Consider the following 70118-nt stretch of genomic DNA (forward strand, 5'->3'; position numbering starts at 1 on the left):
AATCAAACTTGGGACCTTTTTAGTAGGAGTTAAGGCAACAAAGGACGAAATTATATTGATTTCCAAAGAAGTCATCAGGAAAAACAGGTAACAAATTGAGAATTAAACCACCACCATCAGAGAAATTACTTAATAAAAGATAATTATGAAGGGTACCCACAGCTCCAAAGTAGGAAAGAAGACTATGAAATATGCAAACAAACAGATATGGATGAATAAATAAATACTTAAAAGTTTGAAGATCTCTGACACATCAGTGGGGACTTGCTGGTGACAGCCCCACCTCACTTTTTACTGAGGGTTTTGAAGTAGCACTGTCAGGAGAGGCCCCTCAGAGGTTCTTGAGTAAAACACCTGTCTGAAATCAAATTCCCTTTTATTTCCCTGCCTCCCAGAGACTGAGGAGCAAAGACTCCATTGTCTGTTACAAACACGCAGCACCACGGCACGGCCGATGAACGCAGTTGCTATTTTGTTGTATGATTTCAAAGTTTAAAATAAAAATATTTTTGTTGCACTTCTGGTGCTAAGCGGTCACTGCTGAGGTGTTTGGGCAATCATTTTCCAGGAGATCACATCAATAACAAATGTGTCTAGTTCTCTGATGTCTTTTTCCTTTTTGTTAATGCAGCTTTTCTCTGTCTTTTCAGACTCTGTGGATACTGCTGGTACAACTGTTCGTAATGTCACCTAGAGTTCCCGTATTGATGAGATCTATGTGTTTGTAACTGCAGCTGCTGCTAATGTAAAATGCACCACAGGTACTTAGATAGCGACAGTAAAACGTTGTCTTATATTAATGGACAATAACAGCAGAAGTAAACTAAGAGAGTGACCATGGCAAACATTATACTTGCTAAATCAGCAAATTAGCATTATATTTCTGATCATGTTAGCATGCTGAGGTTAGCATTTTGCTTTAAGCACCGCTGTACAGCCTCACAGAACTGCTAGCATAGCTGTGGACGCTTGTTAAGGTATAAAGCATAATTCAAGACTTCATCTAAGTGTAAAAGAGTTTGTTAATACCACACTGAAAAACTGAAGAAATGTCCAACTCACACTACACACACAAAGTCTGCCACGTTGTAGTCCAACTTCTGGCAGTGATTAAGATGAGAAGCGGTCAAAGAGGATGGGTAGGAGGATAAAGTTGGATGATGAATGACATGAGAAGAGTGAGTGCATTTATAGTCAGGAGAGATGGATTCTTCTGAGAGACTAAGGAGAAACAGGGTGGCTCCAGCTCTGACACTGAAGATCCTTCAATTCTGGCCATATTCATCCCTCCTTCCTCTACCAGGCCACCAGACGCCATGATTGACATCATCTTTCCATCTCTGTGATTACAGCATGTCTCCTTTACCACCTCTGTACTATCTGTCTTCTATCTAAGCCCTGAGCACAGCTTTCTGCCGAGCCTGCTGGCTCTGTCCGAGGAGGAAAGCAGGCATCAAGAGATTGTTAGAAAGAAAGGATATGTGCGATCAGACAGGCTGTGACACAGAGCCTCTGAATTTGTCAGTTTGTCACAAACACTTACACCTACAACCACTAGGTCGTCTCCAACATCAAAACTGCTTATACGACCTCAAAGATCATGTCAGCTGTAGTCTATGAAGGGGGACATGTAAATAAAAAGTTCAAATCATTTCTCAGCAAACCCCAAACCTCCTTTGCTATCCTCTATCCTTTCTCTCTGTTTAAAAGAGTGAGGCCCTGAAGTGATGACAGAGAGCTCTGGGGGAAAGAGAGAGAGAGAAAGAGAAAGTTTGATGAGGCCATGGACGAGAAGAAACGGCAAGACACAGATGAAAGAAATGTCACACTGAGTCGTCATGGGACCATCTAACAGGCATGCGTGTCCAGCAGGCTTGGTGTTCCATGTGAGAAGATGGAGTACGCAACAATGGCCTCTGAGGAGGAGCCATGCTCTGAGGGCAACAACACCAGCAAGAAAGCCAAATCCCAACAGTGCTGAACAACACCAGTGCCCTATGGCCTGCTGCATTTTCAGGCCATCTGAGTGTCCACATAAAGCTTGACCGTCTTTCATTTGTATATACCGTACTATTAGTTGTTTTGTAGTTACAGTCATGGCCATTAATTCTGAATGTAGAAAACAATGCCTGAAGGTGCCTTTCCCTCTAGAATTACATAATCAATAAAAATTCACTCCTTCTGATTGTGTCTTGAGCTTTTTAAAGCTATCATTTCATGAAAATGATACAGAATCATAAATTAATAAGGAGGTATGTTTGGCAGTGCATTTTCCTTGATTGACGGATCTCTTGACTTCAACACTCAGCCTTGGTGGTTGTCAGATGCTTCTCTGCTCAGCTGCTATCTCGCACTGTGGCAAATTTGGATTTTCTAACTCCAAATAACTGACAGAGGACAAAGAGTGCAAATCCAAACTCCAGGCTTCAAAATGTACATTTAAAGACCTATGGGTAACAATACTAACATCCTCCTAAAGAGAAGGTGGACTCAGAGCCTACAGGTGGATGCTGTGGTGGAGGTGGGGCTTTTAAAATCCTATTTGGGCAGCAGCAGTGACAGCCTAGCTTTGAGTGAGCAGTGTGGCAGCAGGCAGGCACCAAAACAGTGAGCAGAGCACTGACAGCTGTACACCGCCATGATTAAAAGGGTGTATCGGATATATGCTGCACTGAGAGGAGTATGCCGTGTGAGTGTAGCTGTGGACTCGAGTTGGCTGCCTGAATTAGCTCGCAGGCTTTACGTCATATGCAGTCTATATACTGTATGGCATTAGATCCATGCTTACTGACGCACTCTTTTGAGTGGAGACTTAGACCTTTTTATTTTAATTTTAACCAAGATCACCAGAACGTCAATGTTGGAGGATTTTGCAAAACCCCAGATTACATTAAATGAAGTTTTATTTGTCAATTCCATGCCATTTCTACAATATCTGTGCATGAAAACAATGGCATCTTAAATGTTAAGGAAAGAAACTGTGGATATGGTTAATAAACTATGCTGGCCAAACATTCAAGTTATACTAGATCAGTTCTGGTGTCATTTTATGTGTGTACTATGTCTTCCTGTTTTGCACAGTGTGATGAAAGAAAAAAAAATTAAGTCATTGAACAAATCCTTTTTTTTTTTGTAATGTGTGACGCGTATGATTCCCAGCATTCACAGAATCTCATAGTGTAAGTACACCAGGTACCTGTGATCCTATATTGTTTATGATTTAAACTAAATGTCTTTTAAAGTACTTGCAGGCTAAAGTCACCTTCGTCAAGATTTCCAAAGTTACTTTCTTGCTATTTTCTTTGAAAGAAGAAGTAAAGAATGGTGTGAGCGCTGCAGACGGGGGAAAAAAAGAAAAAAAGAAGACATTTTACCTCTGCACTTCCTTCTGTAAACTCAACCAGCATCGACCAATGGGAAATCAATGCACTGACGGCTGCTGTGAGTGTCAATGAAATGTTTGGAGGTGCAATCCAAGAAATGCACCCACGTGGCTTCAGACTCAGACAAACAGAAGCAAATGAGGACACGCAGGCACGCACACCTATACTCACACAAACACACACACATACACAAGAACAATTGAATAAGAGACAAATCAACAGGGTGTCTTTTAGGTAGATTACTTCATTGCCAGGGATTTTTTTCAGACCCATGAGATAGCCTACTCTAAGTGTTTCCGTATTAAGAGAAAGAACACAAGAAACCAATTTTAATCCAGGGATAAAAACTAGATACGAAAAAAGTTTGAGGGAAAAAGTGTCACCTGTTTCACTTGACTTTGTTTGGCTTTCTACACTGTCACACCAAGGTAAACGGAAGATGCAGCTCTGTACTGTAACACATCGCCTGAAATATGACTCATATATTTCTGAATACCATCTGCGTGTTCTTAACATAACCCCAACCATCTGTGTCAGAACACAAGTCCCCAACAAGAAATTCGACTTGCAGAGGCAAATTTGATTGAGGTAAAATTTTGCCTCAAAACACATTTGCACTGACGAGAAGAGAAGTAAACAGCAGAGCAAGGGATGAATAAGTGGGAGAGAAGAAGAATGGAGAGGACCTCATCAGGAACAGTGCGGTAATACATAGAGTAACAAGACATTGTAGTAATTGTTTACTATTTTCACATAAGAAAAGTAGTGTAACATTTCACTATTTCAAAAAACACCTTTTGCGAAATAAGTTTATTCGCATAGACTGGACACAGGGCTAACAGCTAGCCTGCATCTGTCAGATGATAATGAAGTCCACCTACCAGCACCTCTAAAGCTCACTAATCGACGCGTTATATCTTGTTTGTTTAAGCCATACAAAGACCAAAGTGTCTGCAACTTCAATTTGTCATTTTACAGGGGTTATGGGCTGGACTATTTGTGAGAGTGGTATCAATCCATTTATCCAGCTCTCCACCAGCAAGCATATTTCCCAAAATGTTGAACTATTCCTAACAGCAGTATAAGAAAGATTTGATTATCCCCAACTCCTTATTTATTTCCCTCAAAATACGACCATCAACCTAAAAGCTAAGCTAGACATCACACAGACATCAAAAAAAAAGAATTTTCTTCAGTAAAGAGCTCTAGGCTGTTTAATATAATAATAAATAATTGCAGCGATGTCATACAATACCCACCAAGCTAGATATTGCTGCCCCCATTGTGAATAAATAGCTTAAAAGCTAAAACAATTAGATAAGTAAAGATTATGATAAAGAAAACCCAGGGTCACTTGCTGAGGCTCCTTTGCCTGTCTGATTGTCTCCTGAGCTGCTGCCTTCTGGAGTCTCATTCTTGCTCATGCTGTTCAGTTCTTAATTTAGCCTTCACAGAGCCCAGGCAGATTACAATGGCCTGCAACGGGCCAAGGTGTACTCTGGTGCTGTGCTCTACAAGCAGGATGTGGAAGAGGGACAGGGGGGTAAATCAAGATACATCCCTGGGTTGATAGATGCTGAATGGAACCGATAGAGAACATGTAGCAAGGTCGGCATCCATTAGCCATGCCTTGAAGTCACAGATGGATAACTCCACAAACAGAAGGGTCAGCCTGTGCTGTTAACACCTCTGTCTCACACTGGATATTTCATGGTGTCTGTCACACACGCACAGAAGAATGCAGACATGCGACAAACACGTTTGTGTATCACACATGAGGTGGCCTGGTTCCCTGTATTGATGCCATATATTTGAACCACTTGCTTTTGTGTGAAAAACAAACTTCACAAAACATACACAGCAGTAAACATAATGTCTTCCACAAACGATGGAGTTATCTTCATTCATCCATTGGGCAAGTCAAGGCATTTCAGAAAATGCTGCAACATATTGTGGCTAAGCTTAATTCCTCACATTCTGTCAAAACACAATCGCCAAACAAACAAAGAATTCAAATTAAATCGCTCAATTTATTTATTTATTTATTAAGTCATTATACCAGTAGTGAAAAAAGAAACAGTGAAAAACTACATGATCTAAAATTGAACTAGTTTTTTTTCATCATCCACACAGTTAAAAAGAGTAACTGCAATTCAATAATTATCAATATTGTATGGTCCATATCAATGCTCATTAACAACAAACACACTGGCATGCATAAATGGCAGATACAGTTTACGTAAAGACAAATGCATTTTTTTTTAAATTCTGATACAACACAGTGTTTTCACTTCACACAGACAAAGCTCTTCCCATCTGCCTGACAGGAGTGGAGGTCTTGCACCAACAAAACAATGGATGGTCTAACAGCTTCCTGGCTATAAAACCCAGATCTGGCCTCTTTCACTGCTCGCAGTCCTCCAGGATCCCAAACCTGCACTGCAATGACGGCGCCAATGTCATGCTGTCACCTGAGCTGAGCCATTATTACACAGGCATACTTAATAGCCCTATAGATTAAAGTCCAGAGGAACAAGACACCAACAGATTAAAAAAAGAAAGATGGAAAGAGGATGATGAATTGCCTCAGATTGCCAGGAAATCATGCATAAATTACTAGGATGTGCTTAGGTATAATAACCAGCGCTGTTTTAAGTGATCGCTCACTCACGGGGAGCTGTTGTGTAAGGAAGGGTGGGTGGAGATGAAGGGGGAAAGAGATGGGTGGCGGGTAAAGAAAGGAGCGGGTCGCGGCTGTCCACTCAATCACATCACCGTCAAGGGTATCGCCCTGACACTGTCTCCACTCTGTGCCCCCAGCATCCCCACAAATCTCCTGATAGACAGACGCAGCAGTCAAACAGCACCCTCATCCCCGCAGCCGGGGCCCCCAAGGTTCCCTGGGCACGTCTCTGTGGCCCCACAGGCTGCCGCTGGGAGCCCCAGCAACAACTGATTATTCAGGATCTAGGCTAACAAGAATCTGCCATGTGGATCTCGAAACAACATGTTCTGGTTGTGAATACATCATGAAGCCAGGGGAACAGGCTGTCTTCTGCTCCGTTCTCTCTGGATGTGCTGCACTTTCAGTTGCTGAGCAGATTCAGGAGGAGCAGCTTCAGGTAGGAGGATTGAAACCAAACTGTTGCATCTGGGTCCACATAGCACAGGCCTATATTGTAAAGTGCAGTATGTAGAAGTTTCACAGTAAAATACAGTGAGATACTGCTGCTTCACCATCCTCCTCAGACCTCTCCCCCTGGCCCAAAAGACCTATTGGGTCTTTGGGTGATGAGCCAAATACGTTCAGAGAAAAGTGACCAAAATCCATCCTTCCACTCATCCCTGGTCAATTGTTCTTTTTGATGCTCTAGAAAAGTAATACGTCGGCTGATAGGAAATATATATATATATATATATTATATTATCCAAACTAACAATCACAGGGAGAGCATGCCCTATTATTTTGAATACATTATTATTATTGTGTAATATTTGTCTAAATGTTCTAACCACATTTCCAAACTAAGCAGCATATAACAGTTAGAGATCAGTAGAGCAGTTAACTGAAGTGCCAGAGCACAAAGCTACCCAGCACATATGGATGGTTTTGGTATGTGTACTCATCTCTTGAAGGGTAAGCTGATCAACAGCACAGAGTCCAAAAAACTTGAAGGAGAACACGTGAAGGACAAATATTATTGTCGGTTTCTCTCCCCTTCCATAATGTGTACCCTGCCACATCCGTGCTACTGCCTGTACCATCTGCAACAACTCAAACAGCCAGTGAGCTTGGCAGGAGTTCATGCTAGCCACAGTTGACTCTCCACTGCAGGGGGCCTCACAGGGACCATCTCTCAGACTGGTACAACACTTCTGGGCCCAGGCATTTGTCTCCCTTCACCACATCCTTCTTTATCAGCATCACTTGTTGTGCTCCTCACTTAAAACATGATACTGCAGTCCCTGTTCTTTTAAATCCCTGTATCTCTCTCTCTCTCCCTCTGATTGCTTATAGCCCAAGTGGTGTAGTAATGCTAGCGCAGCAGGGAGCTGGGGAGCAAAACAAACTTAGGCCACTTAACTCAATAGTATTCACAATGGCAAATTAGGCAGAAACACAGAAGTGGTTGCCAACCGTCCCACCCAATCAAGCACATGCCCACACTCACACACACACACACACACACACACACACACACACACACACACACACACACACACACACACAGGCGAGTGTGTTTCTCCTCTGTGACTCATTATAGACCTGATAATAAGCAGAAAATGTAGGTGAATGGGCAAAATTGTAAAAGGATACAGTGGTTAATATTTACATGGCAGTTTGTCTCCATCATATCCTATACGCCACATCGCAGTGAGAAAGGAGGATTAATAGACCCACTTTTCCTCCCATTAATCTATAAAGAAGCTATAGAGCATCCCTCCCTCTCTTTCTTTTTCTTTCTCTTTTATATCCCCAATGATCCTGAGTTCAAAGTAGAAATACAGAGCTGGGTATGTGTTTGCACAGATGAGGGCTCTCTCCAGCAGTATCTGAACAAAATGAGAAGGCAGGGAGTAAAAGTCTCTAAATAGCAGGTGGCAAAGAAACAGAGAGAACAGAGTATGTGGGAAAGGGACGGAGGGTCGTTATGCCAGGACAGCCGTGGCGTCAGGGATGAGTCAGGGAGACGGGGACTCAAGAGTGCCTAAATAAAAACATACAGTCAACCCCTTCAAACACCACATGCATGCACACCCAAAAATGGACACTCAAGCAGATATGGAGAGCTCATCTGGCACTGCCACATGTAAACTGCAGCCTGAGGTTCAGCTTTGCTTAGCAACATAGCTTAAGTCAGTTAGCCAAGGTTTACTCCACTGGACTGAGCTTCAGGTGGATCACACCAAAAGCATACCGCTACACTATGGTGAACAGAATAGAGGCCACTAACCAAGGAGCCACTTGCCAACTCATGGATGGATAAAGTGCTGTAGTGTTCTATCCAAGCTTGGCACCATATACATGCAGTACTGCCATCACTGGTCTCTGCAACATCACAAACATGGCAGGCATGCACACAAAGCATGCAACATTAAGAGGCTGCTGACCTGAGAGGTATGAGCTCGCCTCCAGGGAAGAAGCAGTCAGTATCTAACACTCTCATGTACTACTAGCATACAGCTCACAAAAGTACACACTCAGTGATCCATAGAGACACACACAGGGGACAAAATGGATCTATGTCTGCTTTAAGTGGCAGTTCACTACTGTAGCATTAACCTTGGAGAAAGGAACTAATAAAAGTGTGCTTTTGTACCCTTTCGTTGTCTCTATTTAATTTGTCCTTTAAATGAATTTCCCTAAGGTGCTGTGTCTGAGTAGACCTAAGAATAATGCAGGAATAACACAACGAAGTAGATCCAAGGCATTTAAGAAGAAAAAACAAGAAATGGAGAGAAGGTTAAAGCAGAAACAAAGAAATCAAGTAAACAGTGGTTTGGAAATCCATCTAAAATAAAAATGCTATCCTCCATTGACCTGACGCTACATTTGTTCCTGAAAACTGAAAACTTCACACAGTGTTTTATTCGTAATTGTCTGCATGTAGGTTGAGATATCTAATATCTCAAGAGTCCTGCCTTCCTTGGGTCTTTTCCACTAGCCACATCTACATGTCTTCTTCTGTCCTCACACAGTGCTGGAAATCAAGATGGCACAAAAGCAACGGCAAAGAGAGAATGTGGGTGGGTAAAGAAAAATGAGGTAGCATAAGCAGGTGAGAGATTGATATACATCCCTTCATACTGATTATTATCTTGGTCCAAATGGGCTAAATCAATAAAAGCATGGGACACATACAGCCTCACCCAGAATTACAAGTAATAAAGTGCAAGAGAGAAATATTTGAGAGAAGAGCAACAAGAATGAAGGGCAGGGAAGAGGGACCCCTGCATCTGAAGGGTGAGCTTGTTAGTAAAAGGTGACAACATAAAAAGCACTGAACTGTGCTCAAACACACACAAATGAATATGATGACACATATATTCATGTGACAGGCGTATGTGTCCCTGTGACATCAATACAACTGGAGCAGTTAACGTGCCGGGCTTTGCCATTTTGCCTGCCGTCCATTCTGCACGCAAACCAATAGACTGAACCTTGCACTTGGTGGACGGAAGAATGGGAAGGGGGAAGGAAAGAAAAACAAAAGCGATTGATATAAATGATCTGCCGGCCGAGAGAGGCCCCCAGGCAGGGGCGAGCGAAGGTCCGCTCGATACCAATTGATCGTGGGAGGCCCAGGCATTCGTCTTAATTCTGACTAATTAGGGCAGTGGCTGACGAGGAGGGGGTTAGAGGGACAAGTTGTTAGTGTGTGTGTGCATGTGTGTCTGTGCGTCAGTGGGACCTCCCAGATTACAAAATCAAGCCCCCGTGTTTACAAAGCGTGGAACAAGTGGAGGATTAAGGAAATCAGTTTAGGAAACAACAACCGTCACCACATTAGTGTTGCTGCCAAAATAATTCCCCTGTCTTCAGTGGGTTGCCTGACAGGCAGGATGGGAGTAAATCCTCTCACTTTTTTTTTATCTTGTTTGTGTGAGAACTGCTGATTATCTTCTGCCAGCACAAGTCTGGCCTTTGGTAGCCAAGAGGCAGCAGAAGAGAGATGCTTTTCTTGCCTCACCCATTCCACAGATAGACATCAAAGCATTTTAATTGGCAGGAAAGAAAAGTTAGGCTTGATCAACGGAACAATTGGGAAAAAAGCATGATTTAGGTGCATGGTCCTCAGTGTGAAAAATGATGGGATGTATGATCCTGGTGCGAGGGTGAAAGAGACAAGACTGTGGACACAGGCAAACTGCTTCAGTGTGAAATTCTACGGTAGTAGATAGTGGAAACCTGAGAACTGGATATGTGGGCTGGGAGGTGTCTCAGAGGTAAAGCCCTTTTAAAAAATCGCAGCATTTGGGAGCGGGTGCTGAGCTGCTGAGAGCCCGGCTTACACTCAGATTTCTATCTGTCACTCCCGGAAGATGTAAGCAGCGTGAAGTGGAAGGTGACAGGAGGGAGGTATCGCCATGAACGAGGGGCAGCAGCGGGGACAATTCCACCTGACTGGAGATCACAATCTGACGAAAGAAACACACAGACATTCATGCGAAGGTGCATGAGCCGGCCTCACGCAGTACTGGCCGCACAGACAAAAGTGACAGACAGGCAGCGTATCTGTATCAGACAAGAGCCCATTGTTGAGGAGAGACAAAAAAGCTCAGACAGGCCGGGCTGACCTGCACCCTTTGTCACTCTCAAAGGCCAGGAGAGACTGACAGATATACTTGAATATCAGCTACTCACTCTTGTGCTTTGACACATAAACTTCACTGCCCTTTCCACCTACGGCCCCCTGTTCCCTGCCAGCTATTCATATCCCGGCCCGCCTCGCTCGCGCCACCAGGCCCCGTGGGCAGTGCTCTATCAGGAGTTCACGAACAGAAGCACACAAACTAACGGTGGGTGTCTAGATATCCTCACCCGGACTATAAATACCTCATCATCCTCATACCTCATCCAGACGTGGTGTCATTCTACTCACATCAAATTAACCAATCAGGGTGGACATGTCCCCTGAAATCCCTGCTCGTCAGCTCAAGTGTGATATCCTAATGACTGCCTGGCCGTCGATACCGGTCCGCATAACAGTGGGCCTTGAGGGGGACAATTAGGGAGAGTAGGAGATGTTTTCCTTGATAAATGTTGTCACTGCTGGTATTGGTACTGATAAGCTGTAATTTGCTGCTGTAGACTCTGATGACACACAGTGTAACAGCACAACTGGAGACAGATGGGCGAGCCCTACAAGGCTTTACATTAAAGTGACACAAATGCTTTCATTAACTCGGAAGGGTGGGATCCACAAATATGTGTGCAGTGTTTATGAGATTAGGCCCGTGTGACATACATTACTGGAAATTCACCACATGTGCAGTATTGTGCTCTAGAGAGGATGGGAAGACAAATGTCATTATCCGGTCACACCGGAGTTTGTTGTGATTGTTACAGTCCAAATGTTCAGAATTTACTCCAGCATCTCTGAAAGAATTTGACGAAATTGGTAGTGGTGATGAAGAATTTGTAATTTATAGTAAATCATAGTACGTTTTATTTTGATTAATGTTGATGAAGATTCTCAGTTGACTTTTTCTGCCCTAAATTAGCTTCACCAGGTAGTACTTCCTCTCAGGCTGAATACCAAAAATAAAATTGTTATTTTAAGATATTAGGTTACTGATACTTAGTTGAGGTGTGTTAGACTATCTGCTGAGATTTTCATTGGTGGGACCCTGATAAGTGTACATCCGGCACAAAAAAGTCCTTTCACGCCTCAGCTTGTAACAGTGGTTTTTATTTTGGAAGAAAAATTATTTTATATGGAAAAGGGTGGTGATTGGTAATATTTGCAAACTTTGTTGTGATGTGATCATACTTTGGTTGATTATTAATCATCTAGTCTAGTAGAACATGACAATAATGACAAATGCCCATGACATGACAGTGAAAGTCCAAGCAAAAGAAATCAAAGAAGCTCAAACCAGAAAACATATAGCACTTTCACTTGATAAATTACTTCAATGATTTATGATTTATTATCAAAACTGTCACAAGTCAATTTTCTGCAGATCAAATTATTGATTAATCAACTAATTGTTTCAGCACTGCTTGATGGCTGCTAGAGAGTTAGAGAAAAAAATCTTTTGATGGCTTTCCTCTTCAACATGCACAAGTGTGTATTAAGCTCTCTCCCGTCAGAACAAAAAGAGCTCTTCTTATTGGCTCTGAGCAGAGGGACTAGGTGAAGAATAGGAGGCCAGAGACACAGACCATCATAAAGACACTGTGAGAACACAGGTGGCGTGAGACTGCGCCGCACTGTCTGATGTGTGGGTGAGTGACGGCTACCAGTAGAGCAGGGTTGACTCAGCCCATCAGCAGACGCGACACCAGCGCCAGTCTGCAGCACCGACAACTGTGCATGAGCCTCGCCGGACTGCTCTCCCTCCCTCTCCAAACTTTGACTTTCCCCTCTGTGTCACCATGAACTGTGCCAGAACAGTGATACGAGGATGTGTATTGTTGTCAGCGTGGCAACGTGGTGTCACCATAAACTGTCACGTGCTGATTTACTTGGCGCAATATTTACCCTGATTTGAGTAGCCTTGTTAGGCAGTCATCTGACAGCAATTCATCTGATTACGAACTTATACAAATGTGGGACAGGCGGGGAGAAAAGCCATGGGAATTTGCTTGGATTGGCAGTGCATTTGAGGAAATATAGGAAAATACTGGAGCTTGCATGTTAACACATATAGTACCGTCAAATTTGAACCTGACACTGTTTTGAAAGGAAGAGGGGAAAATTGCATCCAGCTATCAACAGCAAAATAACAATTCATTTTAAAATGAGGTGACTGATGTGTCACAGTGGATAATAAGTGATGACTGTGGGGGTTGTTCTCCTTTCAGTAAGCTGACAAAACTCAGTCAGCGTTTCATGCATTCATTTACAGAGACCTTTAAAAGTGGCCTAAGTACAGCTAAATGTACAGTATCCATTTCCTTTTCATATCATCTCTCTGAGAACCCCCCAAAATCCATCCTTTATGCCCCATACCAAGCCAGGTCTTCAATTTAATTCCCCATCTGTGGCCAGCTTGAAATATTATCCAAGAAATGAGATCCGTGACCCTGAATACAGAGTGTGAACAGCACAGGGAGCGGGATGGAGACATGGCCTGATTCTGTGGCTAAGAGGCATGCCTTAGCTGGGGGAGGAGGCCTGGATCCCCTCCCCAAGTGGCATGGCTAAATATTTGCCCTCCTCCACTTGGCTGTCTAGACACATCCACTCAGCCCCCTTCCCATCACTCCTCTGTTCAGCTCAGAAGCGGCAAGAGCTGGCATGGTCAGCCAGGCAGGGCGCCAAACCCATGACAAAAAGTTTCTCTTCATTGCCAGAGGTCACGGAAGTTCAACAACCTGGAAAGAATGGGTTTTGCATTTTTAAAACCTCTGGGCCAACATTTGGGGAGTCACACGTACACCAAGCGGGCGGGAAAAAAACGCTGTCAAATGGTCTTTGAGCTTCCCAGTGATTTGAAAAAAGGAACCCTCAGAACTCGACGAGCGGTCTCTGCAGACTTCTCTGAGTTAGTGTTCCATATTCATTACCTTTTTTTCCTCACTCACATGGCGGGATTTTAATTGCCTACAATTCAGACTAAAAAGCTAGAAGAGCGGAGTGAAAGCACCATGCCTCCTGAGAGGGAGATGTGGGAAGTCCACCACCAGCACACTCAACCTGATAAACGCATAACTACTAATAAGAGCCCTCATTACACATAACCAGATTATTCCCTCGGCTATCAGCTCAAGTCAATTTTTCTCCTCCAAAGAGACACACAGTCACTGGGCTCCAACAAACTGATGAACCAGCGCGCATCACTGCTACTTAGCCACTGAAGTTGAAATGCTAGCAGTCCTGTACAGATCATTAAACAAAACAAACAAAACATCTGTAATTTAACAACTGGGCCCTTTATCCACCAGAGGTGTGCACAAGACAAAATCAACAAGAACCAGCAATTTGGCTCTCTGAACCAAAAGCAGTGGAAAGTACACAAGTATGATATTTAAGTGCAAATTTGAGGTACTTGTACTTAATTTGAGTACTCTCACTTTATGCTACTTTATACTTGTTCTCCACTACATTTCTGTGAGAAATATTGTACTTTTTACTCCACTACATTTATTTGACAGCTATAGCAACTAGTTCATTTTCAGACTTTTACGTTAAAAGACATGAAAAAAAAAATAATAATAATAATATTCATAAAACATTGTTAAAGATTAAAACAGTGGTTCTCTTTTTGGTTTGTGACCTCTTACAAAAAGCAGTGTCTCTCACATGGTCATGTTTCACATTCTGCTATTCTAAACTTCTCACATGGTTTCATTTAAATAATTGTTTGAGGCCAAAAGAGGTAAAAGTATCCAGTATTTTACAAAACAGCAAAGATTAAAAAAAAATGTATACAGATTTGTGTTTTTTCTTCTTTCTACTACATCATTAATAAGCTCTTAGATTTACCTTGTGATCACGAGCAGTACTTTTACAAGTGCAAGTACTTTTACTTTTGATACTTGATAAATTCTGTATCTTGTAGACGACATGAATTCAAGCTGACCACAGATGTCGTTCTCTGAAGGAGGACAGTATAACTTTTAATGGCCACCTTTAAAAGGAATAGTTCAACATTTTGGGAAATACGCTTATTCGCTTGCTGGTGGAGAGTGACATGAGAGGACTGATATGACTGTAAAGTCTGTACAGTAAACATGAAGCTGCAGCCAGCAGCCGGTTAGCTTAGCTCAGCACAACTGGAAACTGGGGGAAACGGCTAGCCTGGCACCTCCAAAAGACGTTAGATCTCATATAATCTATGCAAAAACTGAAGAGTAAAAACAACAATTTGTCGTTTGGTGACCTATCAGACTGTTTCTTTACTGGGTCAATAAACAGTCAATAAGCCAATAAATAGTTCAGCACATAAACCCCCGTAAAAATGAAAACTGTAGTTTTTACACTCTGTACAGATTCAATTAATTAGGGAACTTTTTTTGATAGAGCCAGGCTAGCTGTTTCCAGTCTTTGTGCTAAGCTAACCAGCTGCTAGCCATAGCATTATACTTACCGTACAGACATGAAAGTGGTATTGATTGTCTAACTCTCTGCCAGAAAGCGAATAAGTATATTTCTCAAAATGAACTATTACTTTAAGCTATATGGGCTTAGTTATGATACTACAAAGATCAAATGGCTTAAAGATAAGAGCTAAGTAAGTTTTCTGTCAGCAATGTTTAATAATAATCTGACACTGATTGATGGACAGCAGTAGCCAAACGTTACCTCTGTCCATAATACCACTGACATTACTGGCTACTGTAACGGTAACTCTCGCACTGTCTCTCTCGCTCCTCTTATTATTTCTCTCTACTAACCACAGAAGGACGGCGTTTGTGTGTCTGTAAGAGTGTGTGTGTGGGAGGGGGACAAAAGAAGAGTGAGTGAGAGCAAGAGTAAGAGAGAGAGAGACAGAGAGAGAGAGAGAGTGTGTGTGTGTGTGTGTGTGTGTGTGTGTGTGTGTGTGTGTGTGTGTGTGTGAAAGTGAGTTGTGAGAAGGGAAAAGGAATAAAAGTGGAGGAACAGAAGTACAATGCGTTAACAATTAACAATAACAAATGCAACATAACATAACATAGAAATATTATGTTGTTGTTGGAATTACTGTTAAGCATTTTAAACAGCACCAATGACTTGTCCCTCGTCTGGTGTCCAACCACCCGTCATGTCTCACAGGTTAGATCACTGACGTCATCTACTGTACACTCTGAAATTATGACTTTAATAGTACTATCAATTCTATTAAATGATATATCACATGCCATCATCACTGCCATTAATCTGATGTCATTTAAAACGATGTCCTGCAATGTAACAGTTACCAGAGATATACAGTATGGATATGTGAATCCAGGTCTCTGCACTACCACATAACAAAGAAGTATTCAAGTCAAGTCAATTTTATTTATATAGCCTAATATCACAAATTTGCCTCAAGGGGCTTTCCAATCTGTAGAGCACATTATTCAACCGAATTACAAGCATTTTAAGATTTCAGCGTTGCTACACGTCGAACTACCATGTGATGAGGAAGCAAACTGCTAGAGAAGATGAGGAAACACGCCTGTTACATATGCTGTTTTTCATTGCTCTGCTCTGCCTGGTTGTTCTGGGCTCTGGTTATATTCTGTCACATTAACGTTGGGATAGAGGATATGTTGACAGAGAGAGGACATTGCACATTGAGACTGTAGGGCTTTTCTAAGGCTGGTGGCATTGGGACATGACGACAAGTGTGTATCTGTGTGTATGTGTGTGTGCGTGTATAGAAGGAGAGGGTTGCCTGTGGAGCGGAGCATGTGGATGCCCACCCACTCAGCAGCCTCGCGGCCCTCGTCATTTCGCATCAATCCACAGCCCCTCAATATAAATAGGACAGGCGTCCTAAAGCTATGCAGTACTAAGAGAGGCAATGGCATTATGCATCGACCCTGGGCCCCTCAGCTTGAAATATGACTACGCCAGCCTGTTGTAATGGCACTTTCCCTCTAACTTGCACACCACTCTGTCAACTATTTTGGCAGTTAATATACATGAAATTAATGTACTTTCTGTACTGACTACAATAATACAAGGCAAGTCAGCGCCAACGGACATCAATGAAACTAGGCTTGGGAAACCTACTTCCAATTTGAAAGAAATGAAAGTGTTTTTCCAAGAGTTTATTACTCTTTTTTTGTTTCCTGTGCTGTTACCAGAGCTGTCACACACTGTATACAATTAACTAACTTCTTTACAGCACTGAGTTGCACCTTCATTGTCATTGTAGGTCCATGTCCATTGTTCATCAGCACCTCAAACATCAAGTGAAGCACACTGGAAAAAAATGCTAGTACTATTTTTTTCCCAATGCGGTACTCAATTCACATATAGAATTAATACATAATATGCAACTGGGACACAGATTATGTCTGTTTTGGTCCAATTTGAAACATCTGCAAAACACTATTAGCGCAGAAGCACAAAAGTAGTAAGTACTGAGCATGGTGCACCAACTTATCAGTCTGGTTTCACAATTGTTTAAGGGTGTTTGATGAAAGTTAGTTTGAATTGTGCCTTTAGAAAGTACAAAGTGAGCTAAATGACCAATGTGAGCAAATGTATCTTGGCTGTAAGGAATTGAAGGTGGTGCACTAAAATAGAGAGTACAGTTCCACACGGTAGCTTCCCTGTGGCGTCACAGAAGCTTCACACTTCATTACTGCAAGGCCAGCGACGTGTGAAGCCATTATGTAGGAGCAGTAGGAAGGGGAGCGTGTGTGTGCATGTGTGTGTGGGGGGGTAACTAATAAACCCCTTGCTCAAAGTGTTTTCTGGAAGCAGGATCAAGCCATTCACATGGAAACATTGTTTAATATATTCAAACAGCTGGGAGGTGTTGTCTGTTGTCCCAGTGTCAAATGAAAGAGGACGAACAAACAGCTGGCAGGGCATTTTCTTGCTCCACAGCTCTGCTTACAACTATACTTTAACAAACCGAGTCTGATGCACATGCATGGAGCAATTTGCAATGAATCACATACTAAATACGCTCCAAACTACTGTCATGCAACTAAATCCAAGACTCAGCTGTATCCTCGGTCTCTACCACAAGAGAGGAGTAAACAAATCTGTGTCCTCTACTTCCACCCAGAGGCCAAAAGCAGAATGTCACACTTGCTGTTGTTATTCTTGATAGCAACACATCTGTCTTTCATCTGTGCCTCCATTTGCACAGGCAAGGACCCCAGTAATGCAAAAGCTGGTGGTAAATGTTTTGCTTAAAATAAATATAACCTATCATATCTATGAGACATAAGTACGATAACTCAACCTCAGTGCCAATGATGCATTGCCACAACCTTCTCAAAGGTTTACAATCATACATAATAATTATCAAAGAAGTCTTCCTCTTAATTAGATAGTGGAAACAAATCGCTTTTCAGTATTTTGATATATTGTGATAATGATTATGTTCTGCCAAAGGCTGTTTGACTGCCAGCTGCCCACTGAATTTAAAAAGAATAGCTGATTATTTTGAAATCAGCGTTTCAATTAGACTAGTCCTGGCATGCCTAGTGCTCAAAGCCCACGAGTGAGTTCACAAGTATTTCTGTAAACTGTGGGACAATTGAACATTAATTTTCAATCAAGAACTTTGGGATTTGTGGCAGTATCCCAGGGCACTTACTGTATGTGACTGCCAACGCTGAGCATTTTGCACTGATTGAAAATTTGGCTGCTGAAATTAATTCAACAAGCCAGGCTAGCAGCATGACAAAGTCAGTACAGCCATTTTCATTCAAATGGACAGTTGACAAGACTTGTGTTCATGGACCACAAGCTGTAATTTAGCACAAAGTCAGAACTATTCGTTAATATGGAACAGGTAGACATCAGAGAGGGACAATAGGAAGATGTGGGCATATGTGATCACAGAGGATGGGGAAGAGACAGAGGGAGAGAAAAATATGCAAGCTGCCTGTGAGGACATCACAGTAGAGACATGCAGGGGATGGATGCACCATCCAAAGGATTTTTGTCCAAAGCAAGAGTAAATTTTAGACATATTAGGTATTTGGCCAGGAGTATTTGGATTTTACAGTAGTTCCTAATTTACATTAATTTGTTGTATTGGGACATTTTTCTCTATTAATCAATAATAGCTTTCATTCTAAAATGCAATTTGACAGGAAGTATAGGCCATAAAGCTTTGGGCTAAAAGTCGAGAAAACTACAGTAGAGAAAATTGAACTCATATTGAGTGACTGTTGTCTCAATGAGAATTGATACAGAAATACAATTTTGAAACAAGCCATAATGTTTTGAGTAGGTTATAACCTTTTACAAGAAAAATAAAGTGTGTTGCATAATGCATAAACTTTTATAATGACTGTGGAAATCAATGTTTCAGAAATGCCAACAATTAAGAAAAACTGTAAATTGACATGTATAGTTAACTAAACTCCGCCACAAAACATGACTCACTGAGCATCAATGAGAGATGAATGGGACTTTTTAGTCTACAGCAAGCTTCTCTTCTTTGTGTTGATAGCCAAAATATTTTGTTAATATAGTCAATCCATCAGCTGTTAAATTTGTATATCAGCATTGCAAAATGACTGTGAACATGATGAAGTTACCTGTACCTGAACGGTTACCTCGAAAAAGCTGAAAAATCAAACACGTGCAGTTTTCTCATAGCGTTTACGTCACCTTTCTTCACAGGCAATGACAAAGGACAGCCATACACCACCGAAGGACCTCAAAAGGCCAAGATGGCTGCGCCCGAGTCAGACGCCGGCGAGTTTGAAAGCTGGCTAAATGATCGTCTAGACTCGTTAGAAGTGGATCGTGAGGTGTATGGGGCGTACATTTTAGGGGTCCTACAAGAAGAAGAGAGTGACGAGGAAATAGAAGATGCACTTCAAGGAATTTTATCCGCATTTCTGGTGAATATCTACAGCGGCATGTCCCGCTCAGTTACCGAGGCTGTGTTTTTTCATGTGTTGCTGTCTGTCTTGTGTGCCGGGCGGTACTTAGTGACAGCGCTGATGTCAGCTGTCATTTATGGAGCAACATATCGACGTTATACGCAGCAGTGTTTCTTCAACTAAGGTCCATAGCTGTTCTCTCCTGTCACGCCAAATCCCATTAAAATACATCTGGAACTTGTAGTTAATTGTGGTCTTGCAGTGGCAGACACCAAGCAACATATGACTCAATACCTAATACAATTCCTTATGGTGTTTTAACAAATTCGGCGAAGAAAAAGAACCCCCAAATCCACGGTGCTATTTGGTACAGATACATGTTGACAAGTGGTTAACCATTTGCACACGTGTGTAGTATACTGAAGGTGGTGCTGTATAATATATGTACTGAAATAGCCAACCATAAGCTGCCACTATGAGATTTGGTTAGTTTTACCAGCTGTTTGTCTGTTATTAGCTTAACATGGAATAACAGTTCACTGAATTCATATAAAGCAAAAACTGCTCATGTGCAGTTTTCATATCCTGAAATTTTAGTCATGCTAAATACTGTCTCTGTGTCAGCGTCCCGTAGTCAAACCAGATATGGGATCCCAGTACCACTGTATCGTGTACTGGCTGTGAATTTATCCAGTGGATGCTGTTGTCCTGTAGGGGCTCATCTGTAAAGCACCTCACTATGCCTCATCTCACACTAACAGACTGTGTTGATTCATGGACATTAATTACCTGGTTGGAGGATAGTCAGCTGCTGAGTATATAAAGTGAGCTGTTACTTGTACTTAACTGTTACTTGTCCTGTGGGTGCAGGATGAGGACACCGTGGAAGATGTCTGCAAAGAGATCATCAAGCAGTGGACAGAGTGTTGCAGTCAATCAGCTGCTAAAAGAGATGCTGATGACGGTATTTATGTAACTTTAATTCATCCACAATTTCAAATCTCATTGAAATGTAAGTTGATTTTTTTTTTTTCTCAAGTGACCATGTCAGTAAAAATAACTACTACTAACTACTACTGCTACTCTTGGGGAACCAGTTCTCAAGGTTGGCAACATCTTGGCAAATCTTGCAGAACATCCACATACAGTACTGTACAGTTATAGTGCAACCATAAATCAATGAAAATAAGAGCAACATAAAAAAAACAATGGAACAATGCAGTCCAAACTTGCACAAAAAATTCTATAGTCATTTAAAAGGCAGCAGTCCAAAGTAAAGCCAGCAGGCTCATCAGCTCTTCTCTCTCTCTTCTCTAAATCTTGACTAAACAGCAAAGACAGCTTGCTACTGATTGTGTCCTCAATACCACTTAAACATACAGAGGGATACGCTCTTTAAGTTTTAAATTGTTTGCTTTGAGTTTGGAGCAGAGTGCAAGACACTTTTGTCTTGGGGAGAGATTAACATTTCTTGAGACGGTAGAAAGTTTTTGTGGTTTGAGTAAGGATTTATGCCAGCAAGTAATTCCACCGAGTTTGGTTTGTCAGTGTTATTCCTGGAAAGAAGTTGTTGACTATGTACATAACTATAAGGATGTGTATACTGTCTGGAGGCTCAAGCTCAGATGGGTGCCTTTGTGGCTCCTTCTGTTAATGTACTTTCATATTGACAGTGAAAAGCAGGTATTTTTATTGCAAGTAAAGGAACTAAATGTTATTGTGGTTTATTGACAGTTTGGCTGTGTTATGTAATTCTTTTTCTGCAGCTGAGGTCCAGGCCATCGCCAGTATGATCGAAAAACAAGCTCAGATTGTGGTGAAACACAAGGAGGTGTCCGAGGAGTCGAAGAAAAGGAAAGAAGCCCTCCTTGCTCAATACGCTAATGTAACAGACGAAGAGGAATATCCTTGATTTTGCTAATTGTGATGACAGTAATATTAGAATGGTCCATATGTTTCACCTAAATTACCAATGTTTCTTTGATGTCCATGCACATATTCCTAAGAAAGCAAACAGTTTATGTTGTCTCATCCAGTGAATGTTTCCTTCAGACAGTCATGATCCTTAAGATGTCAGTTCTTTCCTTGACAAAGGCACTGAAGCTGAAGAAGAGGAACCAAGTGGAAATAACTTTACTGGAAATGATAAATGTATCCTTTCTAAAGCTGTTTATGATCAGAGACCATTTAACATCATATGGGATTCAGTGTTACTTAATGCAATATGAATTGATAATGCAATTGTTGCATAGCACTGACTAAACGATACGCTGTTCCTATCATTTACACCTTTATAGTGATGAATTAGCAGAGTACTTTTGCTTTCATCCAACTGTCCTTTACTGAAAGTGTCAGCCCTGTTTAAGAACACCAACGTGGAAGAGGTGCTGAACAGACAAAAGCAAAAGCGGGACCAGGCTCGTGAAGATGCTCAGAAGAAGAAGGAAGGGGACAAGATGCAGCGGGAGAAGGACAAACTAGCCAAACAAGACAGAAAAGAAAAGGAGAAGAAGCGTACACAAAAAGGTGAACGCAAAAGATAAAACCAAGAGGCAGGACACTTTGTATGTGAAAAAGGTTTTGTTATAAAACAGATATGAAAAACAACAGCCTCTTTTTAGCTAAACCTCATTGACACCTTCAGTATGAGAACATCTTCATCAGACCCTCCTTGTTGATTACTTTCTGCATCTCGCCATATGTGTAAAGAACAATATACTGGATGTTGTGCAGGTCCAAAATCAAGATTTGTTCTTGGATACTGATACAAGCAGATGCAGAAAGATGTTGTCTGGAAATAAAGCTCCAAATCTTTATATGACGATGATTGTGATCCGAGTCAGTCTTATGTCGTTGATCAAAACATTATTGCTCATTCAAGTCTCTGCCAGTATGTTGTTTGGCTATGCTTTGACAGTTAACTCTGAAATGATCAAGTATACAACTGAAACACAAATTGCATCGATCATGGTAAAAATGGAGGAATGCTGGTAAAGCAACTCAGTCCACAGAGTTTCGATGATTTAGGTTTTCTTTTTACTGTCTGCATTTTGGAGGGAGATATAAGGAGAGGTTGCTAAATTATACCTCAAATATATCATGTACCATAATTTGAATGTTTATAATGAGGTTGATCTTTTTAAATTAATAAAAAAAAAACACATTTTCAGAAATTTGGATTGCTTTATTTTTAAATTTTTCATTTACAGAACAAGTAACAAGAAAAAAACAACATGAACAATAAAATGACAGGGAATAGGACTCGGCTCATATTCACAAAGCAAGCTTTGGTCCCTAGCTGACAAACTGTCCCACTGATAAGAATAATATTTAATAATACTATCTGAAAATAATCTGGTAGAAAGTGTGATTAATACATTTAAATTCTAAAACGCTGAACTTACAAAGTTTCAGTATCTTTTGTTACAGTTGAAACTTTTGACCAAATTGCAGATAAAACGGCTTTCTGATTACAGTGTTAACAGAAGAAAAGGTTTCAGAAATGAATTGGAACATTTCAGAAAACATTTTATAATTTAACGTGTAGATTAAACTGGTGATATAGAGCATGTCATCAAAGACTAAACTGCATCCAGAGGATATTTTTTTTAACTTAGCTGTTACATTTCACTGATAGGAATGATATTTATTAATATATGGATGGACAATGGAAAATGTGATTGATACATTTCAATGTAAAGCATTGAACTTTTTTTTCCAGAAGTTTGAGTATCTTTGGGACAGTTCAAACCTCATTAAATAGCAGATAGATAAAACTTTTTTCTGATTACGGCATGTTAAGGTTACATAAACTGAAGCTGCAGAAATGAATTGGAACATTTTAGAAAACATTTGAATATTTAGCATGTTCATTTTAAACTACTGCCCTTATGATTCAATTGTTGCTTGGGAATACCCAGAACTGAGGTTCCATTACATTCCAATAAATAAGTAAAACAATGAAGAATTCACTGAAATCTTCCGCATAAATAGTGCCTTTAAATACAACGGTGATGGAGCAAGATTCACATTAATTTGGAACTGACACTAATTAAATGAAATGAAGTTAAGATGCAGCAGGATAAATTACATTTCATGCAATTCCTACACAGCAAAAGTTAGTCACCTGAAGCTACTGGGTGCCGAAAAAGTGTAGCCATCATCAAGCTTCAAATTGCTCATCTCATATTCTGCAGTGATCTCTGTGTTGCAGGTAAAATGTCACTATAGACTTGCAGGTAAAATGTCTTTTTTACATCACCCTATTGCCTATGGGAAATTTATAATCAGGGCATACTGGAGTGTTTTTTATTTAATCAAGACCTGACATGCTTGTTGCATACTAAATCATAACTTAAAAGAGTATCCCTCAAATGGAGAGGAGCACCTCTCTCTGTGAGTGGCCTCCCTCTTAACATGGTGGTCCTGCCTATTGACAGGTTTCGGGAGTGTCATCTGGAAAGCACACCACAGGGCTGTGCGGAGCTTCCTCGTGGTAGCAGCTAGGTCCTTCAGTGCAATGACCAACAACAGCATGTCTAAGAAACAGAAGCAAGTTAGGACCAACAGCATATGAGAGAGGGGAACATACGCCTACCATTGCAATGAGTTACCTCCGTCCTCTGTGAAATAAGCTCTCTGTTGCTGGTGTTTGGACATGCTGGCAATCTCCTCCTTGCGTCTTGCCTGGGTGATGCAAATAGCCATGTGATGCTTGTTCAGCGCTGTGTGGATGTTGATATGGAGGGAAATATTGTGCAGACACTCCATTCTATCCAGAAGGCTTGCCACCTGCAACACACCAGCATAATTAACCTATATATTCCCCTCAGTCTTAGAAATGGATTTCTTTGTGTGACAATCTACGTATGTTGCTACAACAAAACAGTATCTATGCTTTATCCATGTGTGTGCTTTTTTTTAATTGAAAAAATTAGTTTGCATACTAATTAGAGGTGTTTTTGGACTGTGGAAAAAATTTTCCCGCTCCACAGAAAGATTTTAACCCTGGACCTTCTTAGTGTTAGGAGACAGTGCTTATTAATGAGTCCTCAAACAAACATAACTGCAAAGAAATAGTCATAGTAATAGTAATTTATCAACAAGACATTCCAAAAGATGAACTGTTTGCCTTATTAAGGTCTTAGATGCTGTTATTTGTATGTACATATGTTTTTTATTCAGGGTCCAAACTAAAGAAAATGAAACATACCTCCAGGAGAGTGCATTGAAGGGAACTAGTTTTCTCTTTATAGAACTCGTCGGTGTGCAAAATGAAGCCACAAATAACATAACAGGGCTGCCCTTACAGAATTCACCTGTAGATGGCAGTATGGAAGCAATTAATTCAGGGGTCTCACCCTTCCTTGTTCCCTCATCTGATTAACAATGAGGTGGTCCACTCTTGTGGGGTTTGGTGGAGTTTTGGGTAGGTTATTGATGGTCACTGCTGCAGTCCTCTTCCCAACAAATGTCTTGGTAAGGATGACCTCTGTCTAAAATAGAAAACAAGTGAGAACATGTCAACCTAACACTTACACAACAGCAACAGTTATTTTTCTTCTTTTTATATTTTTTAAATTCAGGCTGATAGACAACCCCATAGCTAACAAATATGAAGAGATGTGTAATCATTTGCAGTGCTTATCTGGACATAAATGTAATGATACAATGTTTGTATCTCTTGCAGACACCGTGATCAGACTATACTGTCTCTTTTCACATTTATTGACCGGTAGAGGCCATAAAGATATGATATGATAATGATATCCATTTTGTATATATGTAAGTGTTTCTGTGTGTGAAAAAGTGGTAATTACTCAAAGTACAAAAAAATGGGGAACAATAAATATTGAATAAATATCAGCAAGTATTCAGGCGTATGAGAAAATAAAAATACATATTTTCCATTGATCCCAAGCTAATATTTAATATTTTCCAACACTTGGTCCCAAACTGATATTAATGTTTTTCCTTCCACCATAGGGGAACTGTACAGTGGACATGGGCCACGTTAAAAGTAGTAGACTTAAAGCTGGTCGGTAAGTTTGACAACTGAATAGCTCCATATTAAAATAATACTCAGAGTGTGATGTATTGATAACAAATGACTGGAAATAAAGCTAACTCTATATAGCCACTATTGTTCAATTAAAAAAATATTAATTGGCTGTGATGCCATTTAGTTAGAGGATATCATCTAAGTAACCTCTAACGAGACACAAAATCAGATTTCAAAAGCATACCCTCTTTCTCTCCTTCTCCAAACACCTCCACTGCTCATAACACTCGTCCAGGTAGAAGTAAAGCTGGATCACAGGCCCTCCTTGATTCATCACCATTGAAGTTGTCGTGGCTGAGGCCATGCCATGATACGTGCTCTCTCCTGTGTGGGTTGTCATGTCACTGACATAGGAGTTGAAAGCTGCACATTCATTGCCTAACATCATATCACCCACATCCATGCCAGGAACTCCACTTCCATAGGGCAGTGTGGATCTAGAACTGAAGTTAGAGGAGTTGATGGGCACGCTGGAGTGCCTTCTGGGGTCATTTACAGGATACATGAGAGGCATGAGCTGTTGTGTATTCCCTGCAGTGACCATGGTGGTTTCTCCAACAAATCTCTGAGACTGCATGGTTCCCAGGTGATCAAAGTATGGGTTTTGTAAGAGGGCCTGTTTCTTATCTCCCCCTCTCATGTTAATGTTAGTTAGGGGTCTTGTAGAGAAGCCTTCTCCCAGAAACCCAGACATGTGCATCCTCATCTTTTCCCTCTGCATCTTTGGCTTGATCTTGCTCTGTATCTGGCCCTGCTGGATGTGATGCTTTGAATACTGGTTCATGTTAATGGGGGGTGAAGTGTTTCCTCTGTACATGGTCACCTTGCTTTGGTATTGATTTGGAAGGTTTAAAGATGCAGAGAATGGCTTTGGTTGCTGGACATACTCTGTATTTTGAGGGCCAAAACCAGGTAGATCTTGAGAGGCACCGCGCTTAAATGTTTGTTTCCTCGCTCCTCCATTTCTTTCCATCGGCACTGTCCCAAATTCTCCCACCAGCTGTTTTTGGATCCGCATTGCAGGAGCACTTTGTGTTGACATTGCAGGACTGGTGATTTTCCATTGTTCAACCACGCTGTCTTCATGGTGCATGCCCACTGTCTGCCTGTGCATGTTTGGAAAGTCTCCACGACATAAGCTATCATGCTCACCAACCATGAACGACTGAAAACTGCTGACCAATTGGTTAATGTCTTGTGGCACATACTGCTCATTACTGATGGGCTTTGAGCTGCTCTGCATGTAGTGGTCTTCATAATAAGGATGAAAGCATGGGCTGGTCATTTCGCTTTGAGGTCTAAAGACATCATTGAGGTCAGGGAAATTATTCATAGGCTCACTATTCCCTCTGTCTCCATCAGCTGACGTGTTGTCATATTTGCTTTGTTGTATCTGTGACAGGTAGGTATTTCCTATGTTGGGCATTGGTAAACCTGGTGGCAGTTTCTGAGGACGGAGGGTGTAGCTGTCACTATCTCCGTTGGGCACATTAAAAAGCCATTGTTGATTGGTAGCAAGGCCATTTGACTGTTGATAAAACTCTTCAACATCTGACTGTCCCTGCGCTTTACTTAAAGCCTCACAGGAAACATAGTTTGGAGGAAAGATGGGGTTATGCTGTGTTTTAGCCTCCGATTGAAAATACTGTAGCAGTTCTTCTCTCAATGTCTTTGGAGACCAGACGGGATTACATGTAGGTAGGCTCCTAAAAGAAGAATTGAGGACTTCCTTTAATGTTAGTGTCTCTAAAATTAATACAACATACACGAAATATATACATTTAAAAAAAATATGATCAAAAACTAAAACCATATTTTTGTTTGTTCAACTCTGTGGTGTACAACACCATACTGTAATATACACCAAACCCTGCAATGTGAAAACCTTAAACCATGACTTACCATTCACTGTAGTAGCTGTCTTGTGAATCTGCTTCATCCAAAATATTTGACACGAGACCCTGTAGATCATTCTCCCCGTCACAATCAGGATTATCAGTGGGTTTCCTTCAAGAAAGAAAACATGCCCCAAGAATTGGACTCTGTGAAAACATTCATTTAGCACTATTGCTGACAACTTTATTCATTTTTCTTTCACAGAGTAGTGTGATTGCCTAACACTATTTAATACATTTGGGATAGTGCACAGATGAATAATCACACACTTATCCTAGTTAAAAATTAATACCTGCTTTTAATGCTGCTCTGGGCACAATTGATAAGGCCATATGGATCATCATGAGCATTATGAGACCAGGGTACGTAGGATGCTGTGTCCTGTTCCTGCAGTGAGACACTGGGGATGGAAATGAAGGGCAATGCCACGCTACTATTGTTTCCCCCACCTACATTTACACTGGCCTGAAAGAGAGAGAAGCAAAAGTTAATCAATCTGAAGCCCACCTGAAAAAATAACTTCAACTACTGTATTTTTCTTCCTTACACAAAGCAGATCGATGCAAATTACAAGCCTTTGTTTGCACAATTGTAGGTGCAACAGAAGCTGCAAACTATTTAAGAATACAGAATGTAAAAACTCGAAATGAGACAATTAAACCTGAAATTTGAAATGAATTAGATTGTAACAATTTGCTGCTATTTTAGTTTAATATCATTGTAAATTGAATATTTTGGGGGTTTTTGACTGTTGGTCAGACAAAACAAGCAATTTTCAAGACATCACCTTGGTCAGGAAAATGTAACTGATTAATGAAGATAATCGTTCTAGCTTCAGTGATAATATCACAACAGTTCCCTGAGTACGTTTCTGCTATGACCTGAGATAAAAAAAAAAATATGTCTGACAAAAAGTATTCCAGGGTATTATCTTCTTCTGTACCAGAATGTAATTTAATGAACATGGGTAACTATGATAGATGATTCAAAAGATTTCCACCATTGACTACCTTCATCATAAACACCTAACACAGGTCTATGGCTACTGCAAATAACGTTATGCCATTTCATATAAGAATATCATGGCTACGACCCTTAAATTTATAGCTTACCTGACGCTGGTATGTGGGAAAGAGTGAATTTGCAAATGTGCTCTGATGCCCGTCAAATGCCATTCTGACCTCCCTTGAACTTGACCTGATTCTTTACTTCATTACTGGTCTGGCAAAACACAAGGTACTCTTTGTTAATATTTTATATAATCTTACATGACAGAGGTTTGGGATCACATACAAATTGTTAGCTAGCTAACTGCTATTTCTGGGAAAGCAAATCAACTGGCTAACTTTGCCGTTAACGTTAGTGGAATAAGCTAACTGTCGATGTTACCTCGGCTAATTTGGACTAAACTTTCGCCCATATTACAAGTGCTTCCCTGTCGGTCAAATTTGGCTAACTTCGCCTGAACAAACCAAATAATATGAGTGAAGCACATAACTAACCTACCTGCGTATGTTATGTAACGGGAACTTTTGGGGTTTGGAACAGTTTTCTTCACTCTCAGTCCATTATCCTCAAGTGCTCTCGTGACCCCCACAGAAGTTCGATGTTGCCCTCGCGGCCTGAGCGCACATTGGCTGAGCCTGAGGAATTTTATTTTTGGTCCAATTGACATCAAGCAGGAGATCGAAGCGCATAGCAACATCTGGTGTCATACACTCCCCCATATTTTAGGCCATGGTGCAGGATCCCTCAGGCACAGGTGGTCCTGTCATTATGCCCACCTGGAGTTTATCCATTTGGTATAAATTACATAAATTCAAAGAAATAAACATATGCATTCATTGTATTATGCAGTATGTTGTTATTTTTATTATAATTCATTATTTTATTTTTAATGTTATTGTTATCAATATACTGGACTTTCTCTTTTGCCTAATAATAATTTGCATATAATTACATTTTCTCATTGCATTTTTCAATTACAATTTCTTTCCGTTGCATTGTAATTGTTGCATTATTTGCATTTATTTGTATTTTGTATATTTTCATTCAATGCATTTCGGTTTAGCGTTTCAGTTTAATTGAAGTGGATTCAGTTCAAAAATTCAAATTTACAAAGTACATTTGGCCAAAATTATTACATGCATGCATACATACATACATACATACATACATACATACATTCACAGCTTGATTGATTGATTGTAAATTTTGATGTAGAATATGAACATAGCATGGATATTAAGTAGTACACTAGTTGGGAAAGTCTACCTCCTCCTCTTCCCATGGACACAATACTTTAAGGAAACCTGAAAGTCTAGTTGGGCCACGCAATCCAGCTGCGGAGTCAAGTGTGACAATATTAGCAAAATTACGACCAGTACACAAGCAACATTTCCTTCGAAATAAAAGCATACTCTTGGCACGTACAAAACTTATCATTGTCTTCAATAAAATTGCATAATACAAATGCGTCCATTTCCAATGAATATGATTATGATGCTGTATTTAGTTTGTCCTCATATCAATACAATATGGATCGAATGGATAAATGGAATTAATATGATATGAATACGTTATTATTATCAAAGTAGGCATCAAAACTGAAATAACAGTTTTGTTCATACTCTTGATGAAAAATAAACGAAACATAGTCGTTTATTCTATCAAATATTTATGATGTACTGGTTCCTTGGCATAAAATTCTACAAAAAAACACATTCGTCAACTAGTATTTTATTTTGAAAGCTACTACCGGAAGTTATATTTCTTATAATATAACTACCTTGACAATGGTGAGGGAATCGGAGTTGTGGAAAAGAAAAAAGTCAGCTCGCAGTGTTCAAAGCGGAGACCAAGCACTAAGAGAGCTGCGTCCAGGTCGTCACCGTCAGAGTTTTTCCTTTTAGTACGTTATACTCGCCCAAGAACTGCTTGGAGAATTGGTGATACACACTAAACAAATTTACTTCAAGTTTATCGGGCTAAAGTTGTTGTGTTAATCTTGGGAAGATGAATTTGTGGAAGACCTGGTCTGTTGCACTCCTGCTGCCTCTGCTAATATCAGCCCAGTATCAAGGGGACAACGGAATAGTCGTCCCGGAGCATGGATTTTGTCAGCCGATTTCAATACCTCTGTGCACGGACATAGCCTATAACCAAACCATCATGCCAAATTTAGTCGGCCATTACAACCAGGAGGATGCAGGGCTCGAGGTGCACCAGTTTTACCCTCTTGTAAAGGTACAGTGCTCGCCGGAGTTGAAATTCTTCCTGTGCTCCATGTATGCGCCTGTGTGCACAGTTTTGGAGAAGGCCATTCCTCCCTGCAGGTCAATCTGCGAGAGAGCCAAGCAGGGCTGCGAGGCTCTCATGAACAAGTTCGGCTTTCAGTGGCCAGACCGACTGCGCTGCGAGAACTTCCCTGTGCTGGGAGACGGACAAATCTGTGTGGGCCAAAACGATTCCTCCACCGCCACCGTCCCACCCATCTCGCCTGTCCCGGGGACTCAGGACCTCTCCATAGTCTCCACACTTGAGAGGCCTTTTCGTTGCCCGCCTGTTCTCAAAGTACCACCATATGTGAATTACAAGTTTTTAGATGAGAAGGATTGTGCAGCTCCATGTGAGCCATCAAGGAGCGGTGGGAGCATGTTTTTCAGTGACAAAGAGATTCATTTTTCCCGCATATGGATTCTGGTTTGGTCTGTGCTTTGTTGTGCATCTACATTATTCACAGTAACCACCTATTTAGTTGACATGCAGCGCTTCAGATATCCTGAGCGACCTATCATCTTCCTGTCTGGCTGCTACACAATGGTCTCCATAGCCTACATAGCTGGCTACTTCCTGGGGGACAGAGTGGTGTGCAATGATAGCTTCAGCCCAGATGGCTATAAAACCATCGTCCAAGGCACCAAAAAGGAAGGCTGCACCATCCTCTTCATGATGCTCTATTTCTTCAGCATGGCCAGCTCCATCTGGTGGGTTATCCTGTCTCTCACCTGGTTCCTGGCAGCAGGTATGAAGTGGGGCCATGAGGCTATTGAGGCCAACTCTCAGTACTTTCACTTGGCAGCCTGGGCAGTGCCGGCCATCAAGACCATCAGCATCCTGGCCATCGGGCAGATCGAGGGTGATGTGCTCAGCGGTGTCTGCTTCGTCAGTCTCAGCAACCTGGATCCTCTACGAGGCTTTGTGTTGGCCCCTCTCTTCATTTATCTCTTCATCGGTACCTCTTTCTTGCTGGCTGGCTTTGTGTCACTGTTCCGAATCCGCACCATCATGAAACACGATGGCACCAAGACAGAGAAGCTGGAGCGACTGATGGTGCGGATTGGGGTATTCAGCGTGCTCTACACCGTCCCTGCCACCATTGTTATTGCCTGTTTCTTCTATGAGCAGGCCTTCCGCCCCCACTGGGAACGCAGCTGGGTCAGCCATAACTGCAGGGGCTTGGCCATCCCCTGCCCTATGCAGACCGGGCCTCGCATGACTCCAGACTTCACTGTCTACATGATCAAGTACCTGATGACACTGATAGTGGGTATCACCTCCGGTTTCTGGATCTGGTCTGGAAAGACTCTCCACTCCTGGCATAAGTTCTACAGTAGGCTGACAAATGGCAAACATGGAGAGACCACTGTGTAGAATAAAGGGACATCTAAATGTTGCTGGGACTAATGTTTGTATTATTTACCTGTTTCTCATGTTATAGGTAAGTAGCACAGTGAGTAGCTATATGTTCTTATAGCATTTGTATTCGCCTCAGCTTTATAGCCACACATGCATGCCAAACTGAGGGTCAGGGTTTGACAAAAGGGCAAGCTGGATAAACAAGGACTGAACCTGTCCTGTCTGAACAAATAACAAGCATGGCTATGGATGCCATGTGCTGAAATGTTCTCCTCCCCCCCTCTGGCTCTTTTCATAAAGCCACCATGAACTCAAACAGAGTGATGATCCAGCAGCCAAGATCATAGAGAGCGAAGAAATGAGCAGTAGAAGAATGGCAGTTTATTCTCTCTGTAAACATTTCATAAATGAAATTGTAAATAGTATTTGTAAAAACATGAAATTATATATTTGTATTTAAAGAAAGTAAATACTTTTCCTTATCTGCTACTGTACCTGCTTTACTTTTGCACTGTAAGAATGCCACATGCCGTAGATCTAGTCATGCTCCTTTTTTATGAATTGGTTATAAACTGGTTATAAATTACGTTTTTTATGGATTAAAAGAATGTCTACATTTCAGTCTGTTGATATTCAAGAAGCTTTTTCTGTTTCGCCCGCTGTACTGTCACTCCTCTTTATCCAAAAACGTGCTGAGAAATGTGCAGATATCATCAAATAACTATAAATCAAATCCTTGATTTTAAATTCAAGAGGAAAACAGTATTGATGTTTTTCCCTTCCTTATGTTCAGTAGTCATTAATGATTAAATATTGTATTGATAACAAGTTACTTTCTTTGATAAAAGAACAGCCATGTTGTTTTTTCAAGGGGGTGAGGTTTGTGTCACACCTGAACATCTGTTACCTCAGACTGGCAGGCAAAACTAAAATATTATTGGAAATTAGCTTCTTACACAAGACTGTAGCCCTCTGGGAAATACAAGGGACAAGTTTATATTGACACTGTTAATTAATCACATCTCTACTGTTAATTATCACCCAAACTGTCAATATATTCTGAAATATTTCACATATATGTGTTTTGTGTCTGAGAAACTGGTGTCAGCCTGTAAGAATGTGGCAGGAGGCTTCCTCACACATGTACACCAACATCGCCTTCAAGTGCTAAACAAAACAAGAAACCTTTTTTGCCTGTTGTTGGAGAGGGCCCTGTTAAATTAACAGGAATCATCTAGCAAGAAAAGGCTGTGCTGTTGTATAGGTGTGAAAATGTTCCTGCCTGCCTGCTTGGTGAAGGGAAAACAAGGTGTTCAGCTTTGCTGTAGTGTTACTTCTCTGGAGCCACTGTGCTCTGTGCCAAGTTGGAATCCCCCAAGCCATGCATGGCTGAAACTGAACCTTCTCTGTGGTGATGTCATGAAGTAGATGGGTGTGTTGGAGAAAGCTGATCCTCTTGCCTCAGAGCAGAGGCTCTGGGCTACAAGCAGGCGTTTGAGAATTGCACGCACATACTGTGTGCTTTTATATTGTAACTGCAAACTTTTAGAGAGGCACATGATACAGCATATTATCACTATATTAGGATGTACCTCTGTAGGTTACAGTAGCACTGACATGAGCATATAGCAGAGCCTTACTATCAATGGACCTCTTAAATCTCATGACCTGTTGGACAAGTTGATGTTTGTCTTTCTTATATCCTTATCTGGGGTTGAATAAAGAAGGGTTGTAATAACAGACAGGTGAGAGTGATTAAAGGTAGGAACAGATACTCTGAGGGGAAAAAAAACATAAATCCACCCTCTTACACCCCCTCTGCCTCCACCCTCCTTCCCTCTCTCTGCTCAGATGAATGGGGGGAATGCGAGTGAGTCAGTGGAGCGGTGCTGGGCCTTTGCCTAGTGACAGACAGTCTCCTGTGTACTGCTCACTTCAAAGCACCGCTGAAACCTGACTAGCTCCTTGTAAACAGTGCCGCCTGGCCCGAAGGCCTACTTCCTGCGCTTAACTCAACTTAATGGCTGGCTTGTTTGGCTTTGCACTGAAGCAGAGAAACGAATGAAGAGTGAGAGAATGAAGAGAAGCGGCATGGGGTGGGGTGCTGGTGGTGAAGAGACCGAGATTGTTTTAGGGTTTAGGGGAGGAGGGGTTTGGAGAGCATGACGGAAAATTCAGTATTATTTGGTTGCTTTTGTCTTTCTCCAGGGGAAAACAACAAAGAAAGGAAGAAAAGAAGAATCCAAATGAGGAGAGACGTGACTGTGATTTTGTGAATATTTCAACTAAAACTTTGGATCTCAGAACGTCAAAACTAAATGGAATCAGATGCTGTGTATTTAACTCAAGCCAGGGAAAAAAATCTTTTCACAAAGTAATTTTCTCTCAGTAAATCTTGATGTGTATGTTGCACGACTGATCTGGGGAAGTTTTACATAGAGTTTACCAGGTGGACCTTCTCCATACATGCACGGAGACATTCAGGTTTATAATAAAAAAACATATCAAACTTACTGTATCAAATTAGCTTTCTAGAGAAGATTCTTTTGTCTTTAATGTCGGTGCCCAGTTTTGCAGTGGCAGCCGCCTACCAAGTTGTTGATCTCAGATCTTAAATCTTGCATGCAGCCGTTTCCTGCTTGCTTGAAGGCAAGAAGGGACAAGCCAAGGATCGGGGGTAAGACAGGAAGAATGCTCCTCGAGTTGATATTATGATGTCGCTCTTATTGGAAGAAGGCCTTGGCATGTCAGAAAAGGATCGTGTTGTTAGTCACAAGCGCCAGTGTTCTCACTATTACTGTGGAGCCATTGTGCATGTTTGTGCGAATGTACCACTAACTTGTATAAGAATTATATCAGGCCTACAAAGGGGCTCAAAAACATACAAAGGAAATCAGGTTTGAGGAAAAGAGAAAAATGGGGGAAAAAAGAAAGAAAAAAACTACCCAGACATGTAGTAAGACTGTTTCTAATCAAATCTTGGCACAAATTCAAGAAGAACTCATGCTCTGAAGGCTAACACTAGATTAGTTGCAGTCATACATTATCCTAACCATAGGAGAGCAGCTGAGATTTTCCAGAACACGCACTATATCTATCTGTCTCGCTCTCCCTTGAAATCTCAACAGGAAGTGCAATATGTTCTTTCTCCTCCTATCATTGCTTTGAGAGGCGGCCACTGTGAGTGGAGCGGAACAAGTTGGCAGGAGACTGAAGGTTTAAATGTGCATTTCAGTTTCTGACTTTGATTCAGGGCCTCCAGCCATAAATACTGGTCCTGACAGTCACCATGAGGAGGTGTCCTGCTTTTCTCCATATATCTTATGTACACTAAAATCATTTTTTGAACTTGACATCCGCCCTACTCTTGTTAAAATCAGAGCCATATTTTTCATTGAAAGATATATGATAAATTCCTGGAAACTTTTGACAATTTAATTTAAACATCAGAACGTATAAAAGTGCTGCTCCTCAGCAACCATGGCATTTTTTGCTGTTGAAGAACTACATTGCTTGGCAAAAACTGAGATCATTGGTTTTATTTGTTTTAATATTTCTATGATGATTTGTCCTCCTGGTTTCTTTTAGGCTTGCATCATGCCATACAAGATGTCCAGCTGTTCTTGAATCACTAAACTCAGCGTCTCATACCTTATTGACTAAACAATCAGATCAACATGTGGCCTACATCCTTGCAGCAGGGTAGAAATTGCTGAAAGGAGAAAGGAGTTCAGGTCACTAAGCTTCCCATCTTTCTTAGTGGCTCGTTTTCATGCTTCATGCACACCATTTGGATTTTATTGCTCATGTGCACGGGCCACTCAGGGGTGGCTTTGACTAGAAAACAAACACAACAGACTTGTAGAGACTGACTGATGTTAAGGTAGTCTTTTTTGCCCCCTGTCCTTCAGGGCGAGGGTGCACTGAATATGGTATCAGGGTTGAAAGTGAGGGAGTGCCTCAGAGCCTCTCCAGCTGCTGAGCAGAGAGGTGCCGACAGCTGCGTGACAGATATTTTGGGAGCCTGCAGCACGCCTGCGATAATAATGGGCTTGATTGGGAGGAGTGTGTGTGTGGAGGGAAGGGAATTGTTAATGTGTATCCAGACACCACAGTGTGTACACAACCATGCCACTCTCATAAACCTTCGGGGTGATGGTGCAAGTAGCAAAAGATAACACAAGGACGGATGAAGTGTCTGGTGTTTTAAGCTACTGCTTTATGTTTGTTTTTTAACTTTCACAGTTCAAGACTTGGATGGAAATTTGATGCAGTTGTGGTTTGAGCTGAGCAGCCATAGAAACGAGACAAGTGTTTACCTGTTCAAATATTATTATCTGGGTATATTATCTTCCAAACCCCCTGCACAAGAGTTTGGTATAATAATATCTGTAATTCTGAGACATGAAGCTACAGAGATTGATCACCTGAATACAGTGATAGCCCAAAGCATTTTGTCAGATGTGTCATGTTTCATGTGTCCTGAATGTAGACTATATTGTCCACTACTGAGTACATACTTTTACAATGAATTACGTATATTCTTATATCATTATTATTATGATCATATATCATGGCGTCTTTATTGACTATTTAACAAAATAGAAACAGCTGGACCTGCAACCTGACCAGTCTTCTCACCTATACAATGTTGCTGTGAAATACTGCAATAATAATTCTGCATTGTGAGATGCTATTTTGGCTTGTGATTCAAACAGTGAGTCGGTGCATGTAAGAGTTTATAATTTATTAAAATAACAATGGTACGAAGGGAGTTTTGTTTTTATAAAGTGAGTCTAAAAAGCCACACAATTCAACAACTGAGCTTTTAATTGATGAGTCAATCAGTCCTCTGCAGATACATCACAAGCCAGTAAAATCATTCTTATTGAATATTGCAGCACTCAGAGCGCATCTCCAGGCAGAAAAGGTGTGTTAAACAGGACAAGATAGCTCTCATCCAGTCTGTGGCTATAGTTACTCTCGCATGGGCCCCAGTAAGGCCTCAGGCTTCGACGATGACTTATTGAGTCGGCTCCTCTCTGGCGAGTGCCGGCCCCCCTGTTTTAATGGAGGCGCTCTTAACAGCTCTTTCTGAGGAATTTACAGCCCTGGCCCCGTCCCACTCCAGTCCAAGAGAGGGAAGGCAGGGAGGGAAGCACACTGCAGCCTTGTCCCGACAGAGCCAGCAGTGGAAATGTACAGCTTCAGGCAAGGTGGCAGCAGAGCTTCTGTGTGAGCCCGTGTGTGCCCATCTGTCTCTCTATATTTGTGTGTGTGTGTGTGTGTGTGTGTGTGTGTGTGTGTTTGTGTGTTCGCTTGGCTGTATGTGCCTCTGAGCTTGTGGTCCAGTGTGTAAATCTAAGTGAATGAGTGAGTGGTTATAGGAGGGCTCCAGTTCTGTAGGTTCTCTCTGTAATTTCACTCTCTGCACAGTGTAATCGCTTCCATGTGGGCCCAACAACAGAGTGGTGGAGGGGCCTCATTGCGAAGGTGGGAGTTAAACACATAGACACATACAGGCTTACAAATGCTCTCTCTCATGGAAAAGGACTGCCGAGCCTGTTCACTCAGAGAAGGAATGATTTTTTTTTACATTTGGTAAGGTTATTAAAATTATATTTGACTGGTTTACTTTAATCCTGTGTAATGTAATTTTTGAAGGATGTTAAGAGTTAAATTCAAAACAAGGAAAATACTGTACATAGCCGTTTTGCCATTGGCATCTCAAACCACAGATGTGTAATGTCTCAGGCCTGCGTGCGAACAAGATAAAATCTTATTATTGCAATCTCTTAATTTGTGAAATAGCAGGAAGGCCAGTATGCCTAATTTATGCTCATTAGTAATTTCCTTTAGAGATATTCAGGAGTTTTGTGGTTTTCCTTTGCATCCTGTGTTTTTTTATGGCGGCTCCTACCACACATGTTGAACTGTCGGCCTGGAATGCCCCGAGGACTGCAGGGCCAGACAGTCACGGTCAATGTGTGAAACCAACAGAGCGAAAAACAACAGGACCTTTTGCACAACAGGGTCAGCATTTAAAGACACCTCTAGAGCTCCTTTGCTATTTCAGGCGCAGGAAAGATAAATTATAAGGTACCAGAAATCCTGATAGGAGAGATGGTATTTAAAGAACTCTATGTATAAGCCATAAAATGTAAAGACACGGGCAGCATAATGTGATCTGAACTGAGACAAAAATTTGTATTTGGAATTTCAAACATTTCATTCAAAGATCTGATTACTGTAATGGCTAATGTTAATAGTGGTATGGTGAACAACACCCCCTGCTGTTTTGGCTCATACACTGCTACAATACACACCTCTTGAGAACACACAAATGACCCATACAGATAAAACATGATGAAATGGTCCCTCAGCAATAAAATATGCAGTTATTCGGTGTTCTGTTAGTTGTGACTGTGCATAAATAAATGCATAAATACTGGATGAGTTTTAGTTTGATAGTCCATTATTTCCCAAAAGAAGGCCCTTTTCAGAAAAACATCCACAAGTGGTATGGCCAGCGGGCCACACTGCAGCTTTAGTCTCTCAGTACTACAGCCAGAGGCAATGTATGACTGTTTGTCCTGCCAGATGGGAGCTGCTGTGGGAGAAGTCAGGGGTCACTGGTCAGCTTAAGTGTTACATTTTTCACGGCGCCTGGGAAGCTTCATAATATTCTCACTGAAAAGTTGCATGTGTATGTGTATTGCTTTAGAAACTTAGCACAAAATGTCAGGAAGTTCTTTAAGCCACAACTCAGCTAGTTGTGAAGGCCGTGAGTAGAAAATGTATATGATGCAGTGGTGTTAGAGGTACTCAAATAAAAGTAGCAATACCACAGGGCTTGAGTAAAACTACAAAAGACTATATCTATAACAATACATTATCATTTATTTGTTATGAATATATTTTGTATTATCAATCTGAATACACAAAGTAACTTGTAATTAAAGTTATCACTTAAATGTAGTGGAGTAAAAAGAACAATATTTCCCTCTGAAATGCGGTGGAGTAGAACTGGAATTACTCAAGTAAAGTAAAATAGTACTTGAGTAAATGTACTTAGTTACTTTCCACCACTGATATGGTGATGATGACAACATTTTTTCAGATTAGTATGTCACCATTCCTGAAATTGTCATTCTATGAATCATCAATTGTATTGATATCTTTTGAGGCCCATGCTTTGAAGTGACATATTTGCAATAAACATATTCATGTTATGTGCTTGTGAGTGTGAATGGTTGTCTGTCTCTATATGTCAGCCCTGAGATTAACAGGCGACCTGTCCAGGGTGTACCCCGCCTCTTGCCCGGTGTCAGCTGGGACCGGCTCCAGCCCACCGTGACCCTGCACAGGATAAGCGTTTATAAAAGAAATGGATGGAAGGATGGATATTCATGTTATGCCACAGGGGGGTGTTATAGTGCCATTTTAGGTTTCTCTGTACACCTCTGAGTCTCTTAATGATGTTGGCCATGACGGGTCTATGAGGTGTCTTATGGTTTTAGGGTATATAAGAGTTCCCCTAAAGGTCACTATGAAACTAAAGAGCATTTATTAAACCAGGCCATGACAGGATGGAGCAGAAAGGATTGGAGGTAGGCTTTAAAGTTAAGTTATGAAGGACCAATATATGTCTTTATTGCCACAGGAACTAATGCAAGACATCAAAATAACATTTTGAATAACATATCACCTTCAAGCAAAAGCTTTGACAAAGTAAAGACAGATTGTTGGAACCATGAATTTGAAATTTGAAATTTTACAATGCAACATTAAAGCATTAAAGGGAACATTGTTGCATTAAAGTATGTTAGTGAGATGATTAGAGTTTACATAGTAAACAAATCTGGGAGAGTATACGAAGCTGAGAAGCTAAGCCAGCCTCTAGATGGAGCCAGTAAAAAGGACTGACTGCTGCCAACAGCCACACTGAAGAGGTGTCATTAGCTGAACATGCAGTTTTATATCATCATTGTCAGGTGGACATTATGATTCCTTGTTTGACCATTTGGCTGCCTTTTAAACTTAATGGTCGACCACATATTGCTCCCTGCCTTTTGCTGGAAAACCCTAGCTGACACACAACCTGAATTCACAGCACATTCGCATCACTTGTGGTAGCATGTTTTGCAAAAAGCAAACAAAGATATGTCCAGAGGGCACTGCACTTCAGTTGCACATACTTGTTAATAAAAAGGCAAAAGCATGTTGTACATACTTTCAGATACGTCAGGACATTAGAAACATAGGGTTTGTTATGATACTCTAAGTATTTTGATATGGACACATTTAATATTGACAGTGTCATAAATATTTCATCATATATTTGTTTGTATGTTGTTCATATTTTTGTTCACCATTAGTATTGAAGGATCATATATGATGTTGCAAAAACAGATAAAATAAAATAAACAGTTCATATACTGTATGAACTGAAGTCATCATATGTGATGGAAAAAGAAACAGCATAGCTTCATTACATCACCAGAAAATAATGATATGATACTAATAACATGGGTTTTTTTCCAGCATATATGTTAAGTATATGCATTGTCAATGAATGCTGCTTGCCACCTGTTGGCATTGTGATACTGTGGCTATTAGTTTAATACTTTCTTATTTTTATACCATTTCTATAATGACTTATTCATTATTTGATACATTATTTTTCATTAGTTCAATAACTTTTCCACAATTTTTTATTCCAGAAATTGTCCGCAGTCTTTTTTAATAAGCTAAATGGCAGCAGTTTTGTATCTGCAACAATCCTCAAACAGATGTAAAGAAGCACAGTGACACCACTCAGACAGGATGGTCAGGCTGCACCATTATGTCTCACTTCCTAGATTGTACCGCATGCAGTCAGACATTTGTGCTGTAGTAATATGTGATATGCATTGCAGTTTCAGGGTATTTTTCCTGTCTCACATTGCATCAGTTTCACGTTTGAAGCACTACAAAGATCCCTAAGACCAAATTCTTTCTTCACTTTGCTGTGACTATCTCCAGTCTGCATCTATCCCCTTGATTTAGATTGTGGAGTCATGGTGGCTAGTTCTGGAAAGATCTCAGCAGTCATTCCAGGAGCGAGAACAGACCAAACTACCTGCATGCATACCATCAACTGGTAGAAGCTGCAGCATGTGGAGGGGGAGGTAGATTAATGGGTCAGTCAGCATGTCTCCCTCCTGCTCCAGACTCTATTGTGTGTAGTAAGTGGCCCTGTGCCTACATTACATTAATTACTACAGGCCAAGGCTCTGTGGAGGAAATGCAGCATTTTCACTGTTTCCTCTTAATGAGCAGCTCTGCAGCTTTATAGTCTCTGCTAAGTTTCTCTGCGTGTGTTTTCTTTTCCCCAGGAAGCTGTCACATCTGATTTAAAGCTGTCCAATCTGATTTAAAGTCACACCTTATTCAAGGCTTTGAGTCAGACGTTATTAGATATCTTGTCCATCATGATGTGCAACATAGATAAAATGGTGATTTGTTTTTGTACTGTGACACTCTCTCTTAATATCACAACAATTAGCTTCACCAGGAGCCCATTAACACCATTACAATCAGATTTATTGAATCACTCACACAGTGTCATCAATGTGTGCTACAGCAGGTAGCACATGCAGTGTAAGGTACCATGATTATTTGACAGATTAACTTGTGGACTCATCAATTGATCTTACCTTTGTAAATTGGAACCTGTGGCTACGTGGTAATCCCAAACAAGGCATGGAGGATGTCCGTCTCGAGCAAATGCAGCTTGAGAAAGGAAAAGGGTTCTGACTGTCTTATCTGCAGTATTATATTTTTTCTTTCTGTTGTATGTATAAGATGATTTTTAAGTTAACAGTGAATTTCTAGTGAATTCCAGTGGTTTCACTCCACCTCTGGGTTAATTTCATCTCAGAACAATGAGGTGGGCAAAAAAAGATAGAACATGATATCTAGTAGACTGGGCTGGGCTACTTTCACAGCAGCACTTACTGAAATACACTGATATACAGCTATTTAAGAACAGTGATGAATTTCACAAATAAGGGCCAATACTACAGACGTGTTCAGTTGTATATAAAAATCAGCATCATAAAAATATCCTTACAATGGTGTCTCTGTGTGTGCAGCCCATTGGTAAATGTTTGATTTTGGAATTCTTCCCTCACAGAAATTACAACAAGCCCCTCACAGTGCTATTCTGTGTGATCACTGATGTTGAATTCATAGGAAGCTGGGGGGTAGGGGTGTTATAATCACCTCAGTGGGCCTCTGTTGTGTTCACTGAGGTTGATCACGCCAGGTTGAAATTGTTACATATTTGTTCCCTAATGATGGCTTCCCATATTAAACCATGCAGATTGTATGATCTATTCGGTTGACTGTCTCAACAACAAATGCTCATCATGAGAACAACAGCAGGCCCCTCTTGAGACATCTCTGGTTACCGTAGAAGCAGGTGGATCTCTTGAAGTGACGCTGTTACCCTGGAAATGGTCACCTTGTGTGTGCTGGGATATACTGTAACGGGGCCGCCGCTCAGACTTAAAGCCACATAGGATTTATGAGCCTGTTCACAATCACAGCTTTACAATCCACTGGCGTGAAATGAACCTTTGAAATGCTGACGTCACTGGCAACACAAAGTTCAGTTGCAGCATTGATAAGTGAGAGGGCAAACAGGGAAATCGATAAACGGCAGCGCATTCAACAAACAGCACACAATACGACCTTTGGCTGGGTGGGTAGATAAGCCCCCCCCACTCTCCCGCTTTCTGTCTTTCCTTGTTTATGTGTAGTGTGTGTCTATTAGCCATGATAATAAAGACAGGGTTTTGAGTAGTGGGTGGAGGATGTGACATTAGAGTGACTTTGGAGAGATAAGGAGATGCTTGACCTGCATGAGAAGGCCAAAGTAAAACAGAAAGATTTGTGAAGTAGGTGGAGTTAGTGTAGCTCAGGGGAGGGTGAGAAAAATAGGGCTCGAACATGTGCAGAGAAGTGTGAGGAGTGAGGGCAGAGCTGCACTGGTTTAGCAGGGAGTGAAAAAGAGAGGCAGAGTGTTGGTTTTACAGAAGAGAGAGAGCTCAAGAAGCAGAGTCCCACACAGCAGTGCAGAAAGAGAGGAAGTGTGATAATCAGCTTGGGAAATGACTGTGTAAATTATATGTTGTTGTTCTGGTCAGAGACCAGAGTATTTTTGAACAGAAATGAATGGTGATGACAGCAAACAGCGTTATGTGTCAACCTTCAGGATGCACATCAAGCCGCCCTGTGCATCACCTGCACCAGGGAATGGGCCGGAAACTATTGACACCAGGACTTCAGACAAATGTACTGACACAGGTAAGGGCTGCATGCGAGAGGGAGAGAGGAGATTAATAATCTAAGGGTGTGTATTTGAGTTGGAAAGAGCTCAACTGGTAGTATTTCCTGTATTAATGTCAGGGTTTGAATAGACAAGTCTGAACATGGTGATGCTTCCTGGTAACAGTTTGGTGCACTGCACAGGCTACAACAAATCTGCTTTACTGTTCTCCTAGTGTAAAAAGAGATTTTACTTTTCCAGAGAAATGTGTCATACGCTTCAAGTTGTTGTTTTTAAAGTTAGTATTTAGTTAGTATAAGTAAGTATCTGATTGTTTATTGCAAAGGGGACCTTTCACTTCCATGTCAACCCACACTGAACATAAAATTTGTTATGCTCTCATAGCTTGAGAACACACATCTTTTTCACTTTGTTCTAATATAAACTTGAGGCTTTTACTGTGAAACTGTAAGGGTTAACTTGAAAACCGAACACAGTTAGGTTTAATCTTTTGGCTATTTAAATATAATGTACCTGTCTATAAGTCTACATAATTAAATAATTTCAGCGTAAACTGTCATCAGGCAGATATTATCACACACATCTGTCTGTCAGATGACTACCCTGTACAGTATCTTTTACATGTCAAAATATCAGGAACTGATAAAACAGACTTATGTCAACCACAAGTGTTTTGAAAGTTTCGTTTTCAACAACAGTAGAAGCTTTTTAGAGCAACCTGTAAGCCTTTGGTTCAGCTGAGTGATGGTTCACATCACTGACCTGCTAGTAAAAGTTTTAGTGTAAGAAGAAAAAAAAAGAGAGCGAGAGAGCGGTCAGAGTCTTAATGTGAGAAAGGTGTGAAAATCCACCTCTCAGTGTGTCTGTGTGCAGAGGTGTGTGCAGCTCAAAGTAGTTGCTTGATTGAACAGCAGGCAGTGCCTGTCCTCAAACATCAGGCTTTACAGTGAATAATTCAGCATTGTAAACACTGGCTAAAGGTTGATGGTAAAACACCATAAACCATAACTAGTATACCATATATGTTTTAATATGGTATTACAACACACAACCAGATTTGGTCCACTTTCACACAATGTTTAGCTAAAGTACTGCAATACACCAGACAGGCCTCTGTAATGGCAGTGAATTGTACTGGTGATACCACTCACTGTCAGCCTGTAGTGCTGATAATGTGCTTTTGATTCATGAAATTTTACTGGATCAGGGGGAGAGCATTTCCTGGGAATACCCACCTCCGTGCTCCAATGATTCAGCTCTGACTTCAGTGAAATTACTGGATTTAATGTAAGACTTGGTCCTGGAAGGCTTAAAAAAAGAAAACAAAAACACAGCCCAGTTACCATGAACTATGTATTTTATATCAAGGCAGAGGGTTGATGTCAGTGCTGTGGTTTTCTGGGTAGTGAATTCACATGACTTTTAATGAGAGAAGAGGAAGAACAAAAAAAGTGGTGTGTTATGGTAGATGAGAAGTGGAACATACTCTGACAAGGCGTGATAATACAGTAGTTTAGTGTGTGATTTAATGTGAAACACATAATATTTTAAGTCATTATTAATATATTAACCTCCCAAGACCTGGCATCCACATGCGTGGACATCACATTTTGGGTTATACCATAATACTTAATTCTGCTTATATGGAAATTCAAAATTGTCCCCGTATGCGGAACCACATCATGTCAACAGATGATGCTTAGTTTTTATACTTATCAGGTCCCAATAAGCCCAAATAGCAAAGTGAAATTAAGATAGAGCTTAGGTCTTAGGAGGTTAATATGCTCTTCTTTTCTGTATCCGACTCCTCACCTCTTTCCAACCCTCTCCTCCATACCCAGGGTCTCTTAATGTTTCCTCTCGCAAACGTTTGGATCCACCCGTCTTCATAGAGCCCCTGGACGACTGCTCCGTGGACGAAGGACGTGACATCACACTGCGCGGGGCTGTCACCGGAAGCCAGCCAATCAAAGTGTCGTGGTTGCACAATGGTGAGCAGGGACAATTTACACTGCTGCATCTCGATGTTTGCTTGGGTTTAATGTTGACCCAAAGTACCCTAAGCCCCCCCCGATACAGTCACTGTAAATAAACATAGCATAACATAGTGTCTGAATTCCAGTTTATTTTGTTCTACATTATAATAAATTAAGAAAATAATTTGGTTATAAAACAAGTTATTTATCTTTTACATCAAATGGAAACATTCTTGATGTCTTTTTGCCTGACTTTTTTTTTCACATTTCCCTTAACTGGAAAAGGGTATTTTAGACTTTGGGATTATGGGGTTTATTATAATTATAAACCAAAGTGTGGGTTTGAACAATGCCTGGCCATGCAACAAGCATTTGTTATGACAAATCCACAACAGGGTTAGAGCTTAACAGTCTCTTTCCTCCCGTATCCGGCATCATTGTCAGCCCTTCCTTTCTCACATGCCTCCTCTTCATTGCTCTTCCTTGCACATTACACTAGAGGGAGAGAGTGTTTCTAGTTTGTTTGTTTGCTCCTATGGGCAGGTGAAGTGGCCCGTTTTGGGACTCCTTCCTTCAATGGCAGGGAGATGAGTTTTGTGGTGAGGGAGTGCTTGCCGGAGGATGCTGGCGCCTACACCTGTTTGGCAGAAAACAGCTTAGGGAAGACATCCTGCTGTGCTGCTGTGTTTGTCAGAGGTGAGGGAGACATGGCAGACATTACAGTCAATTCATGCAGACGTCTTCCTGCTAATTATAAACTCTGCCTCTTGCATGTTGTAAAGCAGGGCTCCTCATTCAATAGAATATTTGTTCTGTTAATTACAGAAGTTAGACAGTTTCCTTTCTGACATTCTGCGGTCTTTTCTCCTTTTCCTCTTGATGACAACCAATCCAGACTTTGAGACTATCTATGGTGTGCAGAATCATGTCTCAAATGTCCCCACTTCTGCATTCAAGAGCATAACGGAGAATGGAAGGTCACCACAGTCTCCCAAAGACGAGCTGCAGAAGTTCAGAGGACCTATTTGTACCTCACCTACAGGCTCTGATAAGCTTAGCCCAGCCTCAACTCCAAGAGGTAATCCGATAATGATTAATTTCACACATAAAGGATTTGATCATCTCTGACCATTTTAGGAGTCAATGTATTGCACATACAGTGCTGCTTCCTTCCTTACATGTTTTGATGCACCAGGAAACTATCTCGGCCTCTTAACCATTGTTTTAACCTCTTCCGGATACCCATGTTATATTTTTAAATGTATAGGAAACACATCATTTCCAGTCCTTGTGTGATTGGTTGTCCGGCAACATGTATACCAGTCAGGAACTATGCAGTACTCGTATGTAGCTTTTTGATACACCCACTCAAGGATCTCAGTCTCAAGTGAAAACCATGTAGGGATGTGGATTGTGCACTGTACAGTAAAACTGGCTGAGTCTGTAAACTGATAGCCAGAAGAGCAGAGCCACACCTTTATCCTCCCCTACTAAAACCTTCCTGCGCTTCATCCGTCTCTGCAGAAGTCATCCCAAAGAAGAGATCCAACTCAGCTACAGGTGAGAAACACACACTTTATCTCCTCACTCACTATCCCTGCCAAATGACCGAGCAATGCACCTGTTTTTTCCTCCATCACTACTTCCATTTCTCACTTTTCTATATTCTACATTGCCTGATTTGGCTTGTTTATGTTTTGTAACTTGTCCATAAGAGTCTGTTCAGTATGTGTGTTTCTTCTGATGCTGTTGTAGTTTACCCTGGAGCTACACCTTCTTTTTTAGCTTTTAGCTTTTGTTCTTGCTATAATGTTGTCAAGCTCTAAGCTATTGTGCTCCAATACACTGGCGAACTTTGCCTTAGGGAGTAGCCTGCAACAATAAAAGCATGAAAAGCTCACATAATAAGGTCTGAATGTCTGTGATGAGAGCCCTGGATATGTCATACTGTTTTTATGGTTTTATGAATTAGATATAATCTATGGTTAGACGGGGAGAGTTAATAATTTAGAATAAAACAAGTTTGCCTGTTAAGAAGGTAAACGGTAGATATTAAAGCCATTTAAACATAATTTTATCAGATTGTCTCTAGTCAAATTCACCATCCCGATGCCACAGTATTTGAATACTGACATTGTGAGAGATTATGTTGACTCCAGCTCATATATGGAATATTCTAATCTAATGTAAATTAATAGTTCATTATTTAACTAAAGGATACAGTATAGACTCCAAATGTATGTTCTGTGTTTGCTTCCTTTACGGATATTTGTCTGAGTAAATATTTTGAGTGTGTCAAACATATTAGTGAACCGGGATACATAGGTGTCTTCAAAGAACAGCTGAACTAGTTTAACATTGTTTGATTACACAAGGACTGGTTGTACTTGTGTGGGGTAGGTCATCTGTGTTTCGCATTTGTTTCTAGTTGAGACACTTGGTCTTCTCAATGCTACAATAATAAGGGTCTCAGGGGAAAGAATACACTTCCAGTCTTACAGTGCAGCACAGATCACGTTATCTGGTGCTCACACACACAGATAGTTTCCTTCCAGTATGATGTTAACCCGACCAATAATGCTACACTGAGCAGGCAGGCTCTGAGTCAAAACACTCACTTTGTTTTGTCTTCGCAGGTCCAACATTACATTTTGAAAACGCTCCACATCACATCGAGGTGAAGGTGGGACAACCTGCCCAGGTGACGTGTTTTTTCACCGGCAGTCCTCCTGTAGTGTCATGTTGGATCAGAAACAAAGAACAGGTGTCGTAATTTTAAGGCTGGTTTACAAAATATCCACTGCCATCCCAACTTTGCTTGTCTCCACTGTTTCTCAGTATTATTGATCTCTCTCTTTTTCTTTACACACTTTATATCTGCAGATAGTGGATGATCCAGAGCTGTGGGTAGAAAATACTGATCTGAGCAGCACACTGGTTATAGCAGAGGCTAAACCACAGCACACGGGTCGCTACACTGTTGTAGTGAAGGACCGCAAGAGCTCAGCACAACACACGCTCACCCTTTCTGTCATAGGTAAGACAACACACACTCTGCAGTGTCAGGACCATGTGAAGTAAGTTTGCAGTTACTTGAGCACTTTATGTATCATCATCCCACCAGATAGGCCACAGCCTCCAGCCTCTTGCCCTGTGATCTCCCTCATCTCTGCCACCAGCCTTGTGCTGTCCTGGTCAGGGCCCTGCTACGACGGCGGCAGTGCAGTCCTGGGTTATGTGGTCGAGGTAAAGAATCAAGGACGTGTTGAGTCTGGGGATTGGAGCGAGCTCACTTCCCAGTGTAAGAGTACCTCATACAGAGTGTGCTCTTGGCTGCAGCCTAAACAGGAATACTGTTTCAGAGTGAGGGCCTACAACTCAGTGGGAGAAAGTGAGCCAGGACCAGTGTCACCAGTGGTTAGGATGGAGCAGAAAGGTGAGGTGATATGGGTTGTTGATACCACATTTGAAAATAGAGGCAAATATAATGAGGGTTATATTACAGCTATTGTGTCTTTGTGTGTAGATTTAGGCAAACCACAAGAAGAGGAGGCCCCTCAAGCGTATACCTGTGTCACTATTGACTCTGCTCACAAAGTCACAGATCACTACAATTTGCAGGAGAAACTGGGAATGTGAGTATCTGTCAGGAACGTGGGTTCACTGAAAGACAGGAGGTCTTGCCAAGTCCAATGCATGTAGAGACACATTCCTACTGTAGAAAGCAACAGTTTTTCTGGGTTTTATTATCAATCTCTATTTGTGATGGGATCACACTACCACATTTTTCAAGATCTACGATGAGATAAGAATGACTAAACCTGTCTCTTCATTAGGGGAAGGTTTGGCCTGGTGTTCAAGCTCACCCACAAAGAGACAGGCTGTGTGTGTGCTGGGAAGTTCTACAAAGGCCGACGTGCCAAGGAGAGGGAGGCTGCCCGAAAAGAGATAGAGTTGATGAACTACCTCCACCACCCCAAATTGGTTCATTGCCTCGCGGCATACGATCACAAGCCTGAGATGGTCATGGTCATGGAGTTGTGAGTATCATCATGAAAGCCCAAAGGGGATGAATTCTTATAGCACCTGCAAATGAGATATGATAACCGTCCGCTGTCACTATGGTTTGTCTGACTGTAGTATCGCAGGCGGGGAACTGTTTGAACGTATCGTGGACGACAACTTTCAGCACACAGAGCATGCCAGTATTCACTACATGCAGCAGATCCTGGAGGGGATTGCCTACATGCATCAGCAGAATATTGTCCATCTGGATCTCAAACCTGAAAACATTGTGTGTGTTGACACCACCGGCACCTCCATAAAGATCATTGACTTTGGATTAGCCATGAGGCTTGGTATGTGTAATGAAACTCTCTTAATATTTACTTGACATAATAGTGTATGTTTCAATACCAAATTATGTAACGCATGTTTAACAGATGGCAACACACCTCTGAAGGTGATGCAAGGGACTCCAGAGTTTGTGGCACCTGAAGTGATCAACTATGAGCCTGTGCATTCGGCCACGGACATGTGGAGCATTGGGGTCATCTGCTACATATTGTGAGTCACACTATCACTCCCATAGCCCTTGCTACATTAAAGGAGTAGTAGACATTTTGGGAAACACACTTATTTGCTTTCTTGCAGAGAGTGAGTCAGCAGCCAGTTAGCTTAGCTTAGCATAAAGACTGGAAAAGTGAAAGACTGGGGTTAGACTGGCTGTGTCCAAAGGTAATGAAATCCACCTGTCAGCACCTATAAAGCTCTTCCTGGAGTTTCCACTGGTTGCCTGGCACTCCAGGTTGCCAGTTACTGCGCCCAGCCAAAAGAATTGTCCGCCACATAACCCCCTGTAAAACCGTAATATGTGGTTTTACACTATGTTTTTTTGTATGGACTAAACAAACTAGATAATGCTAGTTAATAATAGTTAATTAGTGAGCTTTAGAGGTGCTGGTAGGTGGATTTTGTTTCTTTCAGACAGAGACAGGATAACTGTTTCCCCCTGTTTCCAGTCTTTGTGCTAAGCTAAGCTAACCGACTGGTGGTAGCTTCATGTTTACGGTGCAGACATGAGAGTGGTATCAAACTTCTCACCTAACTCTTAGCAAGGAACTGAATTAGTGTATTTCCCAAAATGTAGAAGCATATGTTTTTCATCAACATTGGTGAGGGCAGATTTTCTGACAGAGTGAGTGGGACATTTTGTAGACTAAAGCTATTACATCAAACTAGGATTGAGTCAGTTGAGCCCTTGTACATGGAACTGACCCAATCCACTTTACCTCTCAGGCAAAAGGCCTTTAATCAATTACAACATATCCTGATAAAACTGTGCCGCTGGTGACAGTCATGATGGATTGACAGTCTGTTTTATGTTTTAGTGCCATCTGGTGGATGTGGGTAGAAACAGCCAATATAATGACACTGCTGTCTCTCTTCCTCTGGGCTTCAGACTGAGTGGTGAGTCTCCATTCCAGGGTAACAGTGATACAGAGACCCTGGCCTTGGTCACAGCTGCCCAGTGGGAGTTTGATGAGGAGAGCTTTGATGAGATTACAGATGAGGCCAAAAGTTTCATCAGCTCCTTACTCAACAAGGACACCAGGTGATTTAATAAACGTATAGCTATAGCACAGCTTCTAGATACTATCTTCACTTAACCAACTATAACACTGTGTGTTTCCCAGACGGAGGATGTCCTGTGAAGAGGCACTTGCCCACCCTTGGATTGCAGCATTTGACTCTGGAGATCTCGTCACCACCAAGAATCTGTCCAAGGATAAGATGAAGAGGTTCCTAGCCCGGCAGAAGTGGAAGGTGACACCTCAGCAAAGTTTTTTTTTAATCCATTATTGTTGGTGTTGTTTTTGTTTTCTGCTCCAGACTTTTTACATTTTCTGTTACATAGAAAGCAGGTAAGGCCATGTTAGCCCTGAAGAGAATGGCTCTACTGTCTAAAGGTGACAACTCTGGATCTCCTACCAGCCCTGGAGAAGGTTAGACACTCACATTCTTTTATTATCTTATCAGGACCATTTTAGTTTTCCTGGTTTAACCTTGCTGTATGGGTTTTTCCCCCCTATTTCATCTACTTCCTCCTTCCTCTCCCTCTCTGTCCCAGCCTCATCCCTGAGCCCGGAGGCAGAGTATGCCCTGCTGTCTCTGGAGCGCAAAATGCAGGGGCCACCCCAGTTCACCCAGAGCCTGGAGGACCAGACAGTAGCTCTGGGATCCAGTGCCCGTCTCTCATGTCACCTCACAGGTACACACGACTTTACACACACTATTTTTGGGTGCTTTGCTTATAAAGACTTCTGACTTGACTTGAACTTCCCCCAAAAGACTTAAAAACAATGTATTGCAAAATTTTACCCATGTCCTCACCCCTCCCATCTATCTTGGCAGGATACCCTGACCCAGAGGTGGTGTGGCTGTGTGATAAAGAGCCTGTGGTGGAGTCATCTACAGTGCAGATAGAGTATGAGGAGGATGGTCGCTGTGCCCTGGTCCTAGCCAAAGTTGGCCCAGAAGACACCAACATTTACACCTGTAGAGCCACCAATGACCATGGGGAGACATTCTGCTCAGCCAAGCTCATTGTTCAAGAGTAGATTCATTATATCTATATATGCAGACATAAAATGTCTAAACGTAATGTTCTTGAGTGCCTTGAACAGTTGTATTGTACATTATTGTATTAATACAAATGGGGACCAAACTGTACATTATGTACTGTGGCTGGAAATATATCATACATGTATTATTGTACGAAAGGTATGAAACGATGAATATTGCTACGGAGCTACAAGCATTGATAAAGGTATATTTCTTCCATGGGACTAAGATATGGTTATTCACTGTCTTCAACAATGTGTTGTTTCAGCTAAAACCACGAATCTATTTCTTACTTTGGCTCATGGCTAAATCATTTCAAAATTCCCCTCCAAACCTATCAGGTGGAAATATGAATAAATTGAGATATCCCTTTTGAAAAGAAAACAGGTCTAAAATGATGCTGTTTGAGTTACGTAGTGAAGATCTGACTTGTGATATCTGATGTAGTGCAGGCACTATGCTTGCTATCTCAAATTTGTAACTCAACATTGCAGTTATCCTTCTCACATCTCCCTCATCTGACTCCTCTACATACTGCAGTAACATGTTCATGTTCCTGACAGCAGAAGAATCTGAGAGGAGCTCTTTCATATGGCCTCACCCTGTAACACACATACTCAAGATACACTCTTTCCGGTATTTCCCCTTCAGAAGTCAAACCGAATTACTGTCCATTGCGCCTTTTTGGAGTCGTGTCAGTTTCCTTGCCTCACACATCTTCAACATCCAGAAATGACTCTGCCTCTGACAATGACACGCCACTTTCCACTCCCTTCTTTTTTACTTCTGATCCGAACGGGGAGCAATTGTTATATTTATTTTTTTATAGTGTTTTTCTAGACACACCATTCTTATGTGCATGTTTACCTTCAAAACAAGTAACCAACACTGTTAGTGTTATGAAACCAAAACGTGATGAAAACAGAGATACAGGCATTGTGCAGAGAAAGCTTGATATTTATTTGGATACCCAGATTGTATTAATAAAATGGCTAAACAAATTGCATCTACATTTCCTAATAAGCAGTCAGCAGTGTGAATAAAGTGTATATTCATTCTACTGTAAAAGCATGAAGACCCATTCAGACCTGAAATCATGTTTGAATTATATTGTGAAGAGCAGAAAACCACTGAAGGTGTTGTAGTTCATGCTATCATCATAGACCATCCTGTTTGCCTGGAGCTCCACATACACATTGTCTCCCACCTCGAGGGGGATGACCACAGCGTTGCTGCCCATGTCGTTGCTGTCTGACCCTGTGGTGTCCCAGACTGATGTCAGCCGTTCACTGTTCTTCATGAGGCTCACAACAGAGTTGGGAACAGGATTGAGGTTGTTGAACATTGAGAATCGAAAGAAGTACATTCCTTTGACCATTGCTGTGAAAGTGCCTGCCAAAGAAGGAAAATGGTTTAAATTTCAAGAGTTCTCATTTGCCTTTCTCTCTGTGTCTTTTTCTCCCTCTAGCATACACCACCTGTTGAAGGATTGTAGCTTTTGCCAGTGTTGGAGAAGACCCTCTTATACTGCAGTGGGGTAGCAGTGGTGAAAGGTCCAGTGTTTCCAGAGCCAGAGTCCCTGAGAGCGGCAGAAAAGGCCACTTGAGGTGTGCCTGAGAGGATCAAATTACCACAAACAGAGCTGTGAATTTACAACAGAAAGAATTACATCCCATAAAAACAATTGCTCGGTTACCTCCAATCAGGCTCCGCAGTTCCAGGACTTCTTTTTCAGTGTTTTGCAATTTAGCCTCCAGGAGTGTTACTGTTTCCGCCATGATTGTGACTCTCTCCACCACAGCTCCCAGGTTTTGAGCGATGGAAGTGAGGGAGTGGATGTCACAGCAGCTGGTTGATCCTGAGCACTGACCGACTTTGTCATTGTGTTCATTAACTTGCACTTCGCCTAGAGAGCAGCTCAACATTAGAATCAGGAGTCCAATCTTCTTCATCCTTGTCGTCTTGAAATCTCTGCTTCTATGCACTCTGTCAAGCCTCCCCCTTTTATTCTTCACCTGATACTGTGCAAAACAAGAAATACCAGTTTCAGGAAAAACCCATTTATTGAGGTGACAGTTGGGAACAAAAACAAACACACACAAAAGTCCAACTTGTTAATATATAGCATGTTACTGTAAGATTTAAAAGATGATGTTGATTTAATAAACTTCAAACAGGGTATTGTGCAGTTTGTTAGCCCTGCCCCATAAACGTCAGAGTGCACTCTGAGTAACAGGGAACTGAAAGATCTACAGCTACACACGGCTGGTGGGGCAGGGCAGCAAAGAACATGAGGAACAGAAGCAGGTAAAAAGGTTTATTAGCAAAACCTGGGGGACAAAGACTTACAGGATGGTGAAGCAAGCAGTGGTCAAAACTGGGAAAGCAGTCTAAAAAGGCAAACAAAACCAACAGGGAGCAGGCAAGAATCAAAGTTCAAATAACAATCCAAAAATCCAAAAAGTTAGTATGGGAACACACGGAGGAAATAGGGAGCCAAGACAAGTAACACACAGAAATAACATACAACAAACTGGTAGTGGAGAGAGGCAAACACACAGACTAAATAGAGAAGCAAGGTGGGGATAATGTGGGGCAGGTGAAATTAATCAGGGCAGGTGCAGACAATCACACAGACGGGAAACACAGGCGGAAGTAAAGTTGTCAACAAAAAGATCTTAAAACTAAGAAAAGTAAAAAGTAATAGACAATCACTGTAGGGATTCTCAAACTGGGGAGATGGATGATGATGATAAATTGTCTTTCACAAAGGAGGTTAAGTGAGGTCACATGATACCCTCTTTTCCACCATTTCACATTTAATCATACAAGGTACAATCACAGTGAAATGTAAATCTATTTATCTAATTAGACTCAATACATTTCTTTGAGCCAGAAATGTTGTGTTTTTTACATTTTTCTCATTTGAGTACAATAGTGTTGCCGACTTTCACGATGAATAGCTTGATTAATCTTGCTGAGTTACTTAACAAGTCATTAGTTTATGATTGCTGACTGTCCGCTTGAGACAAGCATCCTGTATTTGAGAAATCTTTCATCAGGCTTAAGTGGTGTCTCTATTACGCCGAGGATAAAAGGTTTAATGTTGGACTTGTATTTATGTCTCATATCCTTGCATAATAAAAAATGTAAAATGGAAGATGAAAATAAACATGTTTTGGGGGTGATTGATGTTACTTTTTCTGAAAAGAGACTGAAAGTAAATATCTTTACTTCAGTGTTCAATGCCTTAAATGCCTTCCATAAATTTTGCATTATTTAAGGCTATCTAGATATTGTTAATATTCAAATATTCTTTCCATATTCTGAGAATTAGTTCAAAACATTTCAAAACATTTGTGAAATCAGTGACTTCCTACATGAAAACTGTTCATAGCTTATGAAATACATTGTCTGCTATCTAGAATATGCCTCATATCATATCTTTGAACTGTATGAGCTCCTATTGTCTGTGTATGCACTGTGACATGACATCTGTATGTCTCTGTACCACCAGGACTCATGTATGTCTAGTTTGAGTCACATTATCAGGCACTATTACCAGGGATCCAGATATGATGTTAATTGTGCTTTTGCACTGATTCTTTTCTGCTTGTTATGGTAAATAAAGCAAACCAGGGACAAATTTGTGGCATTGATTTTAGCAAAAGCAATTGATCTTGTACTTTCAGTTTGTCCTGTGTGCTGTTAAAATGGTCATGAGTTGTTTGGAATGTAAAATTAGAACCACATGTCCTTTTACAAGTTTCTTAACATGAAAACAAATCATCACCTCCTGAGTAAAACTAGTTCTCAGAAGCTGAATAGCTGGATAGCAGGGAAATATTGACTGTAGCTTCAGGTCATTGGTGTTATGTGGCTTATGCAACAGTTCCAGGAAGTGCTTTTCTCCATACCCTTACCCAACACACAACAAGGAGTAAGCAGTTTTGCCCAGTCACTGGGGTCCATGGAAAAATTATCCAAAAAAGATATATATCTATAAATTGAAACAGAATATTTTTGAAAAAGTAGATATAAATAACACTTGGACATAAGTTTACCAAAATAAGAGATTTTTAATTCCACCAACAAAAATGCTGTATAATTTGAAACCATACATTTATTACTATCCCTAAAATAAATATATATATATATATATATATACATATATATATGTACAAGAAAGTAAATAAATTAGCTTGTGGCTTATAGATAAATTGTTTTACACATATTCCTAGTGCATGTCAACGCAAGTATAAGATATGAGTGCAAAAAGAAGATCCAGTCTCATGTGTAAGACAAGTGTTGATGGTAGGTAGAGCAAGGTTTGGTTAAAGGTCCCAGTGGATGTGGGTAGAGTGGAGGTCAAAGGGGTCGCCTCAAATCGACTGCCTCCTCAACAACGCCTCCTGCTGGTTCCTGTAAAGTGTCGCTGCTCGTGACTCAAAGGCACTGACCATCTGCTTAACCACTTCTTCAAAGAACACGCTGGCCAGCTGAGAGTGCAGAAGAGACTTGAACTCAAATGACACCTAGAGAAGACACAGGAGGGGGACAAACATGTTAGCGAACTGTTTGCATTGGAATATAGACCCACATCTCCATCAGTTCTGTGGTTATTTCCTTTACAAGTGCATTGATAATCTGTCCTCCTTAATGTTCTACGGAAATCCAAGCACTTCCTGGTTGACCCAATCTGAGCCTACATTAAGGTCAAACTCCTGTCAGCAGCTTCTTAACACTGTTCCCTGCTGACAGCTATTTCAGGCCTCCAGGGACACCAGCATGCTACTCAAGACTAAATGTAGAGCATAATGGGATTTCAACACTTCCTTTCAGTCAGTAATCCATTCACTGTGGTACAGGAACGAAGACTTGGAATGAGTCGCTCCTTAAGTATGCAATCTGGTCTTTCAAGTCCCATGGGCAAGTCATTCTATTGTGATCAGTGCGTTTGTTAATTCCATGGATTCACTGTCACTGCTGTTTTATTCTCTCATTGTTTACATTATTTTCATTGCATAATTCTACATTTTCCCATCTCTCCACACATCAAATTACTGTGGGTTCTGTAAAAACCTGATTTCCTCTTGGCTGTCAGGGTAGATATTCATCTCATCTTATACACTTACACAGAAATCCACTTTGCAGGAGGCTGGTAGATCCTTGGCTCCAGGGGCAAACCTCCATAATGTTTCAAGATGGCTGAAGAGGGATCCATCAGTACACACGGCCTGTTTCAAAAGAAATTACCCTTTATTTATCATGGACTGCCAAAAGGCAAAGAGCACACACTGGGTCAAAGCCCAGACAACATTGTTTGTGTTTTGTGTTGTGAGACTTTGGACCAGAAGGGACTCCTCACAATTTCAAAACTGAAATCCTTCAGTGGAGGTTTTTCAGCAAGTACAAGAAGTGTGCTTTGATAAAATGTGTATTGTCTGAGACAGTAAGTAGGTATTTAGTAATGGTTGTTTTCTGGAGCTACCAAGACAAGGACTTACCCTGACTTGGTGGTTTGGCACGACAGTGACCTCAGAGGTGTAGCGCTCCACGATGGGGGGGAAACCTATTTCCAGCTCCGCCCGGACATCGCCATTACGTCCCTTCATGACCCGAGACTTCTTGCACCAGGGAACAAAGTGTTGGTACTGGTCCACACTGGCCACCACACTGTACATCTGCTCTGGAGTATACCTGAGTACACAGTCACATAAAGACAGAGGTACATCGAATGAGACGATATCGCCATTTTAATATAGATTTGTGAATTTAATTCTTGAAGTTGCTTTTCCATGTCATGCTCCATGTACATTGTAACAATTTTTTAAAGGTTTAATTTTACACATTTTTTAGTTTAATAGTTCAAAATGCAAGCAAACTTACTGTCTGTATACTGTCATACAAAACAAAGAACAGCAGCAAATCCTCACATTTGAGAAGCTTGATCTAGCAAATGTTTGGCATTTTTGCTTAAAATGGCACTCAAAACCATTTTTATATCAAATAGTTGCAGATTAATTTTCTGATTGTGGACTAATCAATTAATTGACTAATTGTTTCAGCTCTATTCATAACCTCTTCATGTATGAAGTTTGGATGAGGTGTTTGATGTTTACATTCATTTTTCAATTAGCCAAAACATGTGCTTTACCACGCAAATGAACAAAACCTAAATGTTCCCAGTTTTTACATTTTATTTTATTTTTTAATACTACATACACTTCTTTCAGTTCAATTGTACATTTTGAGGGGTTATTGTGTTTTTGTTTCAGTGTTTTTCAACATGTTGGACATCATATCTGGGTACTCACCCTAATGTCCGGCACTCGGTGTACTCCATCCTACGGGTGATGATGGGGGCAGCCAGGTTGATGAAGCTGCGGCTGGGTGTGCTGATGGGGATGGTGGAGCAGAGAGGCAGGCTGGCTCTTCTCACTGCCAGGGCCCCACAGGAGCCCAAGAGTCTGAGGGAAAGAGTTATATATTTAATATACACACACGCACACACACACACACACACACACACACACACACACACACACACACACAAAGAGTGTTGCTGTTGGAAATATACAAAGAACACCCCAGGTTTACTCTGTGGGGGGTCCTGTGCCATCTGATGGATCAATTTACATTTTCTGTGCATTTAGTCGGTGATTTTAAGAATAACAGTTTACCTTCAGTATTTGAATGTATGAGCATAAATTCACATGAATGAAGATATTTCAAGGGAAAGCAAAGCATTCATTAACCTTTTTCTAACTAACTAACTAACTGGATTAATATTTCCCTCCTGCTGATGAGGATACTGACTTTCACATCACATTTTATTTCTCACTGAGGAAACTTACAAGCAGCTTAAGTCCCGATACTGGTAAGTGTTGCATCACTCACACACTTCTCAAACACTGAAAGTTAAATCTACAGTCTATTCACAATAAAAGATGTGGGGAAATTTTAAGAAACATTACACCAATAACTACATTTCAATAACCGCGTTACTGGTAAATTGTAATCTTAACCGGTTCAATGAAACTTTGCTCAGTATTTCGCCTACCTGTACGCACCTCTTTATCACTCACCTGATATGTGCTCTTCTTGCGTTTCCTCGCACAACTTTTGAAGAGTGGGCTTCAGACATCTCCAGCAGCGCCTTAAAAAAGAGAGGAGTCGTTTTGTTGGTCATGGTGAAGTTTATGTACAAAAACGAATACAGGTTCTTAGGAGAGACGTCGGTATTTCCACCCCGGCAGCAGCAGCAGCAGCCCGGCTTTGTTCTGACTGATGAGCCGCTCCACATGCCCGATAAGGACAGCAGTGACGTAACAGGAGATTGGCTCTGGCCAATCAAAAAGAAGGATTGATAAAGTTTAAAAGCTGAGATTGATTCCTCACAGGTGATTCGTAAAAAGGAACAAAAAAAAAACGATTAAAGATATTCAGAGGACTTATAGATTTTACTGATTGACGGAACTGTTAAATTACTGTTTTACAATTGAATTATTTTTATTAAGTGAACATTTCTTTGACATTGTATTCATCAGTGGAGGTGCTGGTGGAGTGTATGTATATTTGGGGTTTTTACAAACATGACAACGTTTGTGAAGCACCACAAGTATAACTACACATAGTGACAAGACAGGCCCATACATTTTTCAAATGTTCTGATTTTATGTCTTTTTGTAAACCATTTAGTAACTTGTTATTAAGACTTTTAATTACATGTGTTATTATAAGTTGTATTGTTATTATGGGATGCATAATATAGTAGTGAGAGCTAATCTCCTCTATCCTCACTCAGAGACAGACACGTGGAGTAAATTTAGATAAAACCCTTTCGAATGGCAGTCTGAGGTTTACATTTCACCTCTTGTCACCCAAAAATAGCAAATGATAATGAAATGATGATGAAAATACAGATCTGTTGTCTTATTCAAGTCAATCTGGCAGATTTGAATAATTTGTGATTGAATCACTGACAATGTTTGACAGCGGAGTTCCCAGGATTCGGAAAGCTTTCTAGCAGTAAGTCAAAGTCTAAATGATACTGTGTGGTTGAGCTATGAACAAGTGAAGCAAGCACATGTTGTGCACATGACACACCTGGACTTTGGTGCTACACAGGAATAAAGGTCATCATCTACATTCAAATGAACTGTAGTAATGAAAAGTATTAAAAGTAATAAAAGTATCACGAAAGAGCAGCATTCTAATGCAAAACTAAGTTTTACAACGTGTTAAAAAACCTTTACCTAACTCTAATTATACTGATCTGCACAGGCTCTGAGAGCACTGCTGTATTAAGTGGCTGTGCGGTAACACAGCCAGAACTGCTAATGCAGGATCCATTTCAGGATCTTCAGACTGGAATTAGGGCACTTGATCAGGGAGGGATTTAAGAACCTTAGTCATTCCTGTCAAAGATAGGCCTGAAACGTAACTCGTAGTAGACGTACAGGCAAGCTAACCTGTCTCACGTTATAAGAGAACATACTCATGGGCTTAACAGCTCCAGCCTGATCCAAAAATGACACAGGGATGGATGCTGTTCCAGCTGGCCCTCATTCAGTCTTTGATCCCTGAACGGTTCAGTGATTCAAAAGCCCAACTGAGGCATTTAAACTTCCTCCTTACAATTTTCTTCCAACAATTCAGAAAGACATTTCTTAACTTTTAATAGTTTTTAAATGTCCTCTTTATTATTATTATTACCTCCTGACACTTAACTTCCATGATGAAGTATTCACTATTGTTTCCCATACCTAGAGACAAAGTAATTAAGGTACAAGTCTACAATAAAATCTGCAGTGAGTGTATAACATATATATATATCCAAAGTCAGTTCAGTTCAAATACTTTATTAATTTATCCCTCAAGTGGACAAATAAGTGGTTAAGCAGGCACTAGAAAAGAAATACAACATACAATATAATTAATTCATGTAAAAACATGCTTATTTTCCTTTCGGTGTCACTGGAGAAACTCCTGGAGATTTTTTTTTTCATTTCATGCTTTGGAGTGAGGAAGTTGTTCCTCTCCCAATCAAAAATTACATAACAATGTGGAATTAAATCTGTCCAGAAGCACATCTAGCCCAGTGAAAACATGCCAACCGGTGTGGAACCGCTATCAAACGACAGGAATGCAAAAGTGTTGAATCACTCAAAACATAATCCTTATCAAGTATTTCTCCACCAACCAGGAAATAGTCTATTTTCATATTTATATCTTTATATTGTGATAAGGAATATAACGTTTGATAAGTGACATACAAAAATAGAAGCATGGAGTCACTCCCTCTTATGAACTCTACTCACAACACTCTGAACTTACTGCCCTTTCCAGTTGAGCAACCGCAGTGAGTCAGAGTCAACTTTATTCCAGAAATCAAGAATGAAAGAGCAAAATATTAACCTCTGCACATAAAGTAAAAGAAGAGCAAGTCTGCGCATGAAGTAAAATTATTGCTCCTCAGCTGAGAAAATGATTTTGCTCATGGCACTGATGTACCGCGAGCCATCTGGTTCTGTGATCTTCAGTGTGGTGAGAGGGGGCACAACACCGCTGGTGAAGTATCTGAATGCCGGGCTGGGTGACTGGATGGCCTCTAGAAATACCTTGGAGACAAAAACAAACACCACAGCGATTAGATGTAGAGGTGCTCTTATATTGACACACTAAATTTTGTAAACCTGTGATAAACTCAACTTATATAGGTAGTCTGATCCTCTACTAAAGTAAAAGTAGCCATATAAGTGCATTAATCAAAATTTTACTGCAGGTAAAAATCAAGTAAAAATAGAAGTAATATTAGCAAAAGAAAATGCACAAAAGTAAAAGTACTATATGCAGAGCCCCTGTCTGTATCATATTATTATGTTATTGGAGGTTTAATATTGTTACATATATGTGTTTTTCAAGGTTGTAGTTGGATGAGGTGAGGCTCCTCCCTATCCTCAGCTAGTGAACACTATCTTATTTATTTCATTTTTAGATAGCAAACCAAAGAAAATGTTTCAGAGTGGTGTGAAAGGGTTTAACTGTGAACCAGCACTTCCCTCACACATCTAGAATTGTTTCATGTGTCTCATGCAGTTATGATCTGCTGTAGACACACAACATACCTTCACAATGTCCTCCGTGTCCTGTGCTGCATTTTGGAAAACGGAGCTACAGTGCTGCAAGTATTTTTCATAGAGGCTGAGTGTGCGGGTATCGACCTGCTGGAGAGAGGTATCCCCGAGCTCCGCCTTCTGCAGGTTGACCAGGAAGTCAGTGTTGACGGGACCACACTCAATGAGACTCACGCTACGGGATGAAGCATTGAGTCAATAGGCTATCCATATTTACAGTTGATAGATGATAGATAGACAAGATGCAGCTAACTCACTGGATATTGAAGTGTTGCAGGAGGACAGCCAAACTCTCACATGCTCCCTCTATTGCAAATTTACTGGCACAGTACACCTCATTAAAAGGGAGACCTGTAAGAGAGCATGAAGCAGAAAGATGGGTTATTTTGGCAATTTCATGCACGGCAGCAAGCATCAGCATGATTTGTTTTTGTGATTTTTGTCAAATCATTCCAAAAACTACACATGTGATTCCTCAAGTATTCATTTGTCTCACCGTGAAGCCCTCCGGTGCTGCCGGTGACCAGAATGCGGCCCTCACCCAGAGCCTTCATGTCCGGCAGGAAAGCCTGGATGGTCTGGATGGTACCTAGGAGGTTGACCTCCAGAATCTGCCTCATCGAGTCCAAGGACTGCACCTCCAGCGGCCCCATCAAACCCACACCAGCATTGCACACTGTGAGAAGTGAGGATAAGCCCATTAACACACACACACACACACACACACATACATATTACAATCTTAATCAGGAGGCACTGACACAGGAGCATACCCAGAATGTCCACTCGTTTCTCCACAACCTTGTCCCTCGCATCGAGGATGGACTGCCGGCCGGTCACGTCCATTTGGAGAATGTCCAAGGTATCCCTGTGCAGGCCTTTCACACACTCTAAAAGACGCTCCTTCTTGGCCAAGTTTCTCATTGTGGCATACACTAAAAAAAAACAGTTCCTGACCCAGTGCAAGCTCTCTATGAAGACACTTTAGCACATAAGGAATACAGTGAAAGACCATGATCTGTCGATGTCAGCTGTGGTTACCTTTGAATGTTTTGTTGGGGTCAGAGGCCAGCCGGACAGCCAGGCTGAGACCGATTCCTGAGGAGCAGCCAGTGATCAGCACCACCTTCTTGTCCATGGAGCCTGGCTCACTAACGTTCTGCTTCACAGAGAGCAGCTGAAGCAATGAGGATAAGGTGGAGGCATGTGAAAACTCTTCTCAATGTTTTCATGTCTTTCGCTATCACAAGGCCAGTTAATCCTAAACATCTTATCAGCCACCTGGTGTCCTCCAATTTTTTTTCTCATGTCCTTGTTAGTATAGTTTTATTTTTCCCATTGAGACATGTGGGAAACATTCAATTAAATGTACCTTTTGAGACTAAAAACAGAAAAACCTAGTACTCTATGTACTCTACCTGTTTGTCCTGAATTACACCACTAACATTAGCACTAGGTGGCAGCAACTCATCATAATATCAGTCCTCGACCACACCATGAATAAAGTCACTCTGACCTCTGGCTGCTTCATTGACCACAGCAAGACAATGAGGCTGAGAATAGCCAGAAAGGAGCACAATGACTTTGAGTTTAAAGGATCGAGGAGGGAAAATGTGTTGTTTTCATAAGGTTCTCATGAGACCATGCACCCTTTTCTCAGGCTTGTGTTGAGAGAAATTGTTATGTTAGGCATGTCTAACAGAGAGTTGTCATTCACTGATGCCATTCAGCTCTGGTAGTTTTGATTCAAGTGTATAGAGACAAACCATCCAGCAAAGCCTGTAATCTTTAAATGCTTAATCTCAATTAAAAGGTTTACATTTTCTGAGCTTTTAACTGCATTTCATCAGCTGATGAAAGCTCTGATAAAGGTAGTAAGAAAAACCTTTGAGTTGAGGTTATTTTCCTCAAACATTTACAGATTACAAAAAATGTAAATGGTGTTAAAGTAGAGTCTTGCAAGTCAATGTTTTCAGGAGACTCAAGTGCTAAACTAAGATACTTTAAATTAATCTTAATGAGTCTTATCGTTTTTAGGCATGTCAAACAAAGGCATTGCAAATCTGCAAAACAAACTGAGAGAGTAAGGGGACACTTGGCCCATAAAGCAAGAAATTCCAACCGAAACCCAGAAATGTCTATTATTCAGCACAAGCAATGCATCATGTAAGTTCTGAGCAGTGACTGGAAAATATGTTGTGCGATTACAAGACGTCATCGTGTGCATGTGAGGAGTGAGTGGCGCCGAATCCTCGGGTACTAACCATTCATCTATCAGAGTTCGTGTAAAGTCTAGTAAGTTATGAACGTAACATCCACCTATTATAAGCTATTATAAACACTGGACATGGTGCTGGGTTTGGATGAATTCTTAGGAAGTGTCACTCATTCTCAGAGACATGTTAGAAATGTTATATTGAGTGTAAAATATGCAACATGAAATTTGACTTTTTTCTGTTAACATACTTCTTGCATGAAAGTTATTTTGCAGCTTCACTTCATCATTCATTTTTGCCTTGTTGCCATCTTACTGCTTTTTAACTTTTTACCGTCTCATGTGCATTCTCCGACAGCTGAGTTTCTGACCAGTCAAAAGACCTTAGCATCTTTATGCAACATTTCAGCAGCCAGATTCAAAACAATTTCTTCTGCTGATGGGAGCAAACCAAGTAGGAATTTCCTGCCATTTTGTTGTGTTCCTCCCCCTGAGATGGCATCAGTTTGGCTGCTGTCCCAGAGTCTGTGGGACAGATAACAGCGGGCCTAGAGCCTCTTTCAAATATCTACGACTCCAAAGCATTGTAGAAAATGAACTGCTTGACCTCAGATGTTAGACTAGTTTTAGCTGTTTTACAGTATGCATCCATTTGTTATTTTCATTTAATGCTTATTTTGTTCGGGGGCATAAAGTTTGAATACATATATGGTACTTTGCCATATGCGTGTTTGCATGTTGCATTGTTACTGTTCTTGTAGAAGAGGTGATGAAGCACGTCCAAGTTTACTGTGTGCAAATTGCTTTAACTTGAGTGAAAAAGCAAATGCCAGTGGAAAATTCAAACTCATTACGTTCTGTATTGAGCTCCTGTCGCCTTTAGTCTCGCTCACCCGTGCACAGTCAAGCAACACTCAGAAGTATGGGCTGCGGTTCAGCTATTAGTTGTCTCTGAATCCATCCTGACAGCATGGTACAGTCGATGGTCCATGGTCTAGTGCAGTTGGGAAGCTTCCTGGCTGCTACACGTGACCTACAGTCTCCCTGTGGCCCAGTAATCATCAAGAGAAGGTCGAGTGGAGGTGCACAGTGGTCTGGAAAAGCCTTTAAAACACCTCCTCGACAGAATTGGCCCACACCACAGAGAGTAAACAGACCTTACAGTTGCTCAGGGCAAGAGCAAGGACATCCCACATGCACAACCGTGTGTCTTTGTGGCATTTTTGGGAGAAAAGTAAAGTGTTTGTTGGAAGTGGTGGAGGCAGCAGGCCTGCCTCGTGCTTAAGGGGGAAGTGCATGTGATGGAGCAGTCATGGATTCTGCAATGTGACTGCTGTGCCAACAGCAAAATAAGTATCTGCTACTGCTTCAGGAGGAAAAGCATAACAGCTCCCTGGTGTCAGTCCATTCATGTGCTCACCCAGTGGAGGACCAGGCCAAGTGAGTCACATTGGGCTGAGCTATTCCAGGGCAGGCACATGTAATGAGTGCATGTTGCAGACACAATACAAGGTTTGTAACAACACTGAGTGGCTTCAGAAGCAGATGTACTCGACAGGATGTCCCATGTGAGAGTGATGCAGAAGTGAAACAGCTGAAGACGTGTCGTGGTGAATGTGGTGAAGCTAAAATGTCACGCTATACCTGGCAACAAAGTTAAATGAGGCTAATCTTACTGGGGGCATTTCAGCTGAAGTGAAAATTGCAGATCTTACATTTCTCAGAGATGTTGCCTCACGATATAGGTACAAGATAAAACTGTTTTATGACCTTTTGAAGCTGATTAGATCAAACTTGTTCTAAATCAGAAAAAAGGTTGTTGTAGATCAATGTGTCATTCTTGTGATCAGCTAATACCAGCCATGGTAAGCCCTGTAAGAGGAAGAAGAAAGGTCTGCCTTTCATGAGGATGTTATATAAAAACAAAGTCTCCTTCTGACTTTATAATAAGATACGTGATGGGGTGATCTGATCATATCTGGAGCAAACTTAACCAAACTTACCTAAACATTGAACATTCAGTTGCATTATGAGAATGGACAGAGGGTGTTACAATCCTATGCATTCTAATTACATTGATAGTTAAATAATATCCAGTTCAAATGAACACATTTGGAAAATGATGGGTGTCGACAAAGGGATACTTCATCTGACAGGGCTGTGGGGGGACTTCTGACAAGAGGTTGGGAACCACTGCTCCACCTGATCTCTCACATTATGAAAACAATACACTGAAATGCAGTCATTGTCATTTTTTATACATCTATGAGACAAGTAATCCCATTTTGAGATACTGTGACTTTGTGTCTTATGCAGGTAAGATTATCCTTCATTCCTTCATGTTTCTCAGGAAAACATGAATTACACTTTTAAAGTCAGTGAAAAATCCTAAATGTCGACAAAGGCTGCAGATAACAATAATGATAGTGCCGTTGGAAAACTATATATATATATATTTTGATTGATTGGTTTGATTACTTTTACTTTTTTTGTCTGGTGTTGTCTCCAAGCCAATAACATGTTGTTTTCAACTGATATCAAATGAATTCATCTCTACCTGTCGGAGGGGTTTTATTTCACTTTGTAAAACCACAGTTTGACTGCTTTGGTCTAGACTTGATGGATTTTATGATTGTATCTATGCGTCTGCATCTGATGAGATAGAGTTACTGTGTCTTTGACCTTTTCTTGCCTCTCTTCTCAACTCACAGTAGATACATTTAATCCATATCCTTTTCTTCAACTATGACTCTAATAATTCCTCAAAGTCTGCAGCCTCTCAACCCTTTTTTTTTTAATTTGCCCTCAGACATGTTATTTCTGGTTTCGCTCCAGAGTTTCTTCTGAATTCACTATTGTGTGTATGCATGTATGTAGCTTTTGTGCTTGTGCGTGTGTTGCAGTCGGACATAATGCTCTTATCTTAGATGTTGCAGGGATATGTGGTAAAAATAGAAAGTATCCCCTGTTCTGTGAAACTCATCCAGCCTACAGGACAACTGGGACTGGAGTGAGAGATTGAAAGAATTCCCTCCTCTGAGAATTTAATCCAGGATGATAAAAACCCAAACCAAAGGAGCTATAACTTTATATGCCTGCGTATAAACTGCAGACTGACGAGAGATGTGGCTCCGACTAATCGTTCTGTTCTGACGACATATGGCAGGTTTACTTCAGTGAAGGGTAAAGAGAGAGCCTGAGAAATCCACAGTGCATTTTTCACAAGGTAATATAGAGGGAATGGGGCTTGCTCCTTTCTGGTAAAATCATCATGGCTGAAACAGGAGAGGGCGTGTGGAAAGTATGAATGGTTTTGAACACAGGCAGAATCAGCACATTTTAAATGTCTAATCTACAGAATAGAATTTCCTTAAACCATTTTAGTATAACTAGCTCAAACTTTATATTATAAAGATAGATTTCCTACCTAATCATTTTAGAATTGTACTTACAGGCAAGTTATACTCTTAAGAAAGAGAGAAATGCAATCTGTCTGAAAGTATTATTAATGAGAAAGCCATAATTCATTGAGCTTGGAGCAAGACCAAGACAGAGAGAAACAAATATATAGTCATACTTCAAGTGAAAGAACATTACAATCTTACTGTGGGCCCACTGGAGGGGTCTGGCCAAACTTCCATCCCATAGCAAGGTCAGAGGTCTCTTAGGTCCTGTCATGAGAGGGTATTGGGCCATCATATTTTAAGCATGTATATTTTCCCAGTGTTTTTGATAGATGGAATGATGCAGGGGTTATGGTTGCCTGTGCTGGACATGAGGCTTTACGTCAGCCGTAACCCTCAGGGCCACTGCCTGACCTGCTGGTTTTACATTCCACAGGACCAGTTTGTGTACAAAGGCTCCAGGAAATGGCAAAGATTGTGTCATGGGAAATGTCCCCTCTGTCTTGAAACCGCTCGAGGCATTCTTTCTTTCTGTTACATTGAGGACATCCTGTTCCTGCTCTTTTCTTGGCCTTCAGGCACTCGAGTCTGTCCCAGGAGTAGACCTGACCTGTATTTAGCTCAGAGCACTGATGTCTTAGACATGGCTTAAGGTGGAGGTCAAAGCAGGACAGATTCAGAGTGTATGCATACCTCCTGCAGCTGCACCATCATGGTGACTTTTGTTCGGTCGACAGGCACAAACGTATCTGAGCTATGTATCGGAGGCTTGTTTCGTTGCAAGATCCAGCTCGTTAGATAACATACACAAGAAAAGTGTCTAAGTGCAGATCTCCTCAGTAGAGGTTTGGGTCAAATCCCTGGTCTGGAGGGGAAAATACAGCTGGAGACAGCAGCCGACCATGGCTGCACTGGGCAGCTTCAAGGGGGTCATGGTTTAATGTGAAGGACAGAAGGACGGAGGAGGAAAGTGTGCCAACTCTAAACATTAACATAAAAATAACAAAATATATATTTGCATTTAATAATTTTTCTATACAGTGAAACTGTCCAGTAGCACACATTCCACTGTTTTATCTTTTCCTTCTTGGCTCACTGTCTCTTTGGTCCAGGTGCAGCAGGCAGAGAATGCCAGGCACTCCATGCATCAGTACCTCACCTGTGATGTGGTGAAATGAAGTGATGGGTGGTGTGTTGGGGCACGGCAAGTGACTCAGCCATGCTGGTATTTACATGATATCACATAAAAAGAGTTCTTGGCAGCAAATGCAGGCATGTTTTAGCACCACCACTCTCACTCGGCACAGTTGTCACGCCAAATGGCATCTTTTTTTCTGTCTTGTAGTACCACGCAGTCTCTCGCTTTTTTTTGTCTGAATCATTTCTAAATAATGTTCCTCCATGTGCCTTCTTGCCTTCCCAGAGATACTGATGAAATCAGAGGCGCACTCCACCCACCACATGGTTACCTGGATACCCTCTGTTTACAGCTGGGTCTGCACACATTGTAACTAGTGTAGACATATCATGATGCATTGTGTTAGCATGCATGACAGTAAGTGGCAAGACTTGCTTCACAGACTTTCCCACAAACATTAATAATATTATAATATTTTCATTTTCATTTTGCAGCCATACGTGCCTCTGCCTCTCTTTTTCCGAAGCTCTTTCCTGTGTTCTCATTTGCAAATGCTTACCAAACCCACTTCCCCTGGCTCTCAAATGCATACAAGTCACACAAAAGGAGATTAACGTGTTCTGCAGTTGAGATATGCAGTGCTCAGACCTGAATAATGAAGTCTTGTCCTGATATTTGTCTTAGCATGTGCATTGTTGCATTTTTCTTTTGTTTTCTGCTGGTCAAGGATACCCCACCTATTTTATTAGCTTGCATAAGCTTGCTGTTAAAGGGAAGCTGCAGTGAAACCTTGGCAGACAGTAGTCAGTGACTCTTACTTTAGAAAATTATGAGAACGCCACCCACTTTGCCAGCCCATACCACAGTTGCATAATCACTGCTTCGACTTTCAATTCCCAGGAGCCAAGAACACAAAGACATAAAGTTTTACACCTGTGGCATGCAAACCTGCTAAATGTCCTTTTATCACTTGTTCTCTAATTGACGTGTTTAGAAGAATCATATTTCCTCTGTGCCTTTTGTCACCTTCTCTCAGCACAGGCTCAGTATGCCCCACACTCCCACAGTTGAGAGTTAATCCTGGTTATTACCTCAACAAATACTTTTCTCACACACACGCCTGAATAGAAAGAAATGTCACCTGTCT

General features: G+C 41.1%; 7 protein-coding genes across 8 annotated transcripts; 3 read left to right on the plus strand and 4 right to left on the minus strand.

Moving 5' to 3' along the window:
* The first annotated feature begins 19370 nt into the window (after positions 1-19370).
* ccdc43 (coiled-coil domain containing 43) lies at positions 19371-22669 on the plus strand. Its single transcript, XM_070923610.1, has 5 exons — positions 19371-19563; positions 20416-20509; positions 21312-21447; positions 21644-21696; positions 21901-22669. Exons 1-5 carry the CDS (start codon positions 19390-19392, stop codon positions 22086-22088), a joined length of 645 nt encoding a protein of 214 aa, XP_070779711.1. The 5' UTR covers positions 19371-19389; the 3' UTR covers positions 22089-22669.
* A 1223-nt stretch (positions 22670-23892) lies between these two features.
* moto (minamoto) lies at positions 23893-28677 on the minus strand. Its single transcript, XM_070922989.1, has 7 exons — positions 28615-28677; positions 27795-27967; positions 27509-27613; positions 25791-27312; positions 24906-25040; positions 24159-24336; positions 23893-24083 (listed from the first exon to the last, which is right to left on the minus strand). The coding sequence occupies exons 1-7, from the start codon at positions 28675-28677 to the stop codon at positions 23893-23895; spliced, it is 2367 nt and encodes a 788-aa protein (XP_070779090.1).
* A 1840-nt stretch (positions 28678-30517) lies between these two features.
* Positions 30518-32761, plus strand: fzd2 (frizzled class receptor 2). Its single transcript, XM_070922459.1, has one exon. The coding sequence runs from the start codon at positions 30518-30520 to the stop codon at positions 32153-32155; it is 1638 nt and encodes a 545-aa protein (XP_070778560.1). The 3' UTR covers positions 32156-32761.
* A 10564-nt stretch (positions 32762-43325) lies between these two features.
* Positions 43326-52299, plus strand: mylk5 (myosin, light chain kinase 5). Of its 2 annotated transcripts, XM_070923405.1 has the most exons (17): positions 43326-43492; positions 45317-45466; positions 45995-46147; positions 46347-46529; positions 46976-47011; positions 48088-48215; positions 48335-48488; positions 48576-48887; positions 48978-49086; positions 49288-49491; positions 49592-49809; positions 49894-50017; positions 50913-51065; positions 51148-51277; positions 51369-51456; positions 51582-51722; positions 51866-52299. In XM_070923405.1, exons 1-17 carry the CDS (start codon positions 43357-43359, stop codon positions 52069-52071), a joined length of 2625 nt encoding a protein of 874 aa, XP_070779506.1. In that variant the 5' UTR covers positions 43326-43356; the 3' UTR covers positions 52072-52299. The 2 variants fall into 2 exon arrangements, with proteins under 2 accessions (XP_070779506.1, XP_070779507.1); XM_070923406.1 differs by lacking the exon at positions 45995-46147.
* Positions 52300-53017: 718 nt separating this feature from the next.
* On the minus strand, positions 53018-54064 carry LOC139300351 (complement C1q-like protein 2). Its single transcript, XM_070923407.1, has 3 exons — positions 53772-54064; positions 53554-53688; positions 53018-53467 (listed from the first exon to the last, which is right to left on the minus strand). Exons 1-3 carry the CDS (start codon positions 54025-54027, stop codon positions 53181-53183), a joined length of 678 nt encoding a protein of 225 aa, XP_070779508.1. The 5' UTR covers positions 54028-54064; the 3' UTR covers positions 53018-53180.
* A 2225-nt stretch (positions 54065-56289) lies between these two features.
* Positions 56290-59267, minus strand: LOC139300425 (coenzyme Q-binding protein COQ10 homolog, mitochondrial). Its single transcript, XM_070923530.1, has 5 exons — positions 59164-59267; positions 58393-58545; positions 57583-57775; positions 57211-57312; positions 56290-56610 (listed from the first exon to the last, which is right to left on the minus strand). The coding sequence occupies exons 1-5, from the start codon at positions 59265-59267 to the stop codon at positions 56458-56460; spliced, it is 705 nt and encodes a 234-aa protein (XP_070779631.1). The 3' UTR covers positions 56290-56457.
* A 2275-nt stretch (positions 59268-61542) lies between these two features.
* Positions 61543-68070, minus strand: hsd17b1 (hydroxysteroid (17-beta) dehydrogenase 1). The gene is made up of 8 exons (XM_070923216.1): positions 68027-68070; positions 67422-67428; positions 63256-63391; positions 62988-63149; positions 62711-62890; positions 62472-62565; positions 62206-62389; positions 61543-61698 (listed from the first exon to the last, which is right to left on the minus strand). The coding sequence occupies exons 1-8, from the start codon at positions 68068-68070 to the stop codon at positions 61543-61545; spliced, it is 963 nt and encodes a 320-aa protein (XP_070779317.1).
* Between the last annotated feature and the right edge of the window lie 2048 nt (positions 68071-70118).

The sequence above is a fragment of the Enoplosus armatus genome, chromosome 17 (genome assembly GCF_043641665.1).
Source record: "Enoplosus armatus isolate fEnoArm2 chromosome 17, fEnoArm2.hap1, whole genome shotgun sequence".
Taxonomy (NCBI): Eukaryota; Metazoa; Chordata; class Actinopteri; order Centrarchiformes; family Enoplosidae; genus Enoplosus; species Enoplosus armatus.

What these genes read in the sequence shown, in the direction of transcription:
- ccdc43 (XM_070923610.1), top strand. Translation starts at nt 19,390, where the DNA reads ATGGCTGCGCCCGAGTCAGACGCCGGCGAGTTTGAAAGCTGGCTAAAT. An exon ending in TAAAAGAGATGCTGATGACG is followed by an intron (nt 20,510 to 21,311) that starts GTATTTATGTAA and finishes CTTTTTCTGCAG; the next exon opens with CTGAGGTCCAGGCCATCGCC. An exon ending in AATGTAACAGACGAAGAGGA is followed by an intron (nt 21,448 to 21,643) that starts ATATCCTTGATT and finishes TGACAAAGGCAC; the next exon opens with TGAAGCTGAAGAAGAGGAAC.
- moto (XM_070922989.1), bottom strand. Translation starts at nt 28,677, where the DNA reads ATGGCATTTGACGGGCATCAGAGCACATTTGCAAATTCACTCTTTCCC. An exon ending in TGGAGAAGGAGAGAAAGAGG is followed by an intron (nt 25,041 to 25,790) that starts GTATGCTTTTGA and finishes TTTCTATTTTAG; the next exon opens with ACAGAGGTCATCCTTACCAA. An exon ending in TTATTTCACAGAGGACGGAG is followed by an intron (nt 24,084 to 24,158) that starts GTAACTCATTGC and finishes TCTGTTTCTTAG; the next exon opens with ACATGCTGTTGTTGGTCATT.
- fzd2 (XM_070922459.1), top strand. Translation starts at nt 30,518, where the DNA reads ATGAATTTGTGGAAGACCTGGTCTGTTGCACTCCTGCTGCCTCTGCTA.
- mylk5 (XM_070923405.1), top strand. Translation starts at nt 43,357, where the DNA reads ATGAATGGTGATGACAGCAAACAGCGTTATGTGTCAACCTTCAGGATG. An exon ending in GAGATCCAACTCAGCTACAG is followed by an intron (nt 47,012 to 48,087) that starts GTGAGAAACACA and finishes TTGTCTTCGCAG; the next exon opens with GTCCAACATTACATTTTGAA. An exon ending in TTACTCAACAAGGACACCAG is followed by an intron (nt 51,066 to 51,147) that starts GTGATTTAATAA and finishes TGTGTTTCCCAG; the next exon opens with ACGGAGGATGTCCTGTGAAG.
- LOC139300351 (XM_070923407.1), bottom strand. Translation starts at nt 54,027, where the DNA reads ATGAAGAAGATTGGACTCCTGATTCTAATGTTGAGCTGCTCTCTAGGC. An exon ending in ACTGCGGAGCCTGATTGGAG is followed by an intron (nt 53,689 to 53,771) that starts GTAACCGAGCAA and finishes TGATCCTCTCAG; the next exon opens with GCACACCTCAAGTGGCCTTT. An exon ending in AAGCTACAATCCTTCAACAG is followed by an intron (nt 53,468 to 53,553) that starts GTGGTGTATGCT and finishes CTTCTTTGGCAG; the next exon opens with GCACTTTCACAGCAATGGTC.
- LOC139300425 (XM_070923530.1), bottom strand. Translation starts at nt 59,267, where the DNA reads ATGACCAACAAAACGACTCCTCTCTTTTTTAAGGCGCTGCTGGAGATG. An exon ending in ACCGAGTGCCGGACATTAGG is followed by an intron (nt 57,776 to 58,392) that starts GTGAGTACCCAG and finishes CTGTGTACTCAG; the next exon opens with GTATACTCCAGAGCAGATGT. An exon ending in TGCCAAACCACCAAGTCAGG is followed by an intron (nt 57,313 to 57,582) that starts GTAAGTCCTTGT and finishes CTTTTGAAACAG; the next exon opens with GCCGTGTGTACTGATGGATC.
- hsd17b1 (XM_070923216.1), bottom strand. Translation starts at nt 68,070, where the DNA reads ATGGAAGTTTGGCCAGACCCCTCCAGTGGGCCCACAGTAAGATT. An exon ending in CAGCACCGGAGGGCTTCACG is followed by an intron (nt 62,566 to 62,710) that starts GTGAGACAAATG and finishes GCTCTCTTACAG; the next exon opens with GTCTCCCTTTTAATGAGGTG. An exon ending in CTGCAACACTTCAATATCCA is followed by an intron (nt 62,390 to 62,471) that starts GTGAGTTAGCTG and finishes TTCATCCCGTAG; the next exon opens with CGTGAGTCTCATTGAGTGTG.